At 37.9% G+C, this 72,089-nt stretch overlaps 3 protein-coding genes across 3 annotated transcripts in view; all 3 read right to left on the bottom strand.

Moving 5' to 3' along the window:
- LOC141287896 (zinc-binding protein A33-like) overlaps nt 1-7,733 on the bottom strand; it is a 13,830-nt gene extending 6,097 nt beyond the window's left edge. The window contains exons 1-5 of the mRNA XM_073819992.1: nt 7,140-7,733; nt 6,739-6,834; nt 6,400-6,630; nt 6,224-6,246; nt 6,022-6,140 (exon numbers count right to left, since the gene is read on the bottom strand). Of these exons, the coding sequence (XP_073676093.1) occupies nt 6,022-6,140; nt 6,224-6,246; nt 6,400-6,630; nt 6,739-6,834; nt 7,140-7,541 (871 nt within the window). The 5' untranslated portion in view covers nt 7,542-7,733. The remainder of the gene's footprint in view (nt 1-6,021; nt 6,141-6,223; nt 6,247-6,399; nt 6,631-6,738; nt 6,835-7,139) is intronic.
- Nucleotides 7,734-15,514: 7,781 nt separating this feature from the next.
- On the bottom strand, nt 15,515-18,234 carry LOC141289000 (zinc-binding protein A33-like). The gene is made up of 5 exons (XM_073821193.1): nt 17,687-18,234; nt 16,869-17,303; nt 16,703-16,725; nt 16,501-16,619; nt 15,515-16,259 (listed from the first exon to the last, which is right to left on the bottom strand). Exons 1-5 carry the CDS (start codon nt 18,080-18,082, stop codon nt 15,715-15,717), a joined length of 1,518 nt encoding a protein of 505 aa, XP_073677294.1. The 5' UTR covers nt 18,083-18,234; the 3' UTR covers nt 15,515-15,714.
- Nucleotides 18,235-29,418: 11,184 nt separating this feature from the next.
- zdhhc15b (zDHHC palmitoyltransferase 15b) lies at nt 29,419-44,879 on the bottom strand. The gene is made up of 12 exons (XM_073820328.1): nt 44,742-44,879; nt 44,360-44,386; nt 42,010-42,104; nt 40,688-40,808; nt 40,450-40,519; nt 40,287-40,319; nt 40,025-40,145; nt 37,531-37,663; nt 37,202-37,328; nt 34,633-34,745; nt 31,659-31,722; nt 29,419-31,089 (listed from the first exon to the last, which is right to left on the bottom strand). Exons 1-11 carry the CDS (start codon nt 44,857-44,859, stop codon nt 31,682-31,684), a joined length of 999 nt encoding a protein of 332 aa, XP_073676429.1. The 5' UTR covers nt 44,860-44,879; the 3' UTR covers nt 29,419-31,089; nt 31,659-31,681.
- Nucleotides 44,880-72,089: the final 27,210 nt, after the last annotated feature.

Below are 72,089 nucleotides of genomic sequence, written 5' to 3'. Positions count from 1 at the left end.
CTACAGGCACTTTATGCACAGCTGAGGGTGATGGACCAGGGAAAGATCAACACAAATCCTGTACTGTATAATAAATAAGATGAGCATGCACATTACTGATGTTTTGCAAAGATGGACAAAGGACAAAGATGAGGAATATTTGACAAAGATACAAATGATGTCTTTTATATTATGATCCTTTGCATTGAATGAATTGTATGGCTTTTGCATAAACCACACTGTCTGTACCTTTTCTTACTGAATGACACACTGACATTGTGTAATAGTACAAAGAAGTGTCACAATATGTATTGGTTGTTTAAACTGGTGTCTTAATTTCCTGTCATCACTGTGTTCTTGCTCCTGATCTAATGAAATAAATGGAGCGCAATTCAAATAGGAAATGTCTATTCTTATTCTAAGATAACTATGACTTGCAACTTACATATTGGCAAATTGTTGAAAAGACAATCTAAAAAATGTGACTCAGCACAGTGTGTTGTCCATGATGAGAATAGATTTGTGTGTTTTTACTGCCCTTCCATCTCCAGGGGCCCAGTAGAGTCCCATGGAAGAGCAAAAAAATGAACATTTCAAATGGCTGTAAATCAGTGTCTGATTATAATGTCAAAGAGAAAATTGGCAGGACAACTACTTATGCTATGTTAATTACATAATGTTGGACACAGTTTTCAAACATACATGGAAATGTGGTATAAAGGTGTTTTAAAAAGTGATCTTAGAAAAAAAACAAATTTCAGCCTGCCTCTTAAATATGTCATAGATATTTACACAATGAACATGTTTAGATAAACCTTTGTTCAAAAAAGATTGCATTTTCCACTATTTTAATATTAAACATTTTAAACTACATTACCCACAAACCTCTTCCATTCTATCTATAGAACACGAAAAAAATGGCGCTGTTATTTGTAGTTTAAGATCTGCTTAGGGTTAGGGTTAGGATCTCTGTAAATTAGGAAGTTCTCACAACATAGCAACACTTCGTTGTTAACTGAAGGTATTACTGATGTAATAATAAGAGCAACACGGACTTTGCAACATTAAGCGTTGTTTTTCATTTGGATTAAAAGATAGTCCAATCACAGCGAGTTCCAAATGGCAACAAGTAAGTCGTCTCACTTACTTGTCCACATATGGTCATTTATAACAGGTTCTTCCGGGTTCTTGTGGCAAATACAAATATTCAGTTAAATATTTATTTGTCCCCACTCAACATAAAACTGGAACAACAGATTGGATAGTTTGGTTAACTTGATGCAGCAATAGATTTGATTACTGGGATAATTTTTATTTGTTTAAATAAGGGCATAATGGTTCCCATTAAAATTATCAAATTATGTTCACACTAATATAAATGTATGTACAATATTTAAACTCAAAACTTAGATATAAATTGCTGTGAACAATAATTCAAAATATTTAATTTGCTTTCAAAACAAAAAAACATGCACCTCTAATGATTATTTAAACATGAAGCTTTTTCCTACTGTTTAATTTAGCTTTTGTAACATTTACAGTGTATTAAGGGTAAACAATTAATCACTTCTGCTTCCTGGAAATGGACCTTACAAAATTGCAATTCTTAGACCTGACAGATGAACTATAAGAATAAAATAATGAATCACACATTTTGTAGTCATTTCCCAATGTTTATTGACATCAAACTTTTCACAGATAAACAGTGCCCAGAACAGCATTCTCTCTCTCCAGTTTGTGCCATTACGAAAAAAAAAAAAAAAAAAAGACAAAACAAGTAGTTGATTGTATTTGAAATGCATTTGCATAGAGGTAATTAAAAAAATAGGCAATAGAAAACCCCTTAAAAAGATTGTCTAATATTCAAAAATAAAAAGAGAATTTGTTTACAGAAAACGTTAAGATGCCAGATGCCAGATAATATTCAATGCTTATGTTTAACAAACTAATAGGCCAAAAAAAATGATTAGAACAATACTTCAATATTTTACAATTATTACCTTTAAAAATATATCTCTCCTGTAATTGTTGTTTGCTTCTATTGTGACTAAATGCAAGACAAATTATTGGTTAATAACAATTAAAAGATAAAGATAAAGATAAAGATAAAGATAAAGATAAAGATACGTTATTGTCATTGTAGTTATACAACGAAATTTGTTTGGTAGCTCAAAAAGACCAGCAGCAATAAAACAAGAAAGCAGCACAGATAAACATATTAAACATAGTAAAATTATGAAATAAATAAATGTATAAAATAAATAAAATAAAAAGGCACTTAGTATAGTAAAAGACAAATAAATTTAAGGAATAGAAATGTAACAGTATTTACAGTGTGCTAGTTAAGTACAAATATGAATGTCCCATAAAATATTATTATTTAACTTTCTCCTCTACAGTCAACACTCCCATCTCTACTGTGGTCACTCCTGTCACTATCACTGTATATGTATATACAGAAGTAGTCTGTGAGAAATCCTGCAAGACAGGAAGAAAGAGAATTTATCACATGATGAACAACAAAAACATTGACAACAGATGGCAGATGACTGTAGCGTGTAAACAGAACGCTATCGTCCGTTGGTGTGGATGCTAAAATAGTTCTTATTGTTGTTCTTGCTCTTGGTATGAACCGCTTTAAGCAATCTGATTTGGCCAAATTTACCAATGATCTGATTTGTGACAAGATAAACTAGCATTTCCAGACTTGTGCTTCTTATACAGATGTGTTAAATAAAAATCAACATAGAAAAAGGCTCTGAGCCTCTGAGGTGTGGGCAGATATCATGTACTGTTAGAACAGGAAGAGGCAGTGCCAATTTGTAAAGGTTAATATAGAGAGAATACAATGGACTTAATATGAACTGGATTGGTATAAACACTCTGACTACTTACAATGGACACAATTAACATGAGAGTTGAGGCAATGGCCAATGACAGAAGTAAAAGTGAAAAATCTGAGAATTTTGTTTGAGTACACTTGTACAATATCATATATATATATTGATATATGATATTGCAGTACAGTTCAGTCATGGTGCTCAGACCAACATTGACATACCATTGGAATGTTTGCCTTTGCTTTTGGTCTTTTCCATAAATGCACAACATGGCCCAATTCAAATCCCATGACAGGCCTTCCTTTGGTCTTCCCTTTACCCTGAAACAAAGAGAAATACACACATGTTGAGACAATGTGCTAAACAAAATCTGTGACCAAAATATTTGAGAGGAAGGACTGTAAGGAAAGTCATTATTAACACCTAAAATAAGGATGCGTTGATTAAAGCAAATCAGTTATGGCTAAATGTCTTCAACATTACTGTGAAAGATTGAATCATTGAAGGACTTGTTTAGCCTCTTTGACAGCTTCTTCAAGATCAGCATTGGGAGCTTTGAGTTCAAGTTCCCTGTTAATTCTAGCAGCTTTCTGACAGAATTGGTCAAAATTATGAGATTTTAAAAATGTCATGATAAATCACAGAAAGAGAGAGAGCAAAACTATGTGTAGATTAATTATGGATTACAGTTCATACAGTGATGGCTTTTACCAGAGATGGCTTCTTAAAAGTAGGGATGCACCGATACGAATCGGCCGATCATGCTTGCGCGTTTTGTCAGTAAAGCCGGTTCTGTAATCAGCGGTAAATGCCATCAGGTGCGTGATTTCACGTTGAGCCGTATATACTACACACAGCCGTTGTTTACCGACGAGCAAATCAATGTTCATTATCAGTGTGAATGTGCGCAGCTCGTCAGTGAACAACGGCTGTGTGTAGTATATACGGCTCAACGTGAAATCACGCACCTGATGGCATTTACCGCTGATTACAGAACCGACTTTACTGACAAAACGCGCAAGCATGATCGGCCGATTCGTATCGGTGCATCCCTACTTAAAAGAGCTCCTGGAGTAGGTGATCTGACATAACTGCAAGACAGAAAAAAAAAATACTGAATTACAATTACTTCACAAAAACTTTTTAAAAGTGTGGTAAGCATTGTGGTTACTGTGCTTTACAAATAGTATACCGTAAAATCAAAAAACCATAGTAAGCTTTGTGGTTAGTGTGCATATCCTACAAATACCACAGTAAAACTACAGTTACAGTGGTAAAACCATAGTAAGCTTTGTGGTTAGTGTGCTTATACTACAAATACCACAGTAAAACTACAGTTACAGTGGTAAAACCATAGTAAGCTAGTGGTTAGTGTGCTTATACTACAAATACCACAGTAAAACTAAAGTTACAGTGGTAAAACCATAGTAAGCTTTGTGGTTAGTGTGCTTATACTACAAATACCACAGTAAAACTACAGTTACAGTGGTAAAACCATAGTAAGCTTTGTGGTTAGTGTGCTTATAGCCTACTACAAATACCACAGTAAAACTACGGTTACAGTGGTAAAACCATAGTAAGCTTTGTGGTTAGTGTGCTTATACTACAAATACCACAGTAAAACTACGGTTACAGTGGTAAAACCATAGTAAGCTAGTGGTTAGTGTGCTTATACTACAAATACCACAGTAAAACTACGGTTACAGTGGTAAAACCATAGTAAGCTAGTGGTTAGTGTGCTTATACTACAAATACCACAGTAAAACTACGGTTACAGTGGTAAAACCATAGTAAGCTTTGTGGTTAGTGTGCTTATACTACAAATACCACAGTAAAACTACGGTTACAGTGGTAAAACCATAGTAAGCTTTGTGGTTAGTGTGCTTATACTACAAATACCACAGTAAAACTACGGTTACAGTGGTAAAACCATAGTAAGCTAGTGGTTAGTGTGCTTATACTACAAATACCACAGTAAAACTACGGTTACAGTGGTAAAACCACAGTAAGCTAGTGGTTAGTGTGCTTATACTACAAATACCACAGTAAAACTACGGTTACAGTGGTAAAACCATAGTAAGCTTTGTGGTTAGTGTGCTTATACTACAAATACCACAGTAAAACTACGGTTACAGTGGTAAAGCCATAGTAAGCTAGTGGTTAGTGTGCTTATACTACAAATACCACAGTAAAACTACGGTTACAGTGGTAAAGCCATAGTAAGCTAGTGGTTAGTGTGCTTATACTACAAATACCACAGTAAGACTACGGTTACAGTGGTAAAACCATAGTAAGCTAGTGGTTAGTGTGCTTATACTACAAATACCACAGTAAGACTACAGTTACAGTGGTAAAACCATAGTAAGCTAGTGGTTAGTGTGCATTTACATGACATTGTCGAGCAACAGTGAACGTTACTATGGTAAAATATGGTAAATGTGCGGACTTTTTACATGATACGCGATACTAGGCTGGTTGATTTGTAGAGCTGATTTCAGCCACGTGAATATGATTAAAAACAGTTTTATTTATGTATCGATTTCAAACTGCACGAGTTAGAAGTTAGCTTCGGCTAATCTCAATCGTAGGCTAATTTAGCAGCCGCGCTAACTGTTCCACTAAGCTTCCGTTTTAACACATGACCCCATGCAAGTGATGCAGAAACAGTGAAATAATTAAAATAATGAAAAGATTGTTGCGGTCACTTACCTGCTTGAAGGTGTACACCACGTATCAGGTGAACTGGTCGAACTGAGCCTCGCTGGTGACGTAATTGCCGTAGAAGATTCTGCGTGGTATTTGTACGCAACTGCTCTCATCTGGATGCCTAACCCCCTTTCGTCAAAATCCAAAAATGAGGGATTTGCATTCAAATCTATCGGATGACCCTCTACGGTGCCACGCGACGAAGAGGGGGTACCCTCAACGTCAGCTTTTGGACGTGAGGGGAAAATGACCAAACGGCAGTATGTGACGAATAGGGGTGAGACCGTGTTGAAATATGATGGTATCAGAAATATAAACATGCACCACTCTGTAGTCATTATGAGTTTTCTGTATGATCTCATGATCTTATGAAATATAGTTCAAATTTACTTGAACTCCATAGAACTTAAAGTGGTTATTATGTTAATCATTCTGTGTTTGTTTATATCTGAAGTATTTAATCTTTTGTTCTGATGTCAATCTGCTGGAGACTCACTGTGTTGGACAGTTTCCTGCATCTTCTTCCAGACTCTGAACGGCAGGTTACCCAAGTAATGTGGCACATGAATCAAAGCTCCAGAACTCATCTGTGGATCCGGCTGTGAGATCTGGACTCTGGAAGAACATTCAGGAGTCAGAACTGCAGTGGATTTGAGTTCAGATTCATTGAGAGAAGAAACACGAGCAGCTCAACTTACCTTTCCATCGTGATGTTAAAGTTCTGGAAAATATAGAGTTTGAAAAACATTTTAATATCTCATTAAACACTCATAACATATTAATTTCTCTCTATACAATTTAATAGTTTGGTCATTGTTTGTGTAATTGTCAGGTTGTTTTGTTCACAAGCAATGAAGCTAAATTCAGTTGTCACCTTTAGAAAGCAGACGTCATTGGCTTTCATCATCTCCTCTGTGTCTTTGATTGTGTGTGAAAGAGCTGAGATGTGTCTGTTCATCTCCTCCAGCTTCTCCTTCATCATCTGCTTCTTCTGCTCCTCTTCCTCTCTCAGTGCAGTGATTGTAGCTTCTTCTTCATCTCTGAGAAACTGATGAAGTTTCTCAAACTCCTCTTTAATCTGCCGCTCTGTGTGCTCAGCTTGAGACTGAAACCACATCACATTCACTTCAGTCAGCTCTGCATTAACACTCACTCCACTAATGTCCATCAGAAACTCTGTGTCAATGTTTGACTCTTTACTCGATATCCTCACCTTGATGTGTTCAACTGTTTTATCACACTTTGCTTTCATTTCTTCTGCATGTTTGAGCTTGTTTTGTAAAGATGTCAGTGCTGTATTCAGTTCATCCTAGAGTTAAGGTGAAAATCTGTGAAACCTTAAGTAGCTAAGAAATTTTTTGATTCCTCAGGAATCAGTCCCAGTTTTACATGAAAATGTCAGCATTTTTTAAAAATTTATTATTTTGTAAAGTATTTCATTTAAAAAGATCCAAGCTTGGCAATGCTTAAACTTTTATTTGAACCATGACGTAATGGATGTCAGGAAGTAAAATCTTTACTTTCAAGGAGGAAATCAATAGGAATGAACAGAAGGTGAGGAACAAAGACAAGTTTCTCAGAAACTCTGTCAAATATTTCAGAAATGTGTCTTACCTTGTGAGATGAAAGCACTTCACTGATGGGTCTGAATGTGTGATTGATGTGTTTCTCTGAGTCTCTGCACACGACACACACAGGCTGTTTGTCCTCCAGACAGAAGAGTTTGAGTTTCTCACTGTGTAAACTGCAGATCTCCTCAGATCCTGATGAACGCCTCTCATTTCGCTCCTTTAAAAATAATTCACATAAGTTTTTTAATGCTAGATTAAGTGGCGGCTGCTCTTTTGATGATCTTCTCCTGCAGACAGGACACTCCTGAGTTTTCTTGGTCTTCCAGAACTGTTGAAGACACTCTTTACAAAAACTGTGACTACAGGACAGAATAACAGGATCCTTGAAGATTTCACAGCACACGGGACAAGAAAGCTCTTCAGCAGATTTTGAATCCATTTCCATTTCTTGTAAAAGCTGCTACGATCTACAATTTACTTTCACTTTCTGAACCTTACTTTGAAAAGTAAATAACCATTACATTCAGAATCTGTTCTGTTCAGTACACTACTCCAAAATCTTAATTTATAGTGTCCTCCTCTGATCTCCACAACACTGACTCATGTTTTTAGCTTTCAGTATGATATGCGAGGGAGAAATAATAAGACTAGTCACTTCCTGGTAGGTTAAAGGTTGTGAGAGGGTGGAGTTTATTGAATGTATAACTTTATTTGAGCTTTCATGTCCTGGACTCAACTGAAGAAAAGAATCAAACTAAAGGAGCTATATAAAATATTTTAGGCATTATAAGAGAATTAAATGCTATATAATAATTCTTATAAAATATTTATTTTAGATGTTTCTTCCAGGAATTATAAATACCCCATCAGTCAATGTTTATGAGCACTACGTGACCCTGCCTCAATGCAAACACTGATTATAAAACACCTTTTTGTAGTTTAAGCATAAAGTTTGAAATTTTGCCCAAGTTATGTTGATATTTTATAAAATGTATGAATCAATTTATTTAAATCTGTAATTTTGTTTTTCGTTTTTAACGTTAGGTTGACAGCTTAATTGACCACCAGTGACAGATATTAATAATAAGTGTATTTTCCATGTATGAATATACTTAAAAATGTATGAAAGATGTTGTATTATAAGTGGTAACTAATTTATTTATTTATTTATTTTAAGAGAAAGTATGTTAAAAGCACATTTTAGGTTATGTTCATTCTGTCCTAAAATAGCACAGTTGAGTACACTTAGATGTGCTTAAGATCATCTTTAGAAGTACTAAAGAATATTTTTTGTAGGCATAATCATAATTTTAAAAGTTATAACCTCAAATACTCAAGTATTATAATGTATTATAATTGTTGTTATGATTATTCATGAGATGATACAACATATTACAGTATAAACATTTTTTATAATACATTATGCATTCATTATAACGCCTTATTACACGGCTCTTTGGAATGCTTGATTCTGATTGGTCAGTTGAGACATTTGCAGGTTCGTTCTTTTCAAATAATCACCGCTCCAAAGTAATAACGCATAGCCGGTACTACTTGTATGTTTAAAATCCCTCCGTGCCAACAAAGATTACGGTTTGGCGGCATCTTGTGACAAACACTGGACAACCACAATTAACAATGGAAAATTTCGACATTAATCTATTTAAATTGTCTTACTAACGTACATAGTTTGAATGTTAGTCACGTGGTACTATATCGTTTCGCGGAAGGATAAAAATGTTAATTTAAAACAAATATGCCAATAAAAGGTTTCAAATTCATATTCATGTCCAGTTTTTTCCTTATGTGGCAAGTAGCGGTGTAATAAGCGGGATAATGTACAGGCAGCCGGTAGTTATCGCTTGGCGTCGGGTCCTGATCACACTGTCGGGGCTTATTTCTGCGATAACTACCGGCTGCCTGTACATTATCCCTTACTTAGAAATACCATTATAATGTAGTATAAATAGGGGCTTCATAGAAAGTGTTACCGAAGCTTGTCTTTCCAGAAGAGGTGGTGGTGCCTACACTTAGACCAGATATGGTTCTTCTGTCTAGGAGCACAAAAAACATCTTAGTAGTCGAGTTGACTGTGCCCTGGGAGGACAGGCTTGCCCTAATCTCTCATGAGTTGAAGAAGGCTATGTCATGATCTGGTCTATGGGGTTTCCCTCAGCCACCTGAGGTCGCTGTTCCCCTTGCACTGCACTTTCCTGATTGTTCACTCCTGTCTTGTCATTAGCACTGATTACACTCACACCTGCTCACTATTATCTGGTCTATAAGAACTCTCATGTCTCACTGCTCATTCTGGCTGCATTGTCTTTGGTGTGTTTCCCTGTTCCTGATTCTAGACCGTGTTTCTTGTTTTGATTTTCTATTCTAGTTGTGTTGTGCCGTGTTGGCCTTTTGTTTATGTTTATTTGTGTTTTGTTTCATTAAAATCCTTTCCCTGCATTTTGGACCCTGACCTCATGTCTTAACGTGACAGGCTAAGTATCAAGACCTGGTAGACAAAGCTTCTATTAAAGGTTGGATCGCAGCTTTGTTTCCTATCGAAGTCAGCTGCTGCGGCTTCCCAGCTCCATCTGTGCGCTATTTCCTACAGAAGATTGGGTTGAAACCCAAAAGACTGAGGAAAGCTGCCAGATTGCTTAAAATTAAGCATGCCAATATGTGTTATTGTTAGATAATAGTGTCACAACCAGAAAAGATGGGTCAAAAATCACCTCAAAGTGCCTTTGAGACTTCACAATTTCCAAAAAATAAAAAATAAAATAAAAAAAATTAGCTGAGATTTTCCATTTAACCTCATATTTGTTGTATTAAGTAGACCTTAGGCTGATATAAATGCATATAGCACCTTTTATAAATTAACTGCAAACAGAGAAAAGATAAACAAACAACAAAAGATGTCAACCCTGTCATGGACAAATTCAAAGTAGTATAAATATAATTTCTTTGCATAGTGATTATAAAATGTAGATTTGCAGAGAGATAATGTGTACCTTTACCAACAAAACTTTGTTATTGTTAAAATAATTTGTTGACAGGGTGGACAACAAGATAACAGAGTGGACCTTGGCATAACAGGGTGGACAAAGGCTTTAATATGTGAATTAAGAGAACAGGAACATCAGAGAAACAACAGGAACAACAATATGAAACCCTGAAGCAAAAGGGACTTATCAGATAACAGTCAAACATCAGTTAAAGTGACTCCCTGAAGTTTAAACCAAGAACAGTTCCTCCCTTTTACTCCACGTAGACTCATTCCTGGAAAAAAAAAAAAATCAAATTCAAAACAATTCACAACTTTTCCTTACAAACTGCCGTTCCCCCCTTTAATAGGTGGTCCAGCTAAACTAGTCTCATTCCTGTACATTGTTAGGGCTGTATTTTTTTCAAACAGTCAATGGAATCCATTATGAACTTTATAAGGACAATATTATTCTTTATATGGACTGATACAGATATTGCCAAAATGTGTAGATCATGTCCAATCATGTATAGCATCTACCGGTGTAATATGTGTGTTATAACAGTTGTAATATGTTAAAAAAAATGATCAAAATGTGTCCAAAAAAAAAACTAGGAACTATGTACATGTCCACCCTGTCATGAAAGACTTAGCAACAGGGTGGACTTTTTTTTTTTTTTTTGCTATAGTTAGCATTCAATGAGCACATGGTGTACCTGCAGCTAACAAAGTGATTCATTGTTGAAGCTGACTGAACACTGTTTTTTTTTTTTCTGAAATGTTTTTATAATAATATTTCACTATGACAGGGTGGACATGTTAAGCATGACAACATTCAACTACTAACACAATATGAGAAAAAATAGGAAATATAAGTGTAGATACTTATTGTGTGTGCAGCAGATGTTTTAACCTCCACTGAAGAAAGACAAAATGGGGAAGGGGATGTCATTGAGTACATCAGATGGTTTCTTAAAGGGGCATTAACCACAATATGACGGGGTGGACAGCAATTTCAGGGACACATGCAAAATGCTTAAAATTATAATGAAAACAAAAGAAATTATCAAAATGACTTGCTTTATCAAATAACTTGAGGACAATAAGAACATTCAAAATGTTTTTTTTTTTTTTTTATGTAACTGAGCTACTTTTTACACTCTGCGAAGTTAGCGGAGCAGTGTGAGGGACATGCCACATACATCCAATCAAAGATAATTGTATAAAATGAGAAAAACCTATTTTAAGAGACTTATGTTCTTGTATGTGTCACGTATCTGGTCTATCCTGTCATCATGAACTCTTGCACCACACTTCATGGACTTCATTCCCCACAAGCCACTGCACTAATCACTGCATTCACCTGCTCTCACTTTACTGATTACAGCTCACAGCTGCACCTCATCACACTGACTGCATTTAAGCTTCTCACACACACAGCCACTCTGCGAAGTCTTATTGTTCCTCCTGGTCTTTATTTCCGAGCGTTTCTTTCCGTGTTTGTTTTCCCTGTGTTTGATTCCTGGACTACTCCCCGTGTTTTGATTCTCGCTGCCAGCCCCGACCTTTCTGCCTGTTTTTGACCACGATTTCTGCATGCCCCTTTGTGTTTGTTTTGTATCAATAAAATGCTGCAAATGGATCCGCACGTCTCTGACCCTCCTTGTGACAGAAGACTTCGCCGCACCAGGATCCAGCAGCCTTATCCCACCACCAGCGCAAACATGGACCCAGTCAACCAGCTACTTAATCTGCGACATGGAGATCTACCCATTGATGAATATGTTCATCAGTTTTGTGAGTTGTCCAAGGAACTACCATTTTACGATGAAGCGTGGCTTAGGGGCCTATTTCGTTATGGACTTAATGAACCTGCCAAATCAATGCTGCCTGGAGGGGAATTTAACTGCTCGCTACAGGACTGTATGCAGTATGCGCTGTTGCTATGTGGCTCACCGTTAACTGTGGGTGTTTTAGAGGAGCCACAGCACAAGATGTCTGCCCTTCCGGAGTCTGCACTCAAGATGGCTGCCGCCACGCCAGAATCTGCACCCAAGGTGGCTGCCGCCACGCCCAAATTTGCCACCGCTGCTGTCGGCTCGAGCAGCTGGTCTCCCAACCAGCCTTTCAGAGCCTCCGCTGGTTCAGCCCAGCCTTCCAGAGCCTCCGCTGGTTCAGCCCAGCCTTCCAGAGCCTCCGCTGGTTCAGCCCGGCCTTCCAGAGTCTCCGCTGGTCCCAACCGGCCTTCCAGAGTCTCCGCTGGTCCCGCCCGGCCTTCCAGAGTCTCCGCTGGTCCCGCCCGGCCTTCCAGAGTCTCCGCTGGTTCCGCCCGGCCTTCCAGAGTCTCCGCTGGTCCCGCCCGGCCTTCCAGAGCCTCCGCTGGTTCCGCCCAGCCTTCCAGAGCCTCCGCTGGTTCCGCCCAGCCTTCCAGAGTCTCCGCTGGTTCCGCCCAGCCTTCCAGAGCCTCCGCTGGTTCCGCCCAGCCTTCCAGAGCCTCCGCTGTTTCAGCCCAGCCTTCCAGAGCCTCCGCTGGTTCAGCCCAGCCTTCCAGAGCCTCCGCTGGTTCAGCCCAGTCTTCCAGAGCCTCCGCTGGTTCAGCCCAGTCTTCCAGAGCCTCCGCTGGTTCCATCCAGTCGTCCTGAGATTCCTGTCTGCCCGGTTCTGGTCACGGAGCTCATGCATGGACTGTTCCCACCCACCCTCCCTGCTGCTCCAGTCCCGCCACCTCTGTCTCCTGACAGTCCCTCTGCTCAACCAAATCCCACCTTCGGTGCAGAGGACTTGCCGTGGGACTGCCAGTCTCCATCGGTGTCCAGACTGAAGGATCCCTCACCATCACCTCCAGTCTCAGAGTCCTGGACTCCACCTCGGCCCTCCGACCCTGCGGCTCCACCCCGGCTCTGTGCTCCCTCGTCTCCGTTGTCGGCCGTCGGCCCACCAGCTCCTCCGGGCTCCATCGTCTCTCCGGCTCCGCCCTGGTCAGTCGTCGCCCCACCTTCGCCTCTGGACTCTACTCCTCCGGCTGCGCCTCGTCACTCCGTCCTGCCGGCTCTGTGGACCTCCTCCCTCCCGTGGGCACAGCCTCGATCCTCTGTCACTCCGGCTCCGCTGCGTACCTCCGGACCTCCATCTCCGCCGGGGTCGCCAGAGCCTTGGGTTCCGCCTTGGTCCTCCGGATCCTCTGTGTCGCCCAGGACCATCGACTCTCCAGTTTCGCCTCGGGCTCCACCGGCTCCACCTCAGTCGGTCGGCCCTAGGCAGGAGCCAACCCTTCCTCCACCATGGCTTCTCCCTCCGTCGGCTCCGCCTCAGTTCGTGGTTCCAGTACCCCTACATGGACCTGGCCCTCCATCCCTCCCCCTGTTCCGCCTCCGCTCCACCACCCTCCAGGTTGTATTAGGTGCTTAGAGCGTCTGGAAGCCGCTCCTTGGGGAGGGGCTCTGTCACGTATCTGGTCTATCCTGTCATCAGTACCTCTTGCACCACACTTCATGGACTTCATTCCCCACAAGCCACTGCACTAATCACTGCATTCACCTGCTCTCACTTTACTGATTACAGCTCACAGCTGCACCTCATCACACTGACTGCATTTAAGCTTCTCACACACACAGCCACCTTGCGAAGTCTTATTGTTCCTCCTGGTCTTTATTTCCGAGCGTTTCTTTCCGTGTTTGTTTTCCCTGTGTTTGATTCCTGGACTACTCCCCGTGTTTTGATTCTCGCTGTCAGCCCCGACCTTTCTGCCTGTTTTTGACCACGATTTCTGCATGCCCCTTTGTGTTTGTTTTGTATCAATAAAATGCTGCAAATGGATCCGCACGTCTCTGACCCTCCTTGTGACAGTATGCATGTAAAAATTTGTCCATTTATATTAAAACCTCAGAAATTCATTATTTTGCATTATGGTCATGATGACTGATTCTTGTGGGGACACCAAAGGCACTTTTAGTGATATTGACCCAGAGACGGACAAAGTGGGTAAAGGTTAAGCAAGCTTCTTTATTCCGCACAATAGATAGTCAACTCAGATGAGTAAGTATCAACATAAACAGTCTCAGAAAGCTCAAACAGAAGATATAAATCCTTATCTCTTTCTTGCAGGTAAATCCATACGAACTCAGAAGTCCATTCTAACAAATCCAAACAGAAGGAAACAGTCCAGGAGAAACGTGATCTACACAGTAAGTGAAGTGAACAACAGATAGCATGTAACCTCAAGATCAGCCACCGAGTGAATGAGGAAAGTAGTCTTTTATGTGGAGCAGGGAAGTAGATACAGGTGTTGGTGATCAGTCATCAGGTGATTATGAACAGGTGAAGGTGGATGGTGAGTCTGTGACAAATATCCTGTAAGCTAACACAATCTTATGTTTTAGTAATGTGCAAATAAAGAGTTAGCAATCACTTTGAAACTACTTAATTAGGTCACTTAAAGGTGAAGTGTGTAGTATTTAGAAATATCTACTGACAGAAATGCATCAGAATATACACAACATACTGCGTTTCATCACTATGTTGTTGACAATAATGAACAAGTAACTATAATGTTCTCAATAGTCTACACTTAACTGGAAACACTTTTCTGAATGTCGAAGTCGTCATCTGATTAGTTGAATTTGATCGAATTTCCAGAGGAGACGCGAGTGTCGCGTTTATTTTCGGTCTGCCGGGAAACAAAGCGCAGACTGATTTACTCAGTGCTTATGCAGACGCCATTGTTGTTATACACATTTGTGACGTTTGCGAACAAATTACTGACTTACTGCTTGTTCTCCCTCTTCTTATTTAACTTTCGATGCTGGTTAATACAGTGACTGACTTGATGCACGCCAGTCTGTTGTTGTGGGGGCATTTCCATGCACTGAAACGTGACGCTGAACGAAACGAACTGTGATTGGTTGTTTGACATGTGTTCAAAAACAGTTCAAAAGCAAGTTGCTAGTATGTTTTAGTTGTTTTTAGCATGACTAGCAAGTTACTAGCATGTTTCTAGCATGATTAACAAGTTGCTAGCATGATAAGCAAGTTACTAGCATGTTGTTAACATGTTACTAGCATGTTTCTAACATGTTGCTAATGATATTAGCAAGTTATTAGCATGTTGCTAACATGACTAGCAGGTTATTAGCATGTTGCTAAAATTATTATCAAGTTATTATCATGATGCTAGCATGACTAGCATGTCACTAGCATGTTGCTAGAATGATTAGCAAGTTGCTAACATGTTGTTAGAATCATTAGCATGTTGCTAGCATGATTAGCATTATGCTAGCATGTTGTTAGAATGATTAGCATGTTGCTAGCATGATTCTAGCATTATTAGCAACTTACTAGCATGATTCTAGCATGATTATCAAATTACTAGCATGTTTCAAGCATGATTAGCATATTCTTAGCATGATATAGATAATATATCATAGTGTTGGCTCATTTGAACATTCCGTCAATGTAAGTCTATGGAGGAGATAAAGTTGATCATTTTAGTCTCAGAATAAGAATAAGAATAATAAGAAGTTTAAATAGCAGATCAGTAAATTGGCTTTCTCAAGCCAACTTAATAAACATAACAAAAAAAACAAAAACAAAAAAATACATTTTGTACCTCAACTGACTTTATCTAAAAGCAGAATGAGATTTAACTGTGATTTTCTGTTGTTACAATCAGTTTAACTGGTAAGATCCTCAGAGGTGAAGTTGTGCAGCGATTATATAAGAATGGAAAGACAGTTTCAGTGAAGGTTGTTGTGAATGTACACAGACAGATGTTAGTTAGAGGATCAGAGAATGACACCTTTCCTCCGTCATAGTCCAGATGAACTCTCACACGCTTAGGCTTCTCTTTAACTGTCAAGAGAGTCAAGGGTTGCTTTGGAGATTTTGAGCTGTATTTGCTGTCCATGTACCGCACACACCAGACATTAGTTTTGAAGAAAACATCTCCCTTCCTTTGGTTTGATGCTGTGGTTATTCCAACAATCCAGTGCGTATTGTCTTTAACCTCCACATCCCAGCAGTGTGTTCCTGAGTTAAAGCCCTCAGAACCCAGAACACATGGATAAAGGTCAATCCTCTCTGGATTATCAGGAACATCTTGATAAGCATCACTGAACGACACACTGGTCAGATCAGTAGAGACTGTGAGGTGAGGATGTGCTGTGTTTGGATCTAGAGTCAATGGAGCTGCAAAGAGGACAACATTATGACAGATTAGTGGATGAAATATGATGGTATCGGAAATGTAAACATGCACCACTCTGTAGTCATTATGAGTTTTCTGTATGATCTCATGATCTTATGAAACATAGTTCAAATTTACTTTAACTCCATAGAACTTCAAGTGGTTATTATGTTAATATTCTGTGATTGTTTATATCTGCAGTATTTAATATTTTGTTCTGATGTCAATCTGCTGGAGACTCACTGTGTTGGACAGTTTCCTGCATCTTCTTCCAGACTCTGAACGGCAGGTTACCCAAGTAATGTGGCACATGAATCAAAGCTCCAGAACTCATCTGTGGATCCGGCTGTGAGATCTGGACTCTGGAAGAACATTCAGGAGTCAGAACTGCAGTGGATTTGAGTTCAGATTCATTGAGAGAAGAAACACGAGCAGCTCAACTTACCTTTCCATCGTGACGTTAAAGTTCTGGAAAATATAGAATATGAAAAAATCAATTAATATCTTATATAACACTCATTATACTTTCTTCCAATACAAAATAATATCATTGTTTGGGTAATTGTCAGGTTGTTTTGTTCACAAACAATGAAGCTAAATTCAGTTGTCACCTTTAGAAAGCAGACGTCATTGGCTTTCATCATCTCCTCTGTGTCTTTGATTGTGTGTGAAAGAGCTGAGATGTGTCTGTTCATCTCCTCCAGCTTCTCCTTCATCATCTGCTTCTTCTGCTCCTCTTCCTCTCTCAGTGCAGTGATTGTAGCTTCTTCTTCATCTCTGAGAAACTGATGAAGTTTCTCAAACTCCTCTTTAATCTGCCGCTCTGTGTGCTCAGCTTGAGACTGAAACCACATCACATTCACTTCAGTCAGCTCTGCATTAACACTCACTCCACTAATGTCCATCAGAAACTCTGTGTCAATGTTTGACTCTTTACTCGATATCCTCACCTTGATGTGTTCAACTGTTTCATCACACTCTGCTTTCATTTCTTCTGCATGTTTGAGCTTTGTATGTAAAGATGTCAGTGCTGTATGAAGTTTATCCTAAAATTAAGGTGAAAATCCATTAAACCTTAAGTAGCTAATAAATAGGAATAATATTTTTGAATGTTTTTTAGGTATTGCTAAATGTATTTATATTTTGTAAAAGTCATCCTCAGGAATCAGTCCCAGTTGTGCATGAAAATTTCAGCACAGTTTTTTAATAATTATTTAATTTGTAAAGTATGAAAAGAAACAATATTTCATTAAAAAAGATACAAGCTTGGCAATGCTTAAACTTCTATTTGAACAACGACTTAATGGATGTCAGAATGTTTAAATCTTTACTTTCAAGAAGGAAATTAATAGGAATGAACAGAAGGGGACAAAGAGAAATTATGCAGTTTCTCAGAAATGCTATAAAATATTTACAAAATGTGTCTTACCTTGTGAGATGAAAGCACTTCTCTGATGGGTCTGAATGTGTGATTGACGTGTTTCTCTGAGTCTCTACACACTAAACACACAGGCTGTTTGTCCTCCAGACAGAAGAGTTTGAGTTTCTCACTGTGTAAACTGCAGATCTCCTCTGATCCTGATGAACGCCTCTCATTTCGCTCCTTTAAATATGATTCACATAAGTTTTTTAATGCTAAGTTACATGGAGGCCGCTCTTTTGAGGATCTTCTCCTGCAGACAGGACACTCCTGAGTTTTCTTGGTCTTCCAGAACTGTTGAAGACACTCTTTACAAAAACTGTGACTACAGGACAGAAGAACAGGATCCTTGAAGATTTCACAGCACACAGGACAAGAAAGATCTTCAGCAGATTTTGAATCCATTTCCTCTTCTTGTAAAAGCTGCAACGATCTACAATTTACTTTCACTTTCTGAACCTTACTTTGAAAAGTAAATAACCATTACAATTATAATCTATAGAATCTGTACAATGCACTTCTCAAAATTCGTCATATATAGTGTCCTCCTCTGATCTCCACAACACTGACTCGTATTTTTAGCTTTCAGTATGATATGCAAGGGAGAAATAATAAGACTAGTCACTTCCTGGTAGGTTAAAGGTGTGTGAGAGGGTGGAGTTTATTGAATGTATACCTTTATTTTGTGCTTTCCTGGACTCAACTGAAGAAAAGAATCAAACTAAAGAAGCCAAATAAAATATATAAGGGAATTATAAGAGAATTAAATGCTATATAATAATTGTAATAAAATATTTATTTAGATTTTTCTTCCAGGAATGATAAATACCCCATCAGTGTACCCTGTCAATGTTTAAATCTGTCAGTTTTTATACATTGTTGTGTGCAGAACTGAATAAAATGCAACAGTGTTTTATAAAAGAGTCATATTCGGTACCTTTTGGACATCCGAACACTTAAACACATGTTTTTAATCAGTTCTTGTGTAATTATGATAGGGAGATGTAAAACATGAGCAGAAGAATTTTGGTCAACCTTAGGTAAATACAGATTTATGCATTAAATGTGTGGACATTCTTTGAGAGACATACAGCTAATTACATTACTAATTTAGTTTGTATTTGGTTGTGATATGGTAACACTATGTAAAACATACCATGTAAAATGTAAGGGAGTTTAAATACATTTAAATACTACTGCTTCAACTTGGACGTTCACTCCCTTAAAAAATCCCACAATGAAGCACAAAAATTATGGAGCACACACTTCCCTATTTAAGAGAACTTTTGACTGATAGTGTAAGTCACTATCATAGACATATATAAATAATGAATAGACACCATATTGCTCCAAGCAACTCTCAATAACTCTCATATCTCCATATACTCTCAAATCACATTGTCTGTCCTGTATACTTGTATATTGTTCTTTTTATAATATGTATCGTCTTGTCACTGTCATTCTGTAGCACTGTGGAGCTTCTGTCACTAAAACAAATTCCTAGTATGTGTAAACATACCTGGCAATAAAGCTCATTCTGATTCTGATATTGGTACAAGAGAAAAGATACCTGACTCATCTGCTGCTTACAAACCATTGCACCAGAATAAAAACAGATCTTGGTGTATCATCTTTCACAGGTAAAACTTACAGTTGTTTCTGCTTGTTTTTGCTTGTTTTTAACATAATGTTGACAGCTTAATTGACCACCAGGGACAGATATTAATAGCTAGCGATATCACTAAATCATAAAATTTAAATGAATTCTTATTGCGTTTTAACTTATATTGTTTAAATTAAAGTGCCATCTAATCAGTGCATCACTCATGATCAACAAACCATACAAAAACAGCTAAAAATAGTAAAAAAAAATATAATAAAACACACACATACAGCATACATGCTGTCATCATTGCCCTGATCTCTAATTGCAAATCAAATTATGTTTTAGCAGCATTGAGTGTGGTAACAGCTGTAGGATAAAAACTGTTCTTGAATCTACTGGTCCTTGTTTTAATTACTTTGTACCATCTACCGGATGGCAGCAGTTTAAAGAATGAATGTCCAGTGTGTTCTGGGCTTTTTTAAGGCTGTGGGAACTGTGTAATTATTCCAGAATGGGGAGAGGGCATCCAAAAATCCTCTGAGCAGTTTTAATAACCCTCTGAAGTGTTTTTTACTCTGTGTTACCATGCAGCTACTGTACCATACACATACAGGTCCTCAAAAAATTTGCATATTTCATCCGACCAATAAAAGAAAAGTGTTTATAATACAAAAAAAAGTCAACCTTCAAATAATTATGTTCAGTTATGCACTCAATACTTGGTCTGGAATCCTTTTGCAGAAATGACTGCTTCAATGCGGCGTGGCATGGAGGCAATCAGCCTGTGGCACTGCTGAGGTGTTATGGAGGCCCAGGATGCTTCGATAGCGGCCTTAAGCTCATCCAGAGTGTTGGGTCTTACGTCTCTCAACTTTCTCTTCACAATATCCCACAGATTCTCTATGGGGTTCAGGTCAGGAGAGTTGGCAGGCCAATTGAGCACAGTAATACCATGGTCAGTAAACCACTGGTAAATGGTTTTGGCACTGTGAGCAGGTGCCAGGTCGTGCTGAAAAATGAAGTCTTCATCTCCATAAAGCTTTTCAGCAGATGGAAGCATGAAGTGCTCCAAAATCTCCTGATAGCTAGCTGCATTGACCCTGCCCTTGATAAAACACAGTGGACCAACACCAGCAGCTGACATGGCACCCCAGACCATCACTGACTGTGGGTACTTGACACTGGACTTCAGGCATTTTGGCATTTCCCTCTCCCCAGTCTTCCTCCAGACTCTGGCACCTTGATTTCCGAATGACATGCAAAATTTGCTTTCATCCGAAAAAAGTACTTTGGACCCCTGAGCAACAGTCCAGTGCTGCTTCTCTGTAGCCCAGGTCAGGCGCTTCTGCCGCTGTTTCTGGTTCAAAAGTGGCTTGACCTGGCGCCTGTACACGGTGACTCTGGATGTTTCTACTCCAGACTCAGTCCACTGCTTCCGCAGGTCCCCCAAGGTCTGGAATCGGTCCTTCTCCACAATCTTCCTCAGGGTCCGGTCACCTCTTCTCGTTGTGCAGCGTTTTCTGCCACACTTTTTCCTTCCCACAGACTTCCCACTGAGGTGCCTTGATACAGCACTCTGGGAACAGCCTATTCGTTCAGAAATATCTTTCTGTGTCTTACCCTCTTGCTTGAGGGTGTCAATGATGGCCTTCTGGACAGCAGTCAGGTTGGCAGTCTTACCCATGATTGCGGTTTTGAGTAACGAACCAGGCTGGGAGTTTTTAAAAGCCTCAGGAATCTTTTGCAGGAGTTTAGAGTTAATTAGTTGATTCAGATGATTAGGTTAATAGCTCGTTTAGAGAACCTTTTCATGATATGCTAATTTTTTGAGATAGGAATTTTGGGTTTTCGTGAGCTGTATGCCAAAATCATCAATATTAAAACAATAAAAGGCTTGAACTACTTCAGTTGTGTGTAATGAATCTAAAATATATGAAAGTCTAAAGTTTATCAGTACATTACAGAAAATAATGAACTTTATCACAATATGCTAATTTTTTGAGAAGGACCTGTTATACAGTACATGATGATGCTCTCAATGGAGTACCGATAAAATGACACCAGCAGTCTCTGGGTGATACTGGTCTTCCTCAGCACCCTCAGAAAGTGCAGTCTACTGAGCTTTTTTCAGCAGCTCAGAGGTATTCACGCCCAGGTGAGATCCTTCTCAATGTGGACTTCCAAAAAGCGAAGTCCGACACCCTCTCCATACAGTCCCCATCAATGTTGCGAGATATCTGTTTTCTTCTTACAGAAGTCAATGATGACCTCCTTGATCTTTGAGGTGTTGAGTAACAGATTTTTCTCTCCACACCATACTGTCAGCCGCTTCACCTCGTCCCCCCAGAGATAAGCCTCACCACTGTGGTGTCATCTGCAAATGTAATGATGGTATTACTGTGGTGGGCAGGGGTACAATTGTAGGTATACAGGGTGTGGAGCAGGGGGCTCTGCACAAAGCCCTGTGTGGAGCCAGTGCCATAGATGTATGTGAGTCCACTCTTACCCTCTGGCTGCGACCAGACAGAAAGCTCTTAATCCATGTGCAGGGGGAGTATGGAAGTCCCAGGTCTACCAGTTTTTCCACCAGATTGTGGGAGAGGATGGTATTAAACGCAGAGCACAAAGAGCAGCTGCACATACTGTAGCTCCCCTCCTGCTCCAAGTGTTTCGACAGTCTTTGAACATCCAGATCTGGAGGTGTTCACGGACAGTGTTCTGTGTTACATTAAGTACTGCATAGACATTGTCACTGTGGACAAATGCACCAAGGTCTGTCCCAACCAGAATCTCTGGATGAACAGTGATGTTTGGAGGCTATTGAAGGAAAGGAACACCACCTACAGGTGTGGTGACAGGGCTCTCTACAGTGTGGCCTGAGCTAACTTGAAGAGAGGCATCAGAGAGGTTAAGTTAGACTATAGGAGGAGGATTGAAGACCACCTGGACAGCAACAACAGTGGGCAGGTGTGGCAGGGAGTCCAGTCAATAGCAGTTGTTATTGACATAAACACATAGCCCCCTCCCCTGCCCTTACCGGAGTCCCTTGTCCTGTCATGTAGCCTGTTAGCTCAATAGCAGAGTTCAGGATGAATGAATGAAGCCAGTTCTGCATGATGTTGTTAGTCGCAACCTGTAGCCTCAGTTCATCCACCTTGTTGCAAATGATCTGGCGTTCATCAGAAAAAGACTGGGAAGCGGTGGTCTGTGTGGATGCCTCTGTAGCCTATCTGTAGCCTCACTTTTGTTTCCTCTCTCTGTACCTTCACCGCCTCACCATAGGAATGGTAAACCAAAGTCGGAGCGTCATGGATTTCACTTGCTCCAAGAGCGCTCCACCACCGCTCCATTACAAGTACAATTCATGCCAACGGCCCGTAAGTATAACTGCATATTTAGCAAGAATTCACATATTAAACATAGGCCTATTTTGCTAGCTTGATGGATCACTCAAATCAGAATGAATGTGAAGGTTATGATGACGGCAGTGGACATGAGCGGGAAGTTACAGTTCTCAATGAATTTGTTTGTTCCTTCTAGATAAAGTATATTTTCAGGTGAAAGTAGGGCTGCACGATTAATCGCACGATGTTGTGATGCGCGTTTAGTCAATGAAGCTGGTACTTTGATTAGTAGTAAATCTCCATCGCGTGCGTTCAGCTGGAGTGGCAATTAATACACAGAGACGTAAATCACTGACAAGCTACGCCAAATCGTGCTCAAAATCGAATGATCACTTGTCAGTGATTTACGCCTCTGAACGCTCCAGCTGAACGCAGCTGAACGCACGTGATGGAGATTTACTACTAATCAATGTACCGGCTTCATTGACTAAATGCACCTCACAACATTGTGCAATTAATCGTGTAGCCCTAGGTGAAAGCATGATTTAAACAGGTACAACACTTATTCATACGCAATCGCTCTCTCAATAATGCATTTAAACAAATGTAGGCTAATTTTACAGTGCTACTTAAATCATGGAAAGGATTTCCATGTGATTAAATGGCCTTCTTTCAGCATTAAGCACTTTTGTTAGGCTAACTTAAATAAATTAGTTGGTCCAAAACATTGCTAATTAGTTGGGCTGACACTATTAAATTAAGCTGTTCCCAACCATAGTAAATAAGTTGAATCAAACTTAATAAATTAAGTTGACCCAACGTAAGTACATTAAATTGGAATAACAGAATTGCATAATGCTGAAATAATGCTGAAAGTTAATCATGTGGAAATCCTTTCCATGATTTTTTTATGTTCTTTCAAAGAGTAATTTTTTTGAGTGTTCATCTGTAACCGTTTTTGAATGAGCAGAAATCTTTAAGAAATGCAGCGATCCGTAGGTAGCCTAAAATAACTGACGAAAACATTAGGAAAATTTTGCACACTAATGTTCCAATAAGCCACTCTGAATGTCTCCTGTTATTTTATTTATTGTATTTCTTTATATACATTATAGACAGAACTATATATAGATATTTCAAACATACTGTAATACTTTAGACGTGGAGTGAAGGCGGAGCGGTGTTTCTGATATCAGTGAGTGAGGAGTGGAGCGGGAGTGGCAAATGGAGAACCCGGAGCAGAGCTGGAGCGGAGTGATTATTAAATGCTCGGAGTGTGGAGGGGAAATGTTGCCGCTCCACTCCGCTCACATACTCTGGTCCACACAGTCCTTTAGCACACATCCAGTGATACCATTAGATCCAGCAGCCTTCCTCGGGTTTATGGCCCGCACAGTATTCCTTACCTCATCCTCCTCCACTGTGAGGGTGAAGTTGCTGTTGGCCGCAGGATAATGTATGGCTGTATTCCAGGTAGTCCTGTCAAAACAGTCCTTTAGCTGCTGAGAGGCACCCTCAGGCCACGTTTTTACAGTCTTTGCTATGGTAAGAGCTGTTTTCCTGAGGGGGGACATATGCAGCTTTTAAAAACAGAGACATGTGGTCCGACTGGCCCAGGTGTGGTAATGGCCTAGCCCTGTAGCCAAGCTTGATGTTTGAGTAGACCTTGCCCAGTATTTTAGCTCCTCTAGTAGCACACTTTACATGCTGATGAAATTTAGGAAGCATTGACCTTAGATCTGCATGATTAAAGTCCCCTGCCAGCATATGCACAGCATCAGGATGCATGCCCTGCTGACTGCTAATACCGCCATGAAAAAATTCAATAGCGGAGTTAGAATTAGCATTCAGTGGGATGTAAACAGCAGTTATCATGACTGTGAAAAAAAAAGGATATTTAGGCAAAATAAGAAAAATGTACACATCTCCATTCTGTTCAAAAGTTTTCAACCCCGGCTCTTAATGCTTAATTTTTCCTTCTGGAGTATCAGTGAGAGTTTGAACCTTATGTAATAGCTGCATATGAGTCCCTCAGTTGTCCTCAGTGTGAAAAGATGGATCTCTGAAAAGGTAGTAAACTCACAATTATGTTCCTGCTTACAGAAAACTGGTATCTGAAGATTTCCAGTCAGGATTTAGACCAAATCATAGTACTGAGACTGCTCTTATTAGAGTTACAAATGAACTGCACTTATCATCTGATCGTGGTTGTATCTCTCTATTAGTGCTGCTGGATCTTTGTGCTGTGTTTGACACTATTGTACACAACATTCTTTTGAATAAACTAGAAACTTATGTTGGCATTAGTGGAAGTGCATTGACATGGTTCAAATCGTACTTATCTGACCGGCATCAGTTACCAGTACCTCAAGGCTCAGTACTAGGGCCATTCCTTTTATGCTTTACATGTTACCCTTGGGAGACATCATCAGGAAACATGGTGTTAGCTTTCGCTTTTATGCTGATGATTTCGCCCGGCGAAACATAACAATTTGAAAAACTAACGGAATGCATAGTTAATATACAAAAACTGGATGATGAGTAACTTCTTACGGCTAAATTCTGAAAAAAAAAACAGAGGTGTTAATTAATGGACCTAAAACCTCTGCATATAATAACCTAAAACACAGTCTAATACTCAATTGCTGCTCTGTCAATTCTTCGTCATCCGTTAGGAACCTAGGTGTGCTATTCGATAGCAATCTTTCGTTCGAAAGGCACATTTCTAGCATTTGCAAAACCACTTTTTTTTTTAATCTCAAAAATATATAGAAATTACAACCTATGCTCTTGATGTCAAATGTCACCACTGCACTGGCTCCCTATTAAACATACGTATAAATTTAAAAATCTTGCTAATTACTTATAAAGCCCTCAATGGTTAAGCTCCTCAGTACTTGAGTGAGCTCTTACCACATTATAGTCCCTCACGTCCGCTGCGTTCTCAAAACTCTGGCAATTTGATAATACCTAGAATATCAAAATCAACTGCAGGCAGCAGATCATTTTCTTATTTAGTGCCTAAACTCTGGAACAATCTACCTAACACTGTTAAAGACACATCTCTTTAACCTGACCTACACTTAACACATTCACACATGTCTATAATCTAAATCTGTTAATTTTTAGGCTACACTAATTAGGTCAGCAGGAATCGGGGAACACTTCTTAATGTAACACAGAACAATGTCCATGACCACCTTCAGGTCTGGATGTTCAAAAACATCCCAGGTAGTCCTGTCACATATTACTCTGTTTTGTTCTTATTCCAAAATCAAGCAAGCTAGTATGCATAGGCCACGAAGTGTTAGCAAAATAACACAATTGCGGACCGGGTGGAATAATATGGAATTTATTCCAGAAAACTTCTTGCACAAAATAAATGTAAGCATTTTTAAGGACCTGTATCTATGCATGTCCATTTTCAAAAACTTTCTAAGGCCTTGACATTTTTTATTCAGATTCACAAACTTTCAAGGACCTGTGGGAACCCTGTAGATAGATAGATAGATATGTTGTTTAAAAACAAAACAAAACAACAATGCCCATTTTACTTACTCAAGACGTTTTTGTTCAGCGTTTTTGTTCAGTAATCATTATCAACATGATCTGATGAACTAGTAAAAACACGCTCGACAGGAACTAAATTCGCAGTCACACAGAGAAAAAGAAAAGCAAGCCGATAGAGTTTCAGAAAGCGCCTGGACATCCCGCACCACCACCGAAGTGGGTCTTCGTTTAGAGGAATAGACGGCGCGAACGGGATCGCAGCGACAGCAGGTTGTAAAATTATGGCAATTTCAGTTTCGACTATTGCTTACAGGGTCGACTCGTAGGAGCTGTACCAACAGATAGACAGACAGACAGATAGATAGACACAGATAGACAGACAGACTGATAGTCAGACAGATAGATAGACACAGACAGATAGACAGATAAACAGACAGACAGACAGTGTCCTCCACTAATATTGGCCCCCTTGGTAAATAAAACGTTTCATTGAAGTAAAACAATAGAACCTAGGGGTGAAATCTCATTATGAAACAAATGTTTTTCTCTAGTTCACGTTGGCCACTATTATTGGCACCCAATTACTGCAACTTCCTTTTCCCACGATAACAGTTCTGAGTTTTCTCCAACAATGTCTAATGAGTTTGGAGAACACCTGACAAGAGATCAGAGGCCATTCCTTCAAACAAAATCTCTCTAGATTCTCTAGAATCTCTCTCTTTCCAGCTTCATGTTGGTGCTTCTTCTCTCCAGTTTCTATACCGGGTTCAGGTCAGAGGACTGGGATGGCCATGGCACAAGCTTCATTCTGTGCTCAGTGACACAATTTTGTGTTGATTTTAATGTTTGTTTTGGATCATCGTCCTGCTGGAAGATACAACCATGGCCCATTATACGTAGGATTTCTAACAGAGGCAGTCAGGTTTAGATTTTTTATCTGCTGCTATTTGATACAATCCATGAAGCCATGTATCTAAACAAGATGTCCAGGACCTTCGGCAGAAAAATAGGTCCACAACATTAAAGAATCAGCAGTATTTTTAACCATGGGCATGGGGTACTTTTTATCACTGTCTGCACCAAAACCATCTGGAGGGTTAGCTGCCAAAAAGCTAATTTTTTAGTTTCATCTGACCATAGAAGCCAGTTCTGTTTGAAGTTCCAATCATGTCTGACAAGTGAATATGCTGGAGTTTGTTTTTGGGTGAGCCAGGAGGATTTTTTCTTGAAACCCTCTGGAACAACATGTGCTGATGTAGGCAATAGGGGCTGTTTGATCATTTTATTTTAGGCTTTCTGACCCCAAGACTCAACAATTCTCTGCAATTCTCCAGCTGTGATCCTCGGAGAGTCTTTGGCCACTCAAACTCTCCTCCTTATTGTGCATTAGGATGATATAGACACACGTCCTCTTCTAGGCAGATTTGTAACATCTTTAGTTGATTGGAACTTAATTATTGCCCTGATGGTGGGAATGGGGGTTTTCAATGCTTTAGCTCGTTTCTTACAGCCATTTTCTATTTTGTATTACAAAATACAATTTTATACTCCTAGCCACTCCTAGCCACCCTGGTGTGCCAAAATTGTAATATTAATGGGAATATACTTTAGAGATATTTTACTTAGACACATTTTTAGGGGTGACAAGAGATCAGAGACCATTCCTTCAAACAAAATCTCTCTAGATTCTCCAGAATCTCTCTCTTTCCAGCTTCATGTTGGTGCTTCTTTTGTGGCCAACGTGATCTAGAGAAAAACATTTATTTGATAATGAGATATCCTCCCCATTTTCCGTCGTTTTACTTCAATGAAAGGTTAGAATTTTGTGAATTTTTCGAATGAAAGATCTAAAGGATAAACGATGCAGATTTATTTTCAGTCACCTTTGCTCAGTTTTACTAAGGGTGCCAATAATAGTGGAGGGCACGACAGACAGACAGATCTGAGAATGTTCATATCATTCTTTGCCATCAAAAAGAGAAAGTTCTTATTGTCTTTTCTTAATATTCTGTCCATTGTGGCCTGCTGAGAATCCATGTAATTACCAGCCATTATGAAAGTGGAATCAGAAAGCTGCCACTTCTCTGTTCTGCTCCAGCTGACCTTTACATTCCTTCATTGATAATTGTACACCTCCTAGGAAAATTACAGTGCTTGGTAGATAGCCAGTGTTGAACGGCATGAAGATGGTTTTCCAAAATAGCACCATAATACAGTTCACACCTGTCATTCTAACACCTAATAATTCAATGAAGATTAAATTTGAAAGGCTGCTGTCTTTCACCTTCTCCTTTAAAAAAAAAAAAACATTAATTCACTTTAAAAAGTGATGACTACGGTTCAGACACTTCCATGTGCAGCAAATTTACTTTTACATGGGCTTGATAAAACTTCAGTTCTGTTAAATAAAGAAAAGGCAGTGAAGAGTTAACAAGTGTTGGATAAAAATAATGTGGTGTAATAATCTTTGACCATTTTGCTTTGACCTTTAGTCCCAAAACTACGGTGGCCGACAGAGGCCAACGCGCTGCAAACAAGAAAACACATGCAAACAGAAAAAACGACAACAAATTAAGAAAACATCTTTATCAGTTTGACAACACAGGCGCTGCAAATCCTCGCAACGCAAACACAAATACGGAAACGCGCTGCAAATTCTCACAACACAACCAAAATCAGAAACGCGCTGCGAACACACAAACGCGCTGCATATAGCTCGGTCCACAACGGAAATGTTTCAGGGGGACCTCAAAAAGTGACGAACCCATCTGGGACCTGATTATTTTCTCAGTGGCTGTTGGTCAGAGCAGAGGTGTTATCGGTGAACTATCACCTTTTAGTGATAGTATAGTATCACTTAAAGGTGATAGTGATATAAATAATCAGGTCCCAGATGAGTTCGTCACTTTTTGAGGTCCCCCTGAAACATTTCCGTTGTGGACTGTGCTATATGCAGCGCGTTTGTTAGTTTGCAGCACCCTCGTGTGTTCGCAGCGCGTTTCTGAGTTTGGTTGTGTTGTGAGAATTTGCAGCGCGTTTCCGTATTTGTGTTTGCGTTGCGAGGATTTGCAGCGCCTGTGTTGTCAAACTGATGAAGATGTTTTCTTAATTTGTTGTCGTTTTTTTCTGTTTGCATGTGTTTTCTTGTTTGCAGCGCGTTGGCCTCTGTCGGCCACCGTACAAAACACACTGAAAGAGAAATAAATAGAAAAAACAATAAACTTTTCTAGTGACAAAAGAAGTGATATTAGATTTCAAAAAGTGAAGATCACCAAAGTAGGTAAAGTATTTAAAGATCATTGACATTTAATCATCAGACAGAACTTTTGAACAATACATATTTTGCACCATCGGAAAAACATTGGCATGTAATGACTTAATCATGTAGTGGATATGGAGTTAAAGGAAAGTGTTGGAGCGCATACACAGTCAAAGGAAGCAATGATCACCCTTAGATTAGGGGCAGTGCAAATCAAATAAGCATTGGCTAATAATTATCCTCATAAGTGAGAACCGTATGATAGGCATATCAATTCTTTATGCAGACAATTACAGTATCTGAAGAGGGCCACACAAACGGACTCAAACGTACCTTTCAAACAGACTAACTTGGACAAATTCAAAAAGATTACTCGCCTACTTGCAATACAATACAATGCTGCGATCCCACACCTACTACTTTTGGACTAGAGAAAAACAAGGCAATAGTGTTAGACAGTCCCAATGTCTGAAACAACCTCGTGGGTTTTACGGTAATACATTAAACATATCTCGTAATAGGTTTTACAAGTCCTAAACAATACTGACCTCAGCAGTCTCTTCCTAAATATATACAGAGAGGTATCAGAATGTCTTTATATTGCATCACAATGCAAAAGAAAGAAGGTAAATCCAGACTGCTCTCTATTGACCACAGGAAAACAGTCACAGTCTGAAATAGTCATCAAGGATTAAAAGAAGCTCAATAAAAATGTCAGCCAGTCAGTGATATACTGTATACAGATGATAAATGCATAGGATTGACTTCTTACCAACTCAATATGGAAAACGTGCGTTAATGCTAGCAACACAATCGCACACACACGCACATGCACGCCAGAGTAAGAGATCTCTGTTTGCATTGGGTGAATGTCATGAAACCACATGCATGTCACATTTCACCCCGAAATCAAAAGAAATTATATTGTGCATAATAAACAAGAAACCTGTTTTAATTTCTCATACTATAATTAAGCACATTAGTATAATGCATCCCTATTTTATTTTGTAGTTTTGCTGGAAGCCTCAATACTCAATGGTTATTCTTATTAAATTCTCTTTATTGCTATACAAATTTTATTTATTTATTACTGTACCGCTGTTAATTAAAAATTAAAGGCTGAATAGCAAATAACACCAAATAGTAAATACTTAACAATACACAAAAAATAAATAAAGGTTTTGCATTTTTTGCAGGTTTAAAATGAATATGGTCATAAATAGGCTTAATGTCTATTATATAATATAATCTCACTTTGTTTTCAGGGTGAAGTATGACATTTTTAAACATTTATCCCACTATGTGAAGAAAAAAAAAATAACAGCAATCAGAAACATCCTTGAAATACCTCCAAGATATGGATATATCATAATTCATCAGAGATGTGTCCATCTGCTCTCATCAAAGCATGATAATCAACAGTCCATCAGGTCTAGGACATCTGAAAATGCCAGTGATTGTCCTGTGGCTCTCCTTTTCATAAAAGATGAGCAATATACTTGATAACATTCAGCATGAGTTCTAAGTCATCGTCATTACAAGACAATCCTCATTGTTTCAATATATTTGGCTCTCTCTCTAAAAAAAAAAACAGGCTTTTCTGGAAAGATCCAGGATTTGGAATGCAGTCGTCTCATTCAAGGATTGGTGCTTTCTTAAACCGCTCATGATGCTAAAGTGAATAAGGATCCCACTAGTAAAAAACAAAACAAAAACAATGTTAGTGTAAACAAAACTTTTGGGAGAGCAAAACTAGATCTAGATTTTTATATTTATTTATTTATTTATTTAATTAATAAGGGACAGTACATACTAATGAACATTAGAAAATGTAAGTATGTGGGAGTTAGCCGAAGGCTAATTTACATCCCTTGTCCCTTGGCAGATAACAATTTAAGACAAACAGAGACAGAATCATCAAAAATGCATAACATTAAAATGAATGAATAAAGTAACATAAACATCAGTTTCTGCCATTGTGGTCATTTACAAAAAGCCAAGTCCTCAGATTGAAGAATGAGTGCATATTTGATTGTTTTTTAGCCATTCCTTTAGATGAATTTTAAAAGTGTAAAAAAGCTAGATTTTTATATTGAGTGGTGTTACCAAGGTTGCTTCTGTGAAAGACAAGCCACATCTTTTTTTTTTTTTTTTTTTTTTGGGAATGAAAGTACAAATGGTACAGTATGAGCTAATAGTAATTAACCAACAGTATTAACAGTAATAGTAATGCTTGCCTTCACCACTAAAATCCATACTCACCAAGCATTCGCTCACTCAAGTGATTATGATTCCGTCCTAATAATGACTGAAGGTCCATTTTCATCTGAAATAACATTGTATGGCAGAGAGTTAACACTTGTTTAAAAATCCCTCTAACAGCAGATTTATTTGAACAATCTAAACTGGAAACAAATGACTAAATATCAAAAGATTATGAAAATTATGATTTTTGAAATAAAACTTTTGGGATTTCTCTCCTTATAGTGGACTTCAACAGTGCCTGCAAGATTGAACTTCCAAAATGCAGTTTCAATGCAGCTTCAAAGTGCTCTAAACGATCCTAGTCGAGGGAGAAGGGTCTTATCTAGTGAAACGAACGGTTATATTCTAAAAAAAACCCCCAAAAAATAAAAATAAATGCTCATCTTGTGTAGCTCTGCATGTACTCCGTTTATTCCAGTTAGGCTACATCTATAAACTCCCATCTCATTTTCTTCTCCAACTTCAAAATCATCCTACATTGCTGCAGAAGTACTGACGCAGTGTTTACAAAGTGAACATGCAAAAAAGATCAAACAAACACCTTTGGGTCATTCTTCATTTGTGGTGGCAAGTGGTGTCCCTCTACTTTACAACAGGCGAAATAAACTTTAAATACCAATAAATCATAAAATGTTTTCACGTTTGTATTCTGTAGGGTAAACACAATTTGTGCACTGTTAATAGTTACATTTTTGTTTTAAAATACATATTTAATTGTGTTTAAGAGATTGTATTTGTAACATATTATGCATGTTCCCGCCATGCTTCAGAGAGGTATAATGGAATGTAACTGCAGCAATATAACATTTTTAACACAAAAAAAGCATACTGTGAATATAGATTTTATTTAGCATCTACAATTTTATTAAAGGGGTCCTATAATGCTTTTTCACGTTTTTAATTTTAGTTAGTGTGTGGGGTGTATGTTTGGGCATAAAAACAACTACAAAGCTACAAATCTCAAAGTCCACTCCAAAGGAAGATATTTAGTGTTTTTAAAAATCCCTTTTCAAGAACTACAACGAACTAATCCTTTGGACTACAGTCCTGTTTTCCGGATATTATGATGTCACAAAGCTCACTAGAATATCATGGAAATATGAAAATTTGAATTGTTGGCGGGTGGGGGATTGTTTTTTTCAACATTTTGAGAAATACAAACTTATTTCCAAAATGTCCCCTGATCTTGAAATCATCATGATGGCAGCCTCCATTTTAGAAAAGTCTGGATTTAGGCTAATTTGTCTGTGGTGTTACTGTCTTTCTTGGTAGCACTATAGATATAATTGGTTGTGTCACCAGTGTTTGATTACAATTTAAAAAAAAAAAAAAAACGCTTAAATTTGAATGGATATAGCATATTAAACTAATTTTAAAAGCACAGCAATACATTTTATCAAAATAAAAAAAACAAAACAAGCATTTTTTTTCAAATTCTGCCTCTCATTTGCCACCCCAATTGAAGAATGATCCCCTAAACAAAAACAATAAAACAGCGAAGTAGGACATTTTTGAAGTTGGAGGAGAAAATAAAATGGGAGTTTTTTGACATACCCTAACTGTCTAGAACCAGAATAAATAAGAGTACACGCAGAGCTAGACAAGATGAGCATTTTTTTTAGAAAATCTTTGCAAGATAAGACCCTTCTTCCTCGGCTGGGATCGTTTAGAGCCCTTTAAAGCTGCATTTAAACTGCATTTTGGAAGTTCAAACTTGGGAGCACCACTGAAGCGCACTATATGTGTTTTCCTCAAGAAACATAAATGTATTTACGACTGAAAAAGGAAAGACATCACAATCTTGGATGGCAAAGTGGTGAGTAAATTATACATTTTTGTTCTGGAAGTGAACTTCTTTAAATATCGCACCTCTATCTGAAATCCAAACACAGGGCTCCAGACTAACAAATGAAAGCTGTGCTACTAAATATGACATATTTTGTCTCATGGAAATGGACAATAAAACACAAGTATGAATCGGAATGCAGATGGAAATGTACTTATAACTGTAACATCAGTAAAATCTGAACATAAAAACCCTGTTTTTATACAAAAAAGGTTAATATTTTAATGTGCACTACTCTTCTTATTACCATTACTCTTTTTATCGAAGGATATAAATGCATACAAAATATTGATTTGAGCTGTATTTTTTTATTAGCGCACAAAAAAACATGCATTTAAACTATGCAGTATGTCTAACTTGTTTGTCATCCATCATGGAGAGTCCGATAGTCACTCCACTTCGTAATTAAAGCTGAGATTGCATGAAGTGTCTAAAACATCATCCAGGCATTTGAAGTGCACTTCTCATTCTTACAGCAAAATAGCGTAGAATAGTGCACAAGTATGTGAATTGGGACGCATCTTCATTCTCGCTACTAATGATGATAGGCATTATCAGGGATTAAAAGACCTCAACTGACCAATCAGAATCAAGCATTTCAGAGAGCCATGTGATAAACTGGTTAAATCACAGAGACATTTGAGGTTTGTAACAGAATTCTGCACTGAATTCAAGTGCTTCTAAAAGGAACTTGAAGGGTTGCATAATCAAGGACGTGTGGTTAAGATCTATCCACGTTGCTCGGATGAAACTGATAAATGGACTGGCCGTGTAGTTCAGATGAATAGCGCTGTTTCATTCCTCTTTTGAAGCGCATGTTGCTGAGTTCTGACAGTTAAAGTATGTTTACACAGCACACACTCTTTCATCTCAAAACATTAAGACAGTCAGATTCCTCATGATACACGCCTTTTAAAGATGCACGATTAAACTGATTCACTGCCCACACACTTACGCTTTTTTAACAAAAATTATTGGTCGTTCCAAAATGACTTATATAAGTGCAATTAAGTTGCAAAATGACTGACATTTAGTGGCGTATTTAGTGTATCAGATGTACCTGATAGTACACTGAAGTACAAAATTACATATTAAAGACGCATTTTAACTTGGACACGACCTCACCTGAACTTTCTTCATCTGATCCACCGTCCTCCAGCCATTTCTCCTCATTGGCCAATAAAGGATTCTCTGATTCACGCAGGGTCCTCAGTGGGAAATAGTGCCCATCACCCTGACTATGACATACAAACACACAGAACACATGGAAAACATTTACAAAAGCCTTTTTTCATAGTTCAGCTGTTGTTCATTTATGTGCAACAAGACATTTATATCCATTGATACACTGCTGGACAAAATTTTGGAATTACCACGATTCATTTTTTTTAATGTGAAAGAAGTCTCTTATGTACGGTGACCTGATCGGTTCACTTAAGTTTGGCCACGAGATCATTTTGTCGAGGTAACAACATTATCAGAGATGGATTTATTAATATTTTATGTTGAATTAAGAAAGTATTATATTAATTATAACAGAAATGAATACATATGTGACCCAGGACCACAAAACCAGTCATAAGGTTAAATTTGACAAAACTGAGATGTACATCACATGAAAGCTCAATAAATAAGCTTTCTATTGATGTATGGTTTGTTAGGATAGGACAATATTTGGTCGAGATACATCTATTTGAAAATCTGGAATCTGAGGGTGCAAAAAAATCAAAATACTGAGAAAATCACCTTTAAAGTTCTCCAAATTAAGTTCTCAACAATGCATATTACCAATCAAAAATTTCATTTTTATATATTTATAGTAGGAATAAAAAAAAAAAAATCATGGAACATGATCTTTACTTAATTTCCTAATGATTTTTGGCATAAAAGAAAAATCTATAATTTTGACCCATACAAAGCATTTTTGGCTATTGCTACAAATATACCCCAGCGACTTAAGACTGGTTTTGTGCTCCAGGGTCAGATATATGATTATATTAACAATAGGCGATGCTGTCTATGCGAATGATGTCTATGCGCGATGTAGACAGCATTCAAAAGAAGTTTATCATTCATAAACATTACATAAAGCACATCAAATAAAATAGGCCTACAAGAAACCTTTTTATGCATCCCACAGTCTTGCAAGTCCATTAACGGATCCTATTTTTTCCGTAATATTTGTTTTATTCGTTTATATTTGTTTTTCCATTGATCTCTTTACTTAACGTTCTGAATGTAAAAGATACTGTAAGTGCTGGACATGCCAATAAAGCTTTGATTATGCTATATGACTGTGATTATTACTGGAATGCAGTTTAAAGGTTTAAATTAACATATATTTTATTTTATTTCGTCGAATTAATAGACGAGCCTATATAAATATAGTGTTTTATTGACAATCATTCACGTAGTTTCATTTGAAAATCATTTATCGTCACACATGGACATAAATACAACCATAAAGTCAAAACTTTATTGGCATAATTGTTGTTTACAGTATTTGCAAAATATATGGTAGCAAATACTAGCATTATGCAGAACGTACGTTGAGAGATACACAATAAATATAAAAATATAGCCCTAAGTCACTTATAATTTAATATAATTATTATTAGGCTATTATTTTTTATTATTATTTATTATTAATTTATTATTTTAACTGGTTAGGGCTATATTTAGTTAACGTCTGACAATTATGGCAATAAAGTTGACATGATTGTATGCCCGTGTTTTTAACAATAAATGAGCGTTTTCATTTACAAATGAACTACTAAATTTGTGTTAAAGTCAACCTTTAAACTGCATTCCAGTAAAAATCCCAGTCATATAGCATATGTCAAGCATTTACAGTATCATCTACATTGTGAACGTTAAGTAAATAGATCGAAATGAAGAGGGAAAAAAAATAATATAAACGAAAATAAAAATATAACCGATAATAATAGGCTAATAATAATTATAATACAAATACGAAAAAAAGACAGATCAGTAAACAGAAGGATGAATAAAAATGTCTTGTAGACCTACTTTATTTGATGTACTTTATGTAATATGTATTCATGATGAACTTCTTTCAAATGCTGTCTACATCGCACATTCATGTAGACATTCAAGCATCCCTTATTGTTAATATAATAATATAGTAATGTCTATAATAATTAATATAATATTTTTTTTATTTAAAATAAAATATTAATAAATCCATCTCTGATAATCCCAGCTTACTAGGGTCACGCAGGTTGTTTACGCATTAAACTCATGGCCACAAGAAATGCATGTTGTTCCCTCAACATAAGAAGTCATAAGGATGTTGTTACCTCATCAAAATAATCTTGTGGCCAAAACATAATATGATATTCCCACAAATTAATATCTCATGGCCATGACAAAATTAAGTGAACCAATCATGACCCCCGGCGGTCACCGTACTTACGCTCTCCAAGGCTGCATTTATTTGAGAACAACTACAGTAATCCAAAATACAGTAACATTGTGAAATATAAAAATGTAATGCTACTTTAATGCGATTTTTGTGGAATGTGACATTTTTCGGGATTCTTAAACGAACAGCAAATACCAAAGATCAGCATTTATTTGAAATATGATTCGTTGGTAACATAATAAATGTCTTCAGTGTAAATTTTGATCAATGCATCCTTTTGGAGTGTAAGCAGTTTTGACCTGAGCTCACCTTGTGAACACCGGAATAAACCAGAGCTTTTTATCCTGCCCAAACACCTGCTGGAGGTTTCTGCTGAGCCCAACATTAAAGCCATTCCTGTCAGGCCCGTTCTGAAACACCGGTGCAGAAAATGCCTCTAAAATAACAGGAAGGTTCATTGAGGTTAAACAGTACACACCAAAATTATGAGCCACATAAATCACTTCTGCTAACCAAAGGTCAAGCCAGATATGTAGCAAGTGGTATAAAGTTTCATGACGTTTCTGCTTCTTGCAAAAATACAATGAAAGGGTAAAGGAAAACCCAGGAATTTAGTATAAAAACAAAGGCTTTCTTACCTAGTGTGGATCTGTTTTTAGCCACCAACCAACAGTGGTAGCCAAACAGGAACATGAGACTGACAAAAAACATGAGCGCCACAAACAACAGGAAGAGCACGTGGAATTTTGCAGGGCCGTTGGGTAGATCTCCCTAACAAAGAAATGCAAAGAAATGTTTGAAATGTGTATTTTTAGCAGCAGCACAACCCTAAACATTATGCTCAAAAATACATTTTACTGTACCAAACTGTGGCTATAGTCAAAAAGGCAAATATCATTCTGCATGCTGTTAAAAGCATAATCATTATTTATAAGCACACAGGTTTGGAATGACATTAGCCTGAAAAGATAACAGAACTAGCCCCTTAAAGTCTGTGGCTTTGATTTCCTGTAGTGATCTGCTTTTGACTAAAAAAAATAATTCAAATTTGAGCATCTTGCAATAATGAAATCAGCCTAGCTGTTTAAGGTTACATGAAAAGATGAGACAGATTTAAAGACTAGTCACATTATTGTTATTATTATTTTTGTAAATGTAGATGTAAATGTAAACGTGTCTGTTTTTTAGATGTTGCTCTAATAGGACTGCAGGAATATTGTAAAAAACAAAAAAAACACTGCATTATGTGCATGCTGTTTGAAGTCTAAGTCTGTGCTTAAAGTGACTTTCTTTTTCCTCAATAAAGTATTATTAATTTAAACGACAAATGTCTAATGTGAATTTTTCTAACATAGTTTCACTTTCACCCATTAGTTGCACAAGCATTAATCTCTCCACTCGTACAAAACTGGACATGCACTCTCAAATACAGCTCTAGTTCAGATATTGTGTATTCATAAGTAGCTCGGGTATATTTGTAGCAATAGCCAAAAATACATTGTATGGGTCAAAATTATCCCAGCCAAAAATGTGACCCTGGACCACAAAACCAGTCATAAGGTTAAATTTGACAAAACTGAGGTGTATACATCATATGAAAGCTCAATAAATAAGCTTTCTATTGATGTATGGTTTGTTAGGATAGGACAATATTTGGCTGAGATACATCTATTTGAAATCAGAAATCTGAAGATGCAAAAAAATCAAAATACTGAGAAAATCACCTTTAAAGTTGTCCAAATTAGGTTCTTAACAATGCATATTACCAATCAAAAATTACATTTTGATATGTTTACAAAAGGAATTTTACAAAAAATCATCATGGAACATGAACTTTACTTAATTTCTTAATGATTTTTGGCATAAAATAAAAATAAAAAATTTTGACCCATGCAATGTATTTTTGGCTATTGCTACAAATATACCCCAGCGACTTAAGACTGGTTTTGTGGTCCAGGGTCACAAATGTTCCATGAAGATCTTTAGTAAATTTCCTACTGTAAATATATCAAAACCTGTTTTTTGATTGGTAATATGCATTGCTAAGAACTTCATTTGGACAACTTTAAAGGCGATTTTCTCAACATTTTGGATAATGACGCCTGCCCTCTTGCTAATATTATTGAGTTAGGAAGTTAGTTTAGAAATTGTTGGTCTATTTAAAGCATGATTGCTCTCTCTTCAGTGAATACATATCAGTAACACTACAACAACAACAAGGATTAGTTCAATTCCAGAATAAACATTTCCCTGTAATTTACTCACCACCATGTCATCCAAGATGTTCATGTCTTTCTTCGGTTGAAATTAATTTAAGGTTATTGAGGAAAACATTCCAGGATTTTTCTCCATATAGTGGACTGCAATGGTGAAGTTAAAAATTGCAGCTTCAAGGTGCTCTACATGATCCCAGGCAAGGAATAAACCTCTTACCAAACAAAACAATTGGTAATTTTCTAAAATAATAATAATAATAAATTAATATACTTTTTAACCACAAATACTCATCTTGCTCTAGCTCAGCTTGCGCATCTTTTTTATGCATTATGTAATCACATTAGAAAGGTCACATGTTGAAAAACTTCAAAACTGTCCGACATCGTTGTTTTACCTTTTTTGTAAAGGGTATTTGAGCTTCTTTGCTCATTAGCTTTGTAAACACTGGGTGGGAACTTCCGCCTATGTCACGCATGCAGGATTACGTAATATGCGAGGTCGAGTTATTGCAAGATGAGCAGTTGTGGTTAAAAAGTATATACGATTTTTTTTTTTAGAAAATGACTGATCGTTTTACTAGATAAGACCCTTATTCCTCGACTGAGCCCTTTGAAGCTGCACTAAAACTGCAATTTGGACCTTCAACCCATTGGCCACCATTGAAGTCCACTGTATGGAGAAAAATCCTGGAATGTTTTTCTCTTTTTCGACTGAAGAAAGAAAGACATGAACATCTGGAAGTAAACTAATCCTTTAACCTGAATTAAGACTGGACAACATCTCAAAGCATTCAATAATATCTATAATAAACTCATGACTTTCCCAGGCCTGTATCACAATTTGTGTTTGTACAGTAAACAAACATTAAAAGTTAACACACTATGAGCTTAATCAAAACTGTTTGCTGAAACTCACCACCCAGAACTTGAGGAAGTACTGGAACACTGTTGACGCAATGAACACGCAGTAGATCATGGAGTAAGACAGGAACAGCAGAAAGAACTTATAGTTGGAGAATCCAACACAGTTGTTTACCCTAAAGAACACATACACCAAAGACATCACATATCTAGCATTTCAGAGTGTACAAAATGTAAAGCATTAATCTTATCTCATATGCGACAACAGCTAAGAATATCAGATTACTTGATTCATAAGACAACAAATTATTATTTACCATGGACAATGGTGATCCATTTTCAAAACACATCTATAAAAACACAGAAACGTTCAAATCAAGTCGTGCTGTTCAACAACATCCTGTAACCTTAATTAAAATACAGGTTTTGTGTCGAGAGATCTGTTTTCAGGAACAAGGGTTGGTGCAGTGCTTGCCTTACGTTTCACAGACGGAGCAGTGGTGACAACGGTCCGGCTTTATCACCTGACAACGATCGCAGAACCTGATAGCTGAACACATGGAGATAAAGACGATCAGCTGCCCGCGTTTACATCCGATCACATGTTGAACTGGCAAACACGGTCATTCACAACATTCAGCCAAATGACTATAGAGCTGCAGCTGCTGTGGAAATGTACATATTACTGACAGATGTCTGGCGTCATAGCTCTGCGTACCTCCTGACTGAGCACGCGTGAAGATGGGAAGTTTCTTAGCGATATCAACGAGAATCTGCTTCTGAACATCCGGCCGTTCTTCCATCTCATACCTCTCTTTATCAGTGTATGATAAATGGAACTAGAGCGAAGGAAAAAAATAAAGAAATTCACAGGAAATTGAAGCCAATTAGAGACCCATTAGAATTTTAGGCATTTTAAAGACAATTTTCAACTACAATTGCATTTTTTTTTTGTTTAATTCTTATTCTTAAGGATGTTTCTCATTTAATTCCTATTATTGTAATATGTGATCCTGGACCACAAAACCAGTCATAAGGGCCAATTTTTTTTTTTTTTTTTTAATTGAGAATTATACATCATCTCAAAGCTGTATAAATGAGCTTTCCATTGATGTATGGTTTTGTTAGGATAGGATTTGGCCAGGATACATTAGATTCTGAGAAAATAGCCTTTGAAGTTGTTAAAATGAAGTTCTTAGCAATGCATTTGACCAATCAAAAATTAAGTTTTGATATATGTGACCCTGGACCACAAAACCAGTCTTAAGTCGCTGGGGTATGTTTGTAGCAATAGCCAAAAATACATTGCATGGGTCAAAATTATTGATTTTTCTTTTATGTCAAAAATCATTAAGAAATTAAGTAAAGTTCATGTTCCATGAAGATTTTTTGTAAAATTCCAACTGTAAACATATCAAAATGTAATTTTTGATTTGTAATATGCATTGCTAAGAGCTTAATTTGGACAACTTTAAAGGTGATTTTCTCAGTCTTTTTGATTTTTTTGCATCCTCAGATTTCTGATTTCAAATAGATGTATCTCAGCCAAATATTGTCCTATCCTAACAAACCATACATCAATAGAAAGCTTATTTATTGAGCTTTCATATGTATGAAATGTATGATGTATAAATCTCAGTTTTGTCAAATTTAACCTTATGACTGGTTTTGTGGTCCAGGGTCACATATTTACGATAAAACATGATCTTTACTTAAAATCCTAATGACTTTTGGCATTAAAGAAAAATCGATAATGCATTTTTGGCTATTGCGTCAAATAAACCCATGCTTCTTAAGACTGGTTTCGTGGTCGAGGGTCACATGTAGTATTTACAAATATCTTATTTAGAAACATTTTGTTATTATAAATATTACATGGTTAATCATCATGAAAAGACTGCAAAGAATAAGAGTAATCAAAGAATTAGGAGTAAAATATGAACCAGGCATGTCACAAACAGCTTTTACACTCACATTTTAAATAAATACAAATTTAGAAATAAACTTGTGTCATAAGCAGAAAGCGTAAATCACAAGCACCTTTTTAGACGGCGCAGATGGTGGAGTAAAGATGGCTTTCCAATACGTCCAACAGAACATTATAAAGCACACATGGAATATCAACAAATAAACCACTGTGGAAAAACAAACACACAGATCATTACTAGTAAATAGTCGAATTTATAGAATTGAAAAGTTACACATAGGTGCCAAAAAACTGCCATAAAAATATGATTTATCAACATTCTTTTCCACTTTCACTGATGTCAATTTTTAACCAGCATCTGTTCTATCCATAGATACCAAACATTCATTAATTTTAAAAATTTTAAAACTTTAAAATCTGGTTTGTTTACATAATGCCACAGGTGTTTTTTTTATGAATAAATTTAAAATAGTAGTTAATTTCCATATACTAAATGATAAGCAGATTTTTTTTTTTGCTTATTAGCTTCTTGGGTGTCAGTGAAGAACAACAACATTCATTTTGAGGCATTTATATTTTTTATGTAGTGTCAGAAAAAAAACAACAACTAACACTTAGGACCATAATGGACAAAAATGTCCATGTCAAAAAACTGTTATAGAAATGTTATATATTAATATTTTTTTCCTACTTTCACTACTTTTTTTTTTTTATCAGCATCTCTTCTATTCATAATTACCAAACATTTATTCATTTTCAGAATTGTAATGCTTTAAAAGCTGGTTTCTTTGCATAATGCTCACTGTCAGTGGGCAACACTAGCTCCAGAGTAACATTTCTTCATCTTCCAAGCAATGAAATGACCAAGCCCTCAAGCACCAAATATGTATAGGTTTTGCTTTGCGAACACTCAAACTTTGTATTAAATCTACCAGACTAAACAATCAGCGTTTTCTTGTGGTGAAAACAAAAACAATGTGTTTAGGGGCTTCTGAACTTCTCCATCAAATTCAAGCTCCCCTTTTATCTCTGTACAAAAACAATAATAAATAAAAAAAGTGTAATCAAGGAATAATATGAGTGTTTGGGTGAAAAATAAAAATCCTCAAAGCTCATTAACCTCCTTTGACCTCATTCATAGCTTTCACATGGCCCTATGACCCCGCCAAGGGTGGGACTCATATACATGGAGTGGGATTTTTGATTGCCAGTACAATATCATTTCTTTCAAACTAATTACACCCATAAAATGCTCAGTAAACACATGCAAACCACACTCGGACATCCTTACCAACATACCCACACAATTATAGCTGCATATTTTTTTTTTTTCCAATTGACTATAATATGCATAAGCAGAAAACACAAAAAAGCGAGTATTTCTTTTATATGGAAAATTTGAAAAAAAAATGGCACAATCTAGTAAAAAATTGTAAAAATCTTAAATTTGAAGCCTTGCCGATAGAATGAATGCCTATTAGCAAATATTGCATAATTTTATAGTCAAATGGCCCCTGATTAAAAAATTGTTTTAATGGGTTTCAATGTGGACATTTTTGTCCTTAAAGGTTGTATCAGCGATTTCTAGCCTAAAACATAAAGTGTCAAATTCAGCTGACCTTTATTCACGATCCGCTCGCTGCCTGCCCCATAAATTGTCTGTGAAAAAACCGCGTCTCTCTGGTCAGCCTAGGGTCCGAGATATGCCAAAAAAACAATTGGCGCTATCAACTATTCCACAGATAAACAAACATTGTTCCAACCAATCAGCGTCAGGGGGTTCGTGTTGTGGACTTTCCTACTGGTGCAGGGATGTGAGGGAGGCGGAGCGAAAGTCCACAACACCAAACCCCTGACGCTGATTGGTTGGAACACTGTTTGTTTTTGCTGTGGAAAGGTTGGTAGCGCCGATTGATTTTTTGGCATATCTCGGACCCTAGGCTGACCAGAGAGACGCGGTTTTTTCACAGACAATTTATGGGGCAGGCAGCGAGTGGATCGTGATGAAAGATCAGCTGAATTTTACACTTTATGTTTCATGCTAGAAATCGCTGATACAACCTTTAAGGTCCTGAGTGTGAGTATTTTTTGTACGGAGGGTAAAATTGATTTTTTTTTTGAAGGAAATGAGGGTGAAATGTTAAAATTTCAATAAAAATACACACCTGAGCCAAGATTTATGCAGTTGGCATTAACACAGGCACACTTATAACAAAAAACTAAACTGAAATGGACAAAAATGTCCATAAGGTCGCACAAGGGTTAAGCATAAATTTCAAAAAACATTCAAAAAGTACAACTAGCAAGTGTTGCTGAATCATCTGAGGTCAGCTGAGAGTTGTCTGAACTGAAGATGACATTTTCACTTTGTTTTCAAACAAAAGCCCATTCACAAGAGCAGGTAGGCTGGTTTGTGTCTTATACGCAATGGCAGAGGGAAGTCAGCAATCACAGATCACTTACCTCTCTCCAAATGATTACTGAGAGTAACTGAAAAACAGAGAATCAGGATCAGTGTCGTGAAACATCACGGCTGTGTCTCAAAACCTTGTGACTTATCTAACTAGGCAAAAAAATGACGAAAACCACGGCCTCACTGTGGTTACTGAGATGCTGTTTAGTGTCTATGCTTTGAGACACAGCCCAATAATAATGTAATTAACGCTAAAGCAGATGTATGTAAAAGATTAAGGTGGATACAAAGACTCAAACCAATTTATTTTAGCGAATACTAGCACAAATACAAATAACTGACGAAGCATTGTGGACTATACATGATGATACTTCCTTGTTACAGACGAACAACCATTAGCCCTATTCAAATAAATCAACTGTGAGGTCTTACCGAAGCACAGCTCAAAGACATACGCGTAATAAGACCAGAGAACCACAGATGAGATGATGATAACAGGAATCCAGGAGAAAATCCTCTGACAACATCTGAGTGCTCTCGACAGAGCCATGATCAGCCCGCTCTGGCATCTGCTAGCGCGCCTGTCTATCCAAACAACAAGCTCTCCGACATCTGCTGGAAAGCCTGGCGGATTACCAAACGACGATCTGCTCTGGCATCCACTAGTACGTCTGAACTACAACATGATCTGCCCTTGATGAATAGCTAATGTGTGTCACAGCAAGTGCACTAAATGCCAGGCCGTGACACTGTAGCAGCCTGGTGAGATTAGACTTTTCAATAAGTTACAAGTTACAATCGCTTTGCCAAATGAATAGCTTTGAGCAAGCACACAAAACTGCACATTGGGAACATCTGCTGGATAAAGCCGTGTAAACACAATGAGAACTGCAAAAATATAATAATAGATACGTTTTAACTTATGTGTAGCACCTATTTTGTGTACTAACAAGTTTTTAACAACACTTTTACTAACTCAAGATATCATAATCTTATGAATATACTACAGAGAGTAAGGTAATGTGCCCCAACTTGACCATTCAGTGCATTTTTAGCACTCAGACAGGTATGTACTATGCAAATGTTTTGATAGAAGGAAACAAGATACAATTCTAATTTCAACATTATTTATTCTTCAGATCAGCTGTATACAAAATGACCAACATTTGGTTTTCAAGCACTGAAAATGGGTAAAATTCAACAATCTGGACGTAGAGCCTCATTCCCTGCTGAAAAAGCTGGAAGTTTAAGCTGGAAGTAGCTGGTTTTAGCTGGTCTCCCAGCCTGGCCAAGCTGGTCAAGCTGGTTTAAGCTGGTTTAAGCTGGTGGTTTCCCAGCCTGACCAGCTAAGACCAGCCTGGCCAGGCTGGAAATGGCCAAAACCCCTCTAAAACCAGCATGACGACCAGCTATGACCAGCTAAAACCAGGCTGGTTGACCAGCTAAAACCAGCCAACCAGCCTAGGCTGGTTTTAGCTGGTTTTTTCACCAGGGTTGAGATCCTTATATTTCTAGAACTGATCAATGTAGGGCCTTGAAAATGTGTACAATTTAACGATTTACCCCTGGAGCCATATTGAAATTCCAATATCTATGAAACCAAACCATGTAGGGCCTTAAAAATGAAGATGCCAAAAGGAAAGCTTGTTAAGATCCAATTTCTAAAAGGGCATTAAAATGTCTTTAATACTTCTTGAGTTACAGACATGCAAACCTTAGAGTAAACACTTGAAAAGTGCTGTTTCCCCTTTTTTGAATGGTCATAATTAGCACATAATGTAACAAAGATTTCTAAAGTCAACTGATTTTACTAATAGAACTACAGATCTCTGCGTAAAAATAGTATTATGAAGCCACCGTCTTTCTGAAGTCATTTAACCCCCCCTGTAATTTGTCTATGAATCAGGTAAAAAGGTTTGACTACTTTAGTAATTTCTATTACTTTTCCAGTACAAACCTTATTGTTTAAGCATCTAATGATATTCTAGGGAATTGTATGCTTCTAATTTTATAGCAACAGTTTTGTGCATTTTTAGCACTAACACAGGTATGTTCTATGCAATTGTTTTCATAGAAGGAAACAATAATTCTAATTTCAACATTATTTATTATTCAGACATTGAAATAAGTATCAGCTGTTTACAAAGTGACCGACATTTGGTTTTCAAGAACTAGAAAGGGGTAAAATTCAACAATCTGGACATGGAGCCTCATTGAGATCCTTATATTTCTAGAACTGAATGATGTAGGGCCCTAAAAATGTGTACAATTTAATGATTTACCCCTGGAGCCATATTGAAATTCCAATATCTCTGGAACCGAACCATGTAGGGCCTTAAAAATTAAGATACCAAATGGAAAGCTTGTTAAGACCCAATATCTAAAAGGCATTGTTTGTAATACTTCTTGATTTACAGACATGCAAACCTTGGAGTAAAAGCTTGAAAAGTGCTGTTTCCACATTTTTGAATTGTCATAATTAGCACATGATGTAACAAAGATTGCTAAAGTCAACCAATTTTACTAAAAGAACTACAGATCTCTACAATTGTTTTGATAGAAGGAAACATACAGTTCTAATTTCAACATTATGTATTCTTCAAACATTGAAATAAGTATCAGCTGTATACAAAGTGACCAACATTTGGTTTTCAAGCACTGAAAATGGGTAAAATTGAACAATTCAAACAAAGTTCATTAACAACTGAAATATCTACCATACGGTTGAGCTTTGATAGGGAATAAATCTGTCAAAAGGAAGATATAAGAGAGCAATCTTTCCTCAGCTGTACTGCCCCACCTCTGTGTCTGCTGGGGGTTTGGCAATTTTCAGTTTTCAAGTAACAGCAGCAGTTTATAAACTTCAGTCAGTCACACAAAAGGGAAAACGGTGCTCGTCAATGATCAGATAATAGGGTCAAACAAGCAATCAAGAAAGTAGGGATGAAACCATAACATTGTTGTGAATGTAGAGAGTAAATAACAGAAATATAGCAAAATATATGAGAAAAGAAGGAATGCATATTTACCATAATTATCCAGAATCATCAACTGTATGGTTGATATGTCTGTAAAGGACATATCGCATAGCATATATAGCATATGACTACATATATTATACGGATGCTTGAATATACATTTGTGTGTGTGTGTGTGTGTGTGTACCCTGAAGGTTATGAAATGTATCCAAGATACTAATAAAGGTAAAGGAATGTTTATTTTTGGGAAATAACTAAATTTAAATCGAGATTTACCATGGACAGACAACTGTACGGTAGAGTTTTATATAAAAGATACATAAAAAAATGCTTGAGATTATTTATTAGATGTCTACTGATAAGAATTTTAAGTTACATATTTTTTCCATTAGCTCCTTTTAGGGGTAAAATTAAAGGGTTAAAAACTAGAATCTAAAATCATATTGCAATGTCTTTAATAGTTCTTGAGTTATAGGCACGCAAATTTTGGAAAAAATAGTATTTCTGGCATAAAGACAGGCATGTTTAATGCAGTTGTCTTGACAGAAGGAAACAAGATACATTTCAACATTTCTTGTTCTTAATGCTTTTCTATTTAATTCTGAAACTCAACTAATATACACTATATTGCCAAAAGTATTGGGACACCCCCTTCTAATGAAACTACTTTAGTAATTTCCATGAGTACAAATCTCAATGTTTAAGCATGTAATGATGTTCTAGGGAATTGTGTGCTTCTAATTTTATAGCAACAGTTTAGACAGGACCCTTTCTATTCTAACACGACAGTGCCTCTGTGTATAAGGCAAGCTTCATAGAGAAATGATTGATTCAGTCAGTGTGGAAGAACTTGACTGGTCTGCATAAAGCCAAGTCCTAATTCCAGCTGAACACCTCTGGAGTGACTTGAAATGCAGACCTTGAGCTGAAAACTCCTCACCAAACACCAGTGACTTGTACATTCACTATATGGACAAACGTATCGGGACACTCCCTTCTTTAGAACAGAAAAAGGCACTTCCAAAACTGTGGCAACAGAGATGGAAGCATAATTCATGTATTTGAAAATCGCATTTCCATGTCTGTTGCACTAGTTTTGGATTTGTCTAAAATGACTGTACCTATAAGTACAAGTCATTAGTGTTTGGCGATGAGATTGTGGATAAGGTCTGCATTTAAAGTCAGTCCAGAGGTGTTCAGCTGGGATTAGGACTTGAATTTGAATTTGAATTTATTTATTGAGGGAAAGCCCCTTGAGATGCTCCATCTCATTTTCGAGGGGGACCCTATAACGCATACATAAAACAATACAATACAACACAAGTAATAAACAAAACAAAACAAACAAAAAATTCACAGCTCACTTCCCTATTCACCCACCCATAATCTACAACTATATCAAAAAAGCATGTAGCCTACATACAAAATAATATACATTTTAGTACAATAATGAAAACCCAAATATAAATATAAGTACATATACATAAATATATATATTGCCTATAGGCAATTCTCAACCTAAAGTTAAAAACATAAACAGGTTGTTTTCAAGTGAGATATTAAATTGATCCTAAAAAGATGAAAAGATGTAATTGATTTAAGGGAAGAAGGAAGATTGTTCCAATCATATGGGGCTTTATATTGAAAAGACCTTCGACCGACTTCAGTAAGGATTCTAGGAATAGAAAAATGTGGATACTGCATATGACGAAGTGAATAAATAGATGTAGATGAAACTAAAAACTGTTTTAAATAAGAAGGAAAATTAAAATAAATACACTTGAAAAGAAACTGAAGCCAATGATATTGCCTTCGGGATTTAGGTTGAAGCCAACCAAGAGTTTCATACAACATACAATGATGAGTTCTATAAGGACATCTCAAAACAAACCTACATAAAGAATTATGAATAATGTTTAAAGGTTTTAAATTGATATCAGAAGTATTTTGATAAATAATGTCTGCATAGTCAATAATAGGAAGAATTAATTGGGAGATTAATCTTTTCCTGACTTGAAATGAAAAGCAATTAATTGAGCGATCAAGAGAACCGAGACATCCATATGATTTTTTAGTAATAAAGTCAATGTGATGGTTAAAAGACAATTCAGGATCGAGCCAGAGACCAAGATATTTAAATCGATCGACTTTACTTGGTTTTATGCAGACCAGTCAAGTTCTTCCACACTGACTGAATCAATCATTTAAACCTTGCTTTATAGACACAATTCCCTAGAATATCATTATATGCTTAAACATTGAAAACATTGAACATGAAAATTACTAAAGTAGTTAAACCTGTTCATTAGAAGGGGCAAGATAGTGTTTATCTTTACTATAATTAGGCAGAGTAGAGGAGTGGTGACTATGATAATAATAATGTAAACTATTTTTTAAACTAATATATCATATTCACTGTGATCACAAATGTCCACAGCGCACAAAAGCAAAAAAGCACTTACAGTCCTTGTGTGAATAAATGAATGGGACTAGATAATTCATATGCATTATGAATAAAATGCAGTGGTTCTAAAAATAGGCTTCATTCATCTTTATGCATATTTTTCCTTAATTTTATGCTGTCCAGTAGGTGTCACTACAAGACTGTTGGACATTACATTAACGTCTAACAGAGTTCCTCTGCTCACAGTAATATTAGCTGCATTAAGGTGTATATTTGTAACACCTATTGGCACACGAACACACACAAACACACCCCTAATGGACATAAATCCTCACTGTAGTGTATTTGCACACACATATCCTTGCTTTTACCATTCATGTCATTACAGTGTATAATGGTCCTCACCTGTGCAGGTATCCTTATGAGTGATGTGCAGTTGCCCACCTCTCATGTCATATTACTTTTAAAGTCACAGCATAGTGATTTTGTGTCTGTGTGTGTGTGTGGCACCGACGGAGCTGAGCCTGTGTGTTTCCTGCAGCGGCCTGTAGTCTGGGCTGCAATGGCAGCACCGATGACAGCTTCTCTTTCTCAGGCTGCTGCATTAGCTGTTAGAAGCAGTCAGACATCCGTCAGCACATCGGCAGCCGCACCACTACAAAGAGCTTGTGACTATCATAATAGTAACCGGGTCTCAATCAAAACATTTACACAGGAAAGTGAAACACAAACATTTTGTGTCGGCAGGTCGGGGCAAATCTCTGGCACTCGGAATAAAACGTGTTTGTGGTTCTGCTTCATACCGCACTGGCAGAGATACTGTAGAGACAGACAGAGGAAGGACAGGGCCGCTCGGAGGAGAACGCAGTGTGAGGCTCGTGGTTTGAGGATCAGCTTTAACGGTGCACCCTAAATCAGTTTATTATGTGCTGAAAGATTTTCAGCTGGAGGGCTCGCTTTATTACCGTGTCACGACCCCCTGCCTGCATCTCATGCGAAACAGAGTTATTATACTAAAACTAAAGCAAAAAATAAATTAAACGAAATAAAATATAAAACCCTAACCCTAGTTTCTAAAAATAAATAAATAAACAACTCCATAGACAAACTTTAACAGAAATAAACATTAAAGTAGAAAATAAGATCTAATTCACATTTTATTCAGGCGACAACACAGTATTAAGAATCAAGTGTATGTAAGCTTTTGAACAGGGTCACTAAATAAAAAATTACTATAACTGTATGTAAACATAACATGTGAAATATCTTGTTCAGGTCAGTACTAAACATAAAAAAAACACACACTACCGGTCAAAAGTTTGGGGTCAGTAAGAGATGTAATGTTTTTAAAGAAAGTCTCTTACGCTCATCAGTGCTGCATTTATTTAATCAAAAATATAGGGAAAAAAAACTGCAATATTGCGAAATGTTAATACAATATAAAATAATGGTTTCTGTTGTAATATACTTTAAAATTTAATTCATTCCGGTGATGCAAAGCTGAATTTTCATCAGCCATTACTTCAGTCTTAAGTGTCACATGATCTTTCAGAAATCATTCTTTAATATACTGATTTATTATAAGAATGATCTATATTGGATCTATATGGGATTATATATTGCAACAGTTGCCCTGCAAAGTATTTATTTAGAAATTCTGATATTTTTTTCAGGATTCTTTGATGAATAAAAAAGCTCAAAAGAACAGCATTTATTCAAAATATAAATATTTTCTAACAATGTAAGTATTTGCTATCACTTTTTATCAATTTAACACACCCTTGGTGAATAAAAGTATTAATTTCTTTCAACAACAACAACAAAAAAAAAAAAAAAAAAAAAGAACAAGAAGAAAAATGTACTGACCCCAAACTTTTGACCGGTAGGGTACATTTTGTACGATTCCTCTTATTTTGGTAAAATAATTACCATTTTGCACGTTTTACCTTAACTGTAAATACTTTTGAAGTGTTATGTGTGTGTGTTTTTCAACCCAAACTCAAAAGAAAAATAATAATATTTTGTTTGCATTGTCACAATATTTTCATGACTATTAAGTGACCACCAAACCAGTCATAAGGGTAAATATTTTGAAATTTAGATTTATACACCATCTGAAAGCTGATTAAATAAGCTTTCCATGGGACAATATTTGGAAATCTGGAATCAAACAATTGAGAAAATCACCTTTAAAATTGTCCAAATGAAGTTCTTAGCAATGCATAGGCTATTACTAATAAAAAATTTATGGTAGGAATTTTACAGAATATCTTCATGATTTTTACTTAATATCCTAATGATTTTGGCATAAAAGAAAAATCTATAATTTTGATCAAGACAATGTATTTTTGACTATTGCTGGAAATAAACCCATTCTACTTAAGACTGGTTTTACTGTCCAGAGTGACAAATGCTGTATTGCTTGACAAAGTTTCTTGACATTTTTGTTCCTAAAATTCAGTAAACAACACATAGGGGAGATTTGTATGTAAACATAATGTGAAATATCTTGTTCAGGTCAGTACTAAACATAAAAAAACCCCACATTTTATACAATTCCTCTTACTTTGGTAAAATAATTACCATTTTGCACTTTTTACCTTTTTTTTTTTTTTTTTACTGTTTTGTGTGTGTGCTTTTTTTTTTCAACCCACATTTCAACCCAAACTCAAAAGAAAGAAAAAAATGTTTGCATTATCACATTATTTTCATGACTGTTAATTGTAATTCTACTCATTTACAGTATATTGTAATTTTCATTATTCTCTGTCATTTTTTTCAGCATTATTGTGATTAGCCTACTATGTTACTATGCTACTGTATTATTGCTCAGTTGAAAAAAAGGTACTTTTTTAGTGCATGTGAGAGAGAAATATTACCGACAGAACAGAAATGCAGTACAGATGTATGTTTCATTACATGCAAGGGTCTTAATGCGAAATGTAATAAAGCGAGTTTGTGAATGAGCGGGTGAGCGGGTGCATTGCATGCGTCTGTCTACGTCTACCGTTAACTGCATTCCCAGACTTCTCAGGTCCGTCTTCTTAAGTGGGGCTCTCGTTTTGGTTCCATGGTAAAGTTTCAGGTCCATGACTGGTGTTTTTTGAATCACGCTGAAATGAAGTATAGAGTTTGATAGCATTCCCATTTCATTCCCTGCATGCTTAAGTGTCTGGACAGTAAATTCATCATCTGTGCTACTTTTTGAAGTCTGGATGGAATACATTTTGGAAACTCTGCATTCATCACAGGCCCAAAGTCACTGATCTGTGCAGGCAGACAAAGAATTTCATGTCTATTTTCCTTCCAGTTGAGTCTCTGAAGTCTGTTAAAGGGAGTCGCACATGAGAAAAAAAAAATGTTAATTACAAAACTGACTGGTGCATGAAAACAAAAGCATGACTTCACAGTGATGAAAGAAAACAGCTCCACGGATCTGAAGAAATGCACAATGGAAAAAAGGAGTAACATTTGATCTGTGCATACTGCGATTATATCGACTTCAGCTAGTGATACGAGGCTCCGCTAAAAGCTAGGCTCTCTTTAATCACATTAATGGACTGTCACAAACTACAGAATCTGTGCAGCAAAACATGGCTCATCCAGATTTGGAAATACCTTGTTTTGCTTTCCAGGATCATCTTACTTTTGGACTGGACAACCCTGATCACCAAAATCCCATTAGCAGACTACCAGTGCGCTGAACGGGACTACATATAATCTGATGCAGTTGTTGAAAACTAACTTTTGACCAGGCTTTCTCAGATGATTGTCTCATTGCAATTAATAACATTTATTTATTTATTCACCTACTTACTGTAGTAACATACTGAATAGCATACTTCTATTTTCAGCTTTATCACTGTAACAGAACAAAAACAAGTGAAAAATATAAATGTGTATGTACTGTGTACTGTACCACATGTACAAATGTGACCCTGGACCACAAATCCAGTCATAAGGGTAATTTTTTAGCTGAAAAAATAAGCTTTCCATGGGACAATATTTGGCCGAGATACAACTATTTGTAAATCTAGAATCAAAATATTGAGAAAATCATTAAAGTTGTCAAAATGAAGTTCTTAGCAATGCATATTACTAATCAAAAATTACGTTTTGACATATTTACAGTAGGAAATTTACAGAATATCTTCATAGAACATGATTTTTACTTAATATCCTAATGATTTTTGGCCTAAAAGAAAAATCAATAATGTTGATCAATACAATGTATTTTTGGCTATTGCCGAAAATAAACCCATTCTACTTAAGACTGGCTTTGTTGTCCAGAGTGACAAATGCTGTATTGCTTGACATAGTTTTATTACATTTTTTTCCCCTAAAATTCAGCCTGAATCTGCAGGGATCAGAACAAATCAATTTTTTTAGATCAAAGTTATCGTACTCTTACAAAAACATGTAAACAACACGTAGGGAAGGTTTGAATGAGACTAAAAGACTAGATTACGTGATCTATTCTGACTTTTTTCCTATTTTAAACAACCCATTTTTCAAAATATTTATTCATTTCATTGGCGCAATTTCATTTTTGATGTTTAATATTTGGGTTAAAGGGGTCACCGGATGCCCATTTTCCACAAGTTGATATGATTCTTTAGGGTCTTAATGAGAAGTCTATAACATGCTTTGGTTAAAATTTCTTAATGGTAGTGTAAAAAACACGAAATCAGCCCTTTTTAGAGCGAGCTATTCTATTGCATGTACCTATAAGAGCTAATGAGCTCTGCTCTCTCCGCCCCTCTCTGCCATGGGATGACGAGCCGTAATGTTTACCTTAGCCACATTTAGCTGAGAAACTTGCTAACTAGCACATTATTAAGAAAGGTCATTTGCAAAGATGCATAAAAAACCCTTATACTCACTTCAGCTGTGGGTGAAGTTGCATCACGAATAATTTGCACGAACATAGACGCATATGTAGATCGGGATCGGCGCTGTCCTTTCAAAAACGAAAGAAACGTAAATCCTCTGCATCTTCAGCGGCTCAGATGTCGGGAGTAAATGACGACTGCTGTGTTCATTATTAAATCCAACAACAACAGCTCAGTCGGATATATTCTTGTCTTCCCCAGCACCTGAGTCACACAATGGCTATCAGAGACTGTTTCAGCTCGGTGAGGGCGGGGCTAAGGTAAGATGCTCATGTCAATCAACTATCATGGGAGGGGCCTCTGTTTGTGTGCCATCACAACGTCAAGAAGCTGAGAATGACCTGATTTTAAAAAGGGGATATTACCTTTAAAGGGGTCCTATTATGCTCTTTTACAAAGTCTTTATTTTGGTTTTGAGGTGTACACCGCGTTCCAAATTATTATGCAAATTGTATGTAAGTGTCATAAACACACAGTTTTTTGTTTTTCAATTAGGCTCATGGATGGTATTGTGTCTCATGGCTCTTTGGATCACTGAAATGAATCTCAGACACCTGTGATAAATAGTTTGCCAAATGAGCCCAATTAAAGGAAAAGTACTTAAGAAGGATGTTCCACATTATTAAGCAGGCCACAGGTTTCAAGCAATATGGGAAAGAAAAAGGTCTCTCTGCTGCCGAAAAGCGTCAAATAGTGCAATGCTTTGGACAAGGTATGAAAACATTAGATATTTCACGAAAACGTAAGCGTGATCATTGTACTGTGAAGAGATTTGAGGCTGATTCAGAGCACAGACAGGTTTGTTCAGGTAAAGGCAGAATGAGGAAGGTTTCTGCCAGACAAATTCATCAGATTAAGAGAGCAGCTACTAAAATGCCATTACAAAGTAGCAAACAGGTTTTTGAAGCTGCTGGTGCCTCTGGAGTCCCGCGAACATCAAGGTGTAGGATCCTCCAGAGGCTTGCAGTTGTGCATAAACCTACTATTTGGCCACTCCTAACTAATGCTCACAAGCAGAAACGATTGCAGTGGGCCCAGACATACATGAAGACTCATTTTCAAACAGTCTTGTTTACTGATGAGTGTTGTGCATCTTTGGATGGTCCAGATAGATGGAGTAGTGGATGGAACATGTCCCAACAAGGCTGCGACCACAACAAGGAGGTGGCGTTTTTGGCCGGAATCATAGGGAGAGAGCTGGTTGGCCCCTTTAGGGTCCCTAAAGGTATTAAAATGACCTCGGCAAAGTATGTCGAGTTTTTGACTTACCACTTTCTTTCATGGTACAAAAAGAAGAACTGTGCCTTCCGTAGCAAAATCATCTTCATGCATGACAATGCACCATCTCATGCTGCAAATAATACCTCTGTGTCATTGGCTGCTATCTGCATAAAAGATGAGAAACTCATGGTGTGGCCACCATCCTCCCCTGACCTCAACCAGATTGAGAACCTTTGGAGCATCCTCAAGCAAAAGATCTATGAGGGTGGGAGGCAGTTCACATCAAAACAGCAGCTCTGGGAGGCTATTCTGGCATCCTGCAAACAAATTCAATCAGAAACTCTCCAAAAACTCACAAATTCAATGGATGCAAGAATTGTGATAGCGATATCAAAGAAGGGGCCCTATGGTAAGATGTAACTTGCCCAGTTAGGATGTTTTTGATTGAAATAAATTTTGATTTCAGTAAATATGACCACCTAATGCTGCAAATTCAGCAAATGCCCATTTTCAGTTCTTTACAACCTATACAATGTTTTAACTCTGTTGTGCATAATAATGTGGAACAGTGCATTTTCAGTTTTTTATTTTTGAAATAAATACTGTTAGCATTAGGAGGTTTGTTCAATAAAATTCAAATTATACCCTAATGGTTGATGACTTAAAAATTATACTGACTGTCATTTGCATTGACTAATTATGAAAACCAGAGAAAGATATCATTTGCATAATAATTTGGAACGCGGTGTACTTGAACGTGCTGTCATGCTCAGCATAATTTTTCACATAATTTACATTATTACAATAGCTTTCTCCCCAGGCTGGCACAAACGGCGCGATTATTTCCGGGTTCTGCCTTCTGAAAAACCAAATGTAATGTGATTGGTCAAAAGTCCCACTGTGTTGTGACTGGCAAACAGCGTAGACCGCGTTCCGCCCTGCTGCGCCCCTTCCCAAAGCAGCAAACTAGATTAAAGTGATTCTTACGTTTTACATATGTATATTTTTCTTACAAAAACACATCTGATCGCTAAAGGAGGCTTTTACCGACCGCCCCGGAGCCATGTGAGGCACTTTTTTTTATTATGGATCGACTGATGGAGAGAAACACTCGTCTATACCATTCAGTTCTAAAGCTTGCGAGAGCTAGGATTATTTTAAATGTAACTCCGATTGCATTCGTCTGAAAGAAGGAAGTCATATACACCTAGGATGCATGAAGGGTGAGTAAATGAAACGCTATTGTTGGTCCTATCGTCAACCTGCGAGATCGCAGGTACATGATATTATCATTATTGTGCTCATGTATTTATTATTTGCATGCCCGAAACCATAAGGCTAGTGAAGCTATCTACACTGTATGATGAATGAATGTCTTGCCACACACTGCACGTCTACGGCGGGACTCCGACGCGTCCACAGATGGTCACTAGTCAATGTTAGTGTTTACATCAGCCGCGACTCTGCGTGTGTTTGAACCCTATATAGTCTCGCGTAGCCAGACCTTCAGACTGACGTCTTAAGGTCTGGAATTCATGGCAGCTTTAATTGGCCAAGGCCCGCCTATAAGGCCGTTTGACCGACATGTCAAACAACCAATCACAGTTCGTTTCGTTCAGCGTTACGTTTCGGGGCGTAGAAATGTCCCCACAACAACAGACTGGCGTGCAACAAGTCAGTCATTGAAATAACCAGCATTGAAAGTTAACGAAGAAGAGGGAGAACAAGCAGTAAGTCAGTAATTTGTTCGCGAACGTCGCAAATGTGTTTAACAACAACGGCGTCTGTATAAGCACCTTTTAGCAAAACGCCGAGTAAACCAGTCTGCGCTTTGTTTCCCGGCAGACCGAAAATAAACGCGACACTCGCGTGTTCCAGAAATCCGGTCAAATTCAACTAATCAGATCACGACTTCGACATTCCTGAAGTGTTTCCAGTTAAGTGTACCATATGGATCAGACGTTTAGCCAACGTTCCGTGGGCGTGACGTCTGAGGCTGAGACTAAACCCTATATAACACACGCCAATGGCGCGGCTCCAGCTAATGATTTGAATTTCAGTAGGCGGGATACCGCGTTGTGACATCATTGCTGGCGGAAAACAAACGCTGTAGTCCAAACGAGTCGTTCGTTGTAGTTCTTGGAAAAGGGACTTTTTAAAAACTAAATATCTCCCTTTGGAGTGGACTTTGAGATTTGTGACTTTGTAGATGTTTTTTTTTTTTTTTTTTTTGCCCAAACGTACACACCACACACTGGCTAAAGTTCAAAAAGTGGAAAAGCATAATAGCACCCCTTTAAAGATTAAAAAATACCACTGGGTGGATTTGTATCATTGTAGGGTGGTTGTGTACACAAACTGCCATCACACATTAATGTTCAAACAACATGAAAAAGTGAGTTTTGCATCTGATGACCCCTTTAAGAGATTTATTCAGTTCATTTACTGCTATAGTTGATCAATTAGTTTATTTCTATTACTGCTATAGTGTTGCTCAATACCTAGCAAAAACACACATACTGTACCATTTCCATCAACACGAATCAGAGCCAAATACACCATGATCTTATATCCATAATCTCACGTCCCACATCTGTGCTTTTCCTGTGAATGGACTATTGTTATGTTAAAAATGACTTGGCAGGGTTAATTATAAGACATGAGATGTGTTAATAGGCCTGGAAAGTATTCTTCATAACTGTTAAAGCTGTCATTAAATTCAGCCTTTTCCCAGGGGCTCAAACACATGCCAGGCTGACAGATCTCAAAGTGACCACTATTCTCTAACGAAACCACCCAAACATTGTCGAAAAGCTGTTTCTTTTCCCAGCACTCTAAACACTGTGTGCGAGCGGGGGCAAAGGCGGACAGGAGAGCCGTAAGGAATGACTTTTCTGCTCCCGGGTCTCTGTTCATATTCACTCTTAACAGCAAATTAAACAACGACAGGGCGGGGAGAAACTACAGACACCTCATCCAGATGTGTGAAAATAAATCTGCTCCAGGGTGGAGTGTGTCTTCAGCAATCGTGGAAATTTCAAATGGTTGTGCCACTAGGAAGGTAATATGTGCAATAATAAAAGCAGTAAATTATTGCCGCGCAAGTCAGAGGTTTCATGCGCGCCGTGAATTACGTGAATTCTCTCGTTGGCCTGTGACCATACATGGGCAAACAGCATCTGTGACAGGTGTTTTAAATAAGCACTCAAGTAAAAAAAACCAAAAGCAACCTGCTCAGAAGATCGTTATTTAGAACTTTTGTCAGTCGGCCTCTTATTTATTTTTGTTTAACTAACCTCTGTTTATGCGTTTTACATCCAGGTTCTGTGCATTACTTCAAAGTTAGTCCCACAGTGCGATCTATAACCTTATTAAAAAAAGGTTATATTTATATACACTCTTAAAAATAAAGGTGCTTTGAAAGGTTCTTCAGAGCGATGCCATAGAAGAACCATTTTTGGTTTGACAAAGAACTATTCAGTCAAAGGTCAAAGAACCTTCTCTTTCTTACCCTTTTATAATCTGAAAAACCTTCTTTCGCCACAAATAACCTATTGTGAACCATTTAAACAAAAAAGGTTCTTCTATGGCATCGTGAAGCACCTTTATTTTTTAGAGTGTATGCATGGAAATAAAGATTAAAGAAAGGCTTTTTTTAAGGTCAGCAACAAAATGCAAAGCAATTTTGTGTCACTAGCCTATGGGATCCTCAAGGGATCCTCAAATATTCAATTTCAATTTGTTTCACTCAAATTCGTATGATAGTATAATAATTCATCGGGGTGTTTATATAGCTAATTGATTTTACAATTCTCCAATGGGTCAAAAAATTAAAATGCATCTAATTGCAGCTTACTTTAACAGGGCTGCCAACTCTCACGCATTCAGCGTGAGACTCACGCAATTGATACTTTTCACACGCTCTCACGCCACACATCCATTTTCTCACGCAGTCAAAAGCACCCTCAGTTAAAACTGTAATAATAAGATATTGGCTAAACATATTTGGTAAAGGCTCCAGAGCGTATTTACGTTGCTTCGTCTGTGCTCTGGAAATCGCCAGAAGACAACGTGTTCTCGTAGCGTTGAGCAATGTAGCCAATCACAGACATATCTGTTGATATTGAACATCTGTGATTGGCTATTGCGTTGTGAATTGACCATATGCACGGATTACTTCCTTGTTTAGTCAAGCCAGCTAAGTCATTTCCGGTCAACTGTACTCTGCCGTAACATGAGCGTACTTTGTTCGTTTTCTCTACATAATCGATTCACAATCGATGAGAAGTGTTGTCTGTCTTAGAGGACCAAACGTCCATGTACACCGTTTCAAGAATGACAAATGCCAGTTTGAAAAAATTGGCGAGTAAATCGCGGCTAAATATGCGCGAGTCATTGCTATGATTGACAGTAATAACCGGACCAAACAGCTGACAAACTGATGTCAAAAAGAGCTTAATGACTCAGACTAAATTCAAATAAAACTACAGCAGTCAGCAGTAACAAGTTTGTGTTGGTTAAATATAGGCTATTTGATAGATTTTACAGTTCAAGATAAAACTTAAAAGATGTAGTTATTCAATTTAAGAAAATATTTTTAATTCCTATCGATTCATAATTAGTGCACTTTTTAATTATTATAGCCTACCATAAATATTTAACGTCTTTGTAGTGAACTATAGCCTATATTAGTATTTACATAATTCACCATTATAGGCTGTTTGTGTGTGATCTTAATGACTTTCTGCACTTGCTATACTATAAAAGTAAAAGGTAAAAGTACTACAATTTATTATACTAGTATTTTATAATAAATCGAAAGCAAGACGTCTTGAAAAATATAGGGAGAGACAGCTGCATAATAAATAATCCTCTGCTGCCATCTATTGGTTATATGGGGTATTTCCATGTTATTTTAGCCAAAAATAGACGTTGTTTTCCATGAAAAGTCATTTTTTCCGATGCCCTTTTTAATGAATGAAAAGTGAGTCCTTGAAATACGTTTTATTTCACCGCTGTAGAGTTAGAAAATAATAAAGGCTTTGAAATGTTGCAAGATTTTAAAAATGTGTTCATGACTACACGAAGGCAAGTTAGTGATTATCAAGAATACGATTAAGATGTCCTTGAAGAGAAATATGATAGCTAGCTAACAGCTTATGATAGTGTTTAGCTGTCAGCATTTAAATGTACAACTATGCTAAATTGTTGTTAAATAATATGAAACTGAATGTTCATGCCGCTAACATTGTTTATAATGTTGCGATTATAATTTTTCGCAGTTTCTGATAAGAACGAGGCACTAGATCAGTCTCAAGAGTGTCCACCTAATATATAGCACATATAAAATGAGCTTCAACGGAAGTTTATGAGCTGGCTTATCTTTATGCGGAAGTTCTAAATAACGCTCCGTGCATAAGGTCAATTCACTCACTTCTAAAGGTTTTTCCCTGTACATTTACTAGTCCTCCTAGTACTAGTAAAGGGACTTTTGCGATTAACTGGAGTGACACGTTTTTAGTGATTATCAAGGAAGGGCTATTGCGCACTCCTAGGCTACATATAATCTGTTCAGAGTTTGAATAAACGTTTTGTTTTCGTCCAGCTAAGGAAGCAAGAAGCAAAGTTTCGGGAGTGATAAATCCCTCATGAATGAAAGATTCATTTTCGAATGGGAGAAAAATATAATTTCTCAGAACAGCAGACTAATAGATTAACAGAAAAATATTAGAATTTTCGTGTCAAAAAAAATATATTTTTAAATGTGATTGCAATTATTTATAAAAGTATAAGGACTAAATCTTGCAATTCTTTCACTGTACATTGCTATTCTTGTTGTGTAAAAAGTTAATAGTTTTGCAGCACTGCAACGGTTATTTTACAAGTCAGACCATTCTGTTTTTGCTTCAAATGTTTAAAATTAAAAAACTGCTCATGCTACATGTGTGTAGCATTTTTGTTTGTATCGTGATTAAAATGCAGTGTTTAGTTCTAATTTTCAATTTATTTATTTATTCATTTTTATTAAAAAGTTTAGTTTTTGTAGTAGCAGCAACTGTCATGTGTCATGGCCAGGAAAAAATATTTATGGCTGGTAAATTTTCTCAAATGACCAAAAAATGTAGTTTGTGTCATGATTAAAATGCCAGATGTGGCAAAAAAGTGTTAGGCCCTGCTTGCAAGTGTAGAAATTACAACAAAAGTAACTGAAAAGTAATTAAAGTAAGTAACCTGTGAAATACTCATTTTCATTTATTTTGCAGAATTGTTTTCCAATATTACTGTCGTAAGAATAATAATATAAAATTATTATTATCATTATATTCTAATTTGTTTGGTTTCTAAATATACCAGTGTGAGAATAATATAGACTGAGACAACATATCACAACTAAAAAGAGGATTGAGTCCCCTTTAAACGTCAAGATCAAGTCAATTCACTAGCTTTTTTCTTTGTTTAGTTTGGACACTGAAACTGTATTGGGGCTCTTAATTATGAACTCTCAAAGTGCACAGATAGATGAATTTAACTCTAAAATGTACAAAATTTTCTTACGGGGAAGCATGCCCCCGGACCCCCCGGGCAGGGACTGCTGTGGGAATTCTCACTCCAAGCTGAACTCAAAAGTTGGCAGCCCTGACTTTAATGAAGCAAAATCTTAAAGTGACTTGATGAACAAATATGGTAGAGAATTTTGTCCTGCCATCTGAATCAGAACACATTAGGAGTAGTAAATACGCACATCTACTGGTGGTTTGGTTCCTTGCTCAAGGGCACCTTAGTCATTGACTATTGAAGGTGGTGCTGTTTATTCCACCTACATATATCCTGCCGGTATTGAGAATCAAACTTGCGACCTTTGTGTTACAAGTCCAACTCTCTAACCATTAGAGCCACACCTGCCCCCAAAACAAGACCAGAATCTAAAGTCACAGGAAACTAGCATTAAAGCACAAGAAAACCACCTTAAATAACTTGCGTGTGCAACAAGTCTGATCTGTGATATTGGTTTCACACATGCAAATCAGTGCCCTCTTCGATTGTGGGAAATTTGGAGAACATGCGCTTCTCAAGTCTGAAGATATTGGCAAAGTTTTTTTTTTCTAAGGTAAGTTTTTCACTTCACCACTTCTATTTCACGTTGAATAGCTTCTCACCCTAACACGACATGTTACATGTTAAAGTTAACTTACAATTTCGTAAAACCTAATATGTGCTCTAAAAACTGACATATTGCAACACTTTATTTTGATGGTGATTTTGTGGTGAAGTAAATAATACAGATAAACAAATGTAATTTCTACATTAAATAATTTAGTTCAGGCAAAAATAATAATAAAAAAGAGTCAATTCCATATTAGTACTCAATTTAAGCTTGTAGAATTTATACTTATAAGTATATTTGATTTGGAATTGTTCGTTATTTTTACAAAGATTATTTAAGTAAATATCAAAGTCATGATCCCGTTGTTCCCATCATGCACTTGGGCTTGAATAATTAATAAGGTTACATTTTTTGCTGTTTTTGAGATGTATTTACACTGTTTTATGGTTGCTTTTGTTGTTAGGTCAAGTATGTAACTTGCTGTTTTGCAATATCTAGAGTTCATTTTCTACTCAAGATGACCTACTCATACTCAAAAACTATTCACTGATTGTTACCGTCATTGTATATCATGTGCCAAGTATTGTGGTCTCTGTGTTCATCCATTAGTAACTACATTGAGTCAACATATGACCTTAAAAACAATAAGGAGTTGTCTATTTGCTTACGTACATGTTTGTAAGTGAACCACATGCTTTAATGGCGTTATTTCAGTGAAGATAAAGTTAACAAACTGTGGCTGAATAAATTGTACTTGAGGACTGCAGGGTAAACCTAAAATAATTTGGTTGAAATTACTCCATAAACTCTAACTACACATTAAATTTACTTATTTCCTTTGCTAATTGTAACAAACATCCACTGAGACGGCGAGATGTGATGAACCCAAGTGCAGTTTATTTACAGTGACGATAATCCATAATCCAAACAAACAATCCAAACGTGAAATCCAAACAACAAACGTAATCCAAACAATGACGAGACTAGACTTGACTTGACTTGGCATGAAACAGACTTGACTTGATAACTTGACAAAGGCTTGACTTGGCATGAACAGACTTGACTTGACTTGATACAGACTTGACATAAACTTGACTTGAAACAGACTTGATCAACACTCACCAAACAGCAGAATTACACTTCACAACTTCATTACAACTTTAATACTTCAATACGCGACAGGGAACCATTCAAACACAAGGGCTATTTATACTAGACAATACAGGTCACATGACACAAACAACCAATGAGAAACAAGGAACAAGACCATAGCAACCAATGCAACCAATCAGAACAAGACACATGGAACAAAGGGACCAATGGCAGGAATACATGAGGGAAGGGAAGCAAGACACAACAGCATGAAATGATAACATAAAAGACATGAAAACATGAACATGAAACAAAACCCAAACCACCCATTACATTTCCCCCCCTCTAAGGGCGGCTCCAGACGCCCTAAAACACCACCCAAAACAAAACCCAAAAGTGTCCAGGAGGGTGGTGGAGCAAAGACAGTTTGTGGGGGTGGGACGGTGGGCCGGGTCCATGCAGGGGAACAGATTCAGAATCATGGCATGGAGCAAGAAACAATGGGCAAGACCAAGGGTACAGTGGTGGACCTGGGCAGTGGAGTAATGGAGGACCTAGACAATGAAGCAGTGGCAGACAGTGGGAAACTGGAGGACCTGGGCCGTGGAGCAGTGGCAGACTGTGGAACAATGGAGGGCCTGGGGCATGGAGTAATGGCTGACAGTGAAGCATGGGAGGACCTGGGCCATGGAGCAGTGGCAGACAGTGAGACAGTGGAGGACCTGGGCCGTGCAGCAGTGGCAGACTCTGGAACAATGGAGGGCCTGGGGCATGGAGTTGTGGCAGACAGTGGAAACTTGGAGGATCTGGGCCGTGAAGCAGTGTCAGACAATGAAACAGTGGAGGGCCTGGACCGTGGAGTGATGGCAGACAGTGAAGCTCTGGAGGATCAGGGCCATGAAACAGTGGCAGACTGTGGAGTAGTGGAAGCCATGGCGGGGCTGGCAGAGCAGGAAGCCATGGCGGGGCCAGCAGAGCAGGAAGCCATGGCGGGGCCAGCAGAGCAGGAAGCCATGGCGGGGCCAGCAGAGCAGGAAGCCTAGGCGGCGCAGGCAGAGCAGGAAGCCATGGCGGAGCCGGCAGAGCAGGAGGCCTTGGCGGTGCAGGCAGAGCGTGAAGCCTTGGCGGATCAGGCAGAGCAGGAAGCCTTGGCGGTGCAGGCAGAGCAGGAGGCCTTGGCGGTGCCGGCAGAGCAGGAGGCCTTGGCGGAGCAGGCAGAGCGTGAAGCCTTGGCGGTGCAGGCAGAGCAGGAGGCCTTGGCGGAGCAGGCAGAGCGTGAAGCCTTGGCGGTGCAGGCAGAGCAGGAGGCCTTGGCGGTGCAGGCAGAGCAGGAAGACTAGGCGGCGCAGGCAGAGCAGGAAGCCATGGCGGAGCCGGCAGAACAGGAAGCCATGGCGGAGCCGGCAGAGCAGGAAATCCCGCTATGGACGCCGCCTCGGTAAGAGGCATGGGCGCAGCGGGTTCGTGGACAGACGTGGCCTCTGGGACGCAGTGAGCAGCCCACACACTTAAAATGGCGATGGCCATCACAGGCAGCGCAGTGGATAGAGGGGAGCCCACCAGGCTAGTGGGTGTGTGGCTTGGGAGCGTTGGCTCTGCGGGTATGCCTGCAGCCCGTACTGACATTAAAGGAGGGTCCAGTATGCTGGCAATCAAGACCTGATGAGGCTCTGAAGGATAAATTGAGGCTTGGCATGGCTCTGGCGTGGCGGCCATCTTGGCCGGGGACTCTGGTGTGGCGGCCATCTTGGCCGGGGACTCTGGTGTGGCGGCCATCTTGGCCGGGGACTCTGGTGTGGCGGCCATCTTGTGAACAGGCTTTGGGATTGCGGCCATCTTGTAAGCAGACTCTGGAATGGCGGCCATGACAGGTGCAGACTCTGGAGCGGTAGCCATCTTGTGAACAGGCTTTGGAATGGCGGCCATCTTGGGTGCAAACTTTGCGTGAGTAGGCCCTGGAGCGGCAGGCTTGGCGTGAGCAGGCCCTGGACGGGCAGGCTTGGCGTGAGCAGGCCCTGGAGCGGCAGGCTTGGCGTGAGCAGGCCCTGGAGCGGCAGGCTTGGCGTGAGCAGGCCCTGGACGGGCAGGCTTGGCGTGAGCAGGCCCTGGAGCCGCAGGCTTGGCGTGAGCAGGCCCTGAAGCGGCAGGCATGACGTGAGCAGGCCCTGAAGCAGCAGACATGACGTGAGCAGGCCCTGAAGCAGCAGACATGACATGAGCAGGCCCTGAAGCAGCAGACATGACGTGAGCAGGCCCTGAAGCAGCAGACATGGCGGTTAAGTGTGGAGAATGAGGAGTGGCAGATACTGAAGAATAGCAGGGTTCCTCGTCAGCTATCCCCACAGTGAATGAGGAACCACTCAACCTGAGAGCAAAGTCAATATATGTTTCCAATGACCAATGAATTTTTCCACCAGGCAATTGAGAACGAATGGGTTCATTTAAACCCACTCTAAAAATGTCCTTAAGTGCCACATCATTAAAAGCAACCAGATGGCACAGTCCACAAAAATCTTCTACATAGTCCTCTATCGTTTGGTTTCCTTGACGCAAAGAGAGGAGACGAACAACTGCTGGGTTCATTTTGCTGGTCGCGTATTCTGTAACAAACATCCACTGAGACGGCGAGATGTGATGAACCCAAGTGCAGTTTATTTACAGTGACGATAATCCATAATCCAAACAAACAATCCAAACGTGAAATCCAAACAACAAACGTAATCCAAACAATGACGAGACTAGACTTGACTTGACTTGGCATGAAACAGACTTGACTTGATAACTTGACAAAGGCTTGACTTGGCATGAACAGACTTGACTTGACTTGACTTGATACAGACTTGACATAAACTTGACTTGAAACAGACTTGATCAACACTCACCAAACAGCAGAATTACACTTCACAACTTCATTACAACTTTAATACTTCAATACGCGACAGGGAACCATTCAAACACAAGGGCTATTTATACTAGACAATACAGGTCACATGACACAAACAACCAATGAGAAACAAGGAACAAGACCATAGCAACCAATGCAACCAATCAGAACAAGACACATGGAACAAAGGGACCAATGGCAGGAATACATGAGGGAAGGGAAGCAAGACACAACAGCATGAAATGATAACATAAAAGACATGAAAACATGAACATGAAACAAAACCCAAACCACCCATTACACTAATTTTACTTTAAGTACAGTAGATTTTACTTAATACTATAATTAAATCTTACTTTATAAATAAGTGTGCAAAAACTTGCAAAATAAAAATTAAGTAAATTTACTTATTGCTTTTTTCAGTGTGCAAGGTCATCGTAAACATTTGAGACACATCATTTACAGCTAATTATCATTTATTTGTTGTTTATCTTTATTTAGTTATTGTTTGTATTTGATCTGTTTTTATATTGCTGTTTTTTAATTGTTCAATGTTTTTACTGTTATTCAAGCCGTTATTGTACAATGTTTCACAAATGAGCTACTTTTAACTAAACAAATAATCAAATAAAATACTGAATGGAAATAAAAACTGTTGAATTCTCATTTTTAAAGGTATTTTACATTTGCAATGAATTGGTTAGGCAGCTTTACAGCATTACGGATGGGTGTCTCAACTGTACTTGGGTACAAAAAAGCTTCTTGTGTTTATGAGCTAATTGTGGCAAATATGACATACTTATGAATGTTAATACTTATTCATATTTTAGTGGACAAATAAAGGAAATGTGATATGAAAAATCACTTCTTTTCAGTCCTTAGTTTTGGTGTGGTAACAGAAAAAGCAAAAAGTGCACCAACTGTACCCGGTCTACCCTACAGAATGGCCAGGGAACAAAAAATACCTGGGGAGGCAGTCAAGGGGAACCAATCATGAAATAAGACTACAAAATTAACACAGCAAACAGGAAACTATAAACAAAATCAACAACATAAAAGCCTAAACACAGAACAGGGAAAACATGACACTAGCCTCAAAGTACCCAATGCAAAGCATGTTTTTGTGAGTCAGCCATTAGAACAGCTCCAGCTGCTATATACAACACGCCAAACCACGCTTGCAGAGAGCTCCAAAATGAGCTATTCCAGGTTCACACTGCACGATATTCAAAGTCGGTCGGACTATAGTCAAAATGTCAGATTTCTGCTCTTCTCACACTGCACGTTTGTCTGGGGATCAGCTGCCCCCTAATAGTCGAATAACCATTAGTCGAGGAGAAGAGTCTTGGTCGACCAAAATTTTATTAGTCGCTTAGTTGCGGGGAAAAAAAAGTCCACAGGAAGTGGCAAAGTCACGCAGTTAGTGATGGACAGATCTTTAATGACTGGTCTATTTGTTACATAGAGTGCTCCCTGCATGACAGATGGAGGTGCCAGTGCGGTCACTTGCTCTTAAAATACTCATTGTAATGTCATTTTTGGTCATAAAGATAAGAGTAATACATCTGTAAACACTCTGGCCCGGTTTCACAGACAAGGCTTAAGCCTAGTCCTAGACTAAAATGTAAGTCTGAGCTGTTTGAACTGAAAGAAACTTGCACTGACTGATCTTAAAATATATCGGTGTCTTTGTTTTGTCTCAAGATGCACACCAGTAATGTTTTGTTCTAAGCATGTTTATAAAAATTACTTAAATATCCTAATTGAACTATCTGCTAATCCTGGCTTAGTCTAAGCCCTGTCTGTGAAACCGGGCCTCTATGTTTATTTGTGTGCACTCAAAATTACAACGAAACGTTGCACTTTTGTAAAATAATGAAAGCAAACAAGATGCGCTTTCTGCTGTGATGTGAGCTTCGGTGTGAAACTTTGAAACTCTGTGTTTACTTGCCTTACAGATATGAAAAAATATATATAGAAAGAGTGAAATGTCTCATTTTAAATGAACCAATTCAAATAGAAAACAAATCGCCCTCGCCCTCACCGAGCTGAAACAGTCCGACTCCGATCGCCACTGTGTGACTCAGGTACAGGGGAAGACAAGAATGTCTCAGATTGAGTGATTGAGGTGTTCTGTTGTTGATGTAATAATGAACATACGCAGTCATTTACTCCCGACATCTGAGCCGCTGAAGACGCAGAGAATTAACATTACTTTCGTTTTTAAAATGAAAGCGCAGATTCCTACATATGCGTCTATGTTCGTGCGAATGGTTCCTGATGCAGCTTCACCCACAGCAGAAGTGAGTATAAGGGTTTTTTTATGCATCTTTGCAAATGGCCTTTCTTAACAATGTGCTTGTTGGCAAGTTTAGCCGCTAAACGTGGCTAAACAACGCGGCTAAAGTAAACATCCCGTCCCAGGCAGAGAGGGGTGGGGCAAGCAGAGCTCATTTGCATTTAAAGGGCATTTAATGTTTTGCAGAGCTGATTTTGACAAGGTAAAAGGGTGTTTTTTTTTACACTACTATTGAAAATTTTTAACCAAAGTATATTACAGACTTTTCATTAAGACCCTAAAGAATCATATGAACTTGTGGAAAATGGGCATCCGATGACCCCTTTAAGCCGAAAACAAAGAAAGCGCTAGTTTATCAATACATTATTAAAACGTTAATGCAGTCTCCATGCTGTTTTTCTCTGACACATTCATAATTAGGCAGCTTATTAGGCTATGTAGGCAATTAAAGGCTCATTATTATGATTTATATGGTTTAATAATAAACGTGTGACTAATAGTCCTAATAATTTGTAATTTGTAGTTTGTACTCAATTTGAGAAGAGTGGAAATATAAAGGCATTTTCACTAGTAGTCTCAGACTTCACTGTACACGTGTGTAAACCCTATTATAATAGAGCCATCATCATGTAGATCAAAATGCATTTCCCCTGATGCTATTTTTGTTTTCCAAAACCTGTTCACACAGCAGTTGTGTCTTTAGGTCTAAATTTAACCGTTTCTTTGGAAATGGAAAGGCCACTTGGAAAATAAGGCCTAAATATAATCTCCTGTGTGCGAGGAGACAAAAGAGCAATCTGCTCATTTATCGTGGTTTCATCACCCTTGATCACGTTTCCATAAATACCAGCGGAATGGCTAATACACACAGCTCTGCTGAATGATGAGGAAGTATTCATCATGCATCGAGTATAGGTGAGGCGCTGGATTGGAGACGAGGGGTGTGGCGGATGAAAACGCTATTATACTGTAGGTTTACTGTTTCCTTTTTGTTGTCTGTCAGCGCTGTGACTCGTCAGCGTGACTTGCCTGCGCTCGGGTGCGTTTCCACCGCGCTGACGTCATGGGATGACCTTAGCTAGTGTACAGTCATGACAGCCATGCACTCAGAGGGACCTCGACACAGGCGACGTGAGTGTAATTATTCAGACCAAGATTAAGACAGTTGAGGAAATAACACCGCCCTTCATGATCAACATCATTCCTGAAAGAATATGCAAATGTTGAACTTTACAAGTGCATGTCTTCTGCTGCAACTGTAATAGTCGCTTTGCATTATTGTGCACATGTAAAAAAGGTAAGACAAAATAGCAAAAGGCCACTGTCCTTTCTGTCACCTTAGACTGAATCGATGTGACACGTCATAAAGCTGCTGAAACAATAGCCATTTATTAAGAAGCAATGCAGGAACAAAAGAAGATGAATCAAAAGTGGCATTCGCTGAGACAGGCTTAACTACTTTACTACTGGTTTGCTTCAGGTTGCTTTGGGTTGACAATATTATCAAACATTTTTTTTTTCTTGCAGTTTTGCTACAGACATGAAGAATATCTCTAATTCTTTGGTCATATTGTGCAGCTTTATGGATTATTGTTTATTATTATTTAGTCATTATCATTGTCTCCTGGTAGAAAAGCTGATAGAATTAAACTGAAGGATGTTCTTAAGCCATATCCAGAGACTTTATATATTTTGTGAGAACACCCTAACAATGACCAAGGAACTTCCCAGAACACTATAGGAACTGCATTGCAATCAGGGTTAGAAATTAATGGGGGCTTGAGGGAAAAGTGCCACCAAAATAAACAAAAATGCCCCTTAAATAAAAGATATGGGGCAAAAATGGCCCTGCAGAATAAAATTACTATGCTACGGCTGTTGCGTCCAAAATGAAATGAAAATGAATGAAATTGTGTCGATTGTGGCATTACATTTAGGTTAGTAGTGAAACCAGATAATTTAAAATGAGTCGACCTTAATTAGGGTGGGCCTCAAAGTCTGCTCTCAATAAACTACATAATTTTACAGTATGTGAGATAAACTTAGGAAAGCTCATTTTAACAGCTAAAAATGGCCAAAAATATGAGCCAAAAATATATGCTGAAATTGAAAATAAAAATGTGACTTTATTTGAAAATGTCATTGGTTAAGCTTCATATATTAGAGTATCTTTTGTCATACAGTATATTATTGAAAAGGTCTCACCCCTAGAGCAAATGTTCTCAATGCAGACGACCACAAACACAACATACAGTTGAGGTCAAAAGTTTATATTGCAGAATCTGCTAAATGTTAAATATTTTACCCAAATTAAAGGGATCATACAATTTTGAGGTATGTCTTCTTACACTGAGGACAACTGAGGGACTCATATGCAACTATTACAGAAGGTTCAAACACTCACTGATGCTCCAGAAGAAAAAAAAAAAAAATGAATTAAGAGCCGGGGGGTGAAAACTTTTGAACAGAATGAAGATGTGTACACTTTTCTTATTTTGACTAAATATCATATATATTTTTTATTTAGTACTGCCCTTCAGAAGCTACAGAAGATACTTACATGTTTCCCAGAAGACAAAATAAGTTAAATTTACCCTGATCTTCAAATTCAAAAAAGTTTTCACCCCCGCCTCTTAATGCATGTTTTTTTTTTTCCTTCTGAAGCATCAGTGAGTGTTTGATCCTTCTGTAATAGTTGCATATGAGTCCCTCAGTTGTCCTCAGTGTGAAAAGATGGATCTCAAAATCATACAGTCATTGTTGGAACGGGTTTAAATACACAAAAATGCTGGAAAACCAAAGAGTTTGTCGGTCATGAAGGATTTTTCTGAAGAACAGCAGCCAGTTTAACTGTTCAGGACAAACAAGGGACTCCTTGACAACTATCACTGAACAAAAAAACACA

The sequence above is a fragment of the Garra rufa genome, chromosome 16 (genome assembly GCF_049309525.1).
Source record: "Garra rufa chromosome 16, GarRuf1.0, whole genome shotgun sequence".
Classification (NCBI taxonomy): domain Eukaryota; kingdom Metazoa; phylum Chordata; class Actinopteri; order Cypriniformes; family Cyprinidae; genus Garra; species Garra rufa.
This window is presented reverse-complemented; position numbering and strand designations above follow the sequence as displayed.

Excerpts from the sequence above, each read along its gene's own strand:
- LOC141289000 (XM_073821193.1), bottom strand. The coding sequence starts at position 18,082 with ATGGATTCAAAATCTGCTGAAGATCTTTCTTGTCCTGTGTGCTGTGAA. Across the intron at positions 17,304-17,686 it reads AAGTGCTTTCATCTCACAAG|GATAAACTTCATACAGCACT; the intron begins GTAAGACACATT and ends CCTTAATTTTAG. Across the intron at positions 16,726-16,868 it reads ATGACGTCTGCTTTCTAAAG|AACTTTAACGTCACGATGGA; the intron begins GTGACAACTGAA and ends TATATTTTCCAG.
- zdhhc15b (XM_073820328.1), bottom strand. The coding sequence starts at position 44,859 with ATGGCTCTGTCGAGAGCACTCAGATGTTGTCAGAGGATTTTCTCCTGG. Across the intron at positions 40,520-40,687 it reads CACGCGTGCTCAGTCAGGAG|CTATCAGGTTCTGCGATCGT; the intron begins GTACGCAGAGCT and ends CCATGTGTTCAG. Across the intron at positions 40,146-40,286 it reads ATGGATCACCATTGTCCATG|GGTAAACAACTGTGTTGGAT; the intron begins GTAAATAATAAT and ends TGTGTTCTTTAG.